Source organism: Salmo trutta, chromosome 23, assembly GCF_901001165.1.
Source record: "Salmo trutta chromosome 23, fSalTru1.1, whole genome shotgun sequence".
Taxonomy (NCBI): domain Eukaryota; kingdom Metazoa; phylum Chordata; class Actinopteri; order Salmoniformes; family Salmonidae; genus Salmo; species Salmo trutta.
Genome location: NC_042979.1, coordinates 40,393,550 through 40,465,638, shown reverse-complemented (window position 1 = coordinate 40,465,638; position 72,089 = coordinate 40,393,550). Strand labels below are relative to the sequence as shown.

General features: G+C 44.5%; 1 protein-coding gene across 1 annotated transcript; it reads left to right on the top strand.

Moving 5' to 3' along the window:
* The first annotated feature begins 35,114 nt into the window (after nucleotides 1-35,114).
* On the top strand, nucleotides 35,115-60,579 carry LOC115159824 (polymeric immunoglobulin receptor-like). The gene is made up of 4 exons (XM_029709878.1): nucleotides 35,115-35,130; nucleotides 45,979-46,278; nucleotides 59,774-60,105; nucleotides 60,413-60,579. Exons 1-3 carry the CDS (start codon nucleotides 35,115-35,117, stop codon nucleotides 60,100-60,102), a joined length of 645 nt encoding a protein of 214 aa, XP_029565738.1. The 3' UTR covers nucleotides 60,103-60,105; nucleotides 60,413-60,579.
* Nucleotides 60,580-72,089: the final 11,510 nt, after the last annotated feature.

Below are 72,089 nucleotides of genomic sequence, written 5' to 3'. Positions count from 1 at the left end.
GCAGACTGGTGCATGAGGATAAATTATAGATGAAGTCACATATTTGTGAGACACTGAACATGTGTTATGCTGTAAACGTTTTGGAGTTTTAATGTCTTCATCAAATAAAATAATATTTTATTGGTCGCATACACATATTTAGCAGATGCAGGTGTAGCAAAATGCTTGTGTTTCTAGCTCCAGCAGTAGAGTAATATCTAACAATTTACTACAGTACACACAGATCTAAAAGGAAAACAATGGAATTAAGAAATATAGAAATATTAGGATGAGCATTGTTGGAGTCAGGAGTATAACAACTTCTTTGCTCACTTTGAGGACAATACATTATCATTGTTGGTAATCAGGCCTACTACTGTTGTGTCATCTGCAAACGTGATGATTGAGTTGGAGGTGTGCATGGCCAAACAGTCATGGGTGAACAGGTTGTACAGGAGGGGGCTGAGCACACACCCTGGTGGGGCCCCTGTGTCAAGGATCAGCATAGTGGAGGTGTTGTTTCCTATCTTCACCACCTGGGGGTGGCCCCTCAGGAAGTCCAGGACCCAGTTGCACAGGGCTAGGTTCAGACCCCAAGCTTAATGATGAGCTTGGATGGTACTATGGTGTTGAAGGCTGAGCTGTAGTCAATGAACAGCATTCTTACATAGGTGTTCCTGTTGTCCAGATGGGTTATACTCTGAGGACGCGGCTAGGGATGCCGTCTGGGCTGGCAGCCTTGTGAGCATTAATGTACCTATTTCCGTGTGTTTCCAAGCTGTAGCCTACATTCCATCATCACAAATTGTCCCCCTTCACATCTCTACCTGTGTGTGTCCCTCCTTTCTTCTAGGTAGAACCTGATGATAATGTGGTCTACAGCTCACTAGCCCTACAGCTGGACCCATTTCCTGCCAAAGGTGATGATGATGTGATGTACAGCAGTGTTGTCCCCAAGAGGAGGAACCAGCTAAATGTACAGACCAAGGTACTGTAAGGCTGATATTCTGATCACTATGTTAAAAGATTGACAGACTGGTGGGGTTATAGATGAAGTCACATATCATAATCAGGTTTACTGTCCTACAAGAGGAACATCAGGAAACAAACAACAGTCAGACATAAATAGCACCACCCACCTGCCCATAGGAGGAAGATCCATGGAACTGTTTAGAGTTGTGATGGTCCCTGGGATGAAACTCCTCCTGAAGCTTTCAGTGAGACATTTAATAGTCTGATATCTCTGACCTGATGGGAGAAGATCAAAGCAGTGGTGGAGTGGGTGGTCTGGACTGGAGATCATGTGGTGGGCTTTACTCTGGATAGCTCCTTCATTAAGAAGGGAGTGTTTTGGAGTGTAGAGTCCAATCAGTTTAGATGCCATGTTGGTGATCCTTAATAGTTTATTGTGGTGTGAGACTGTGAGCATGTTGTGGTAGCAGATACTTCAGTAGATGAGTTGTGGTGATGATGCTCTGGTAGACTAGCAGAATGAGTTTGGGTTTGACAGACAGCTTGATCAGACGCCTGATGACAAACAGACGTTGCTGGGACTTCTTTGTTATTTCAGTGTTGTGTTGATCAAAGGTGAGCTTGTGGTCTATTTTAATTCAGAGTTATTTGAATGAAGGAATCATCATTTCAACAGCCTCTCTGTTGATGAGGATAGGGCCGTTACAGGTTTTTTATTTGCAAAAGTCAGTGGTTATTTATTTTGTTGGAAACGTTGAGATCCAGGAAGTTATTGTGGCAACATTCATTGACTTGGGTAACGGATGATTGATATTGCTGGAAGGATGGCTGTGTCGTCAGAGTACTTGAAAAAGAGGGTTTTATGGTTTGTGCTTTGTCATTGGTGTATAGGGTGTGGACACTGAAAATGTGTTATGGTGTAAACATTTTGGAGTTTTAATGTCTTTATGTATCTCATCCAGTTTCAGCTGTTCTGCAACAAATGTGAAGTGTTTCCAAGCTGTAGCCTACATTCCATCATCACAAATTGTCCCTTTTCTCCTCTCTACCTGTGTGTCCCTCCTCTCTTCTAGGCAGAACCAGATGATAATGTGGTCTACAGCTCACTATCCCTACACCACACAGGTCAGTGTTGACTTATTTTGTCTGTCATGGACATGGCTGTGGGGGGGAAGGAGGTGCTGAGAGAATATTTTCTCCCTGCGCCGCTGACCACTATTTTTATGTGCTCATACAGGAGTAATAAAGGACCAGTGCACTGATTTTGAGGGGGAAAAATCATTTGCAGAACATTATTTTTGTTTAATTGCAGCACACCTACTTCTCATGGCTATGCTCATGTACCTACACAGATGACGCTAATCTCTCAACAAAGAAACAGATAAGACCATACATTACTACTGTATGTGTACAATAGATCACTAATTAGTCACACACTTTTTATCCTTATAATATAGAGAAGCTGATTACATTGTTATCATTATTTCTATAACATGCCTGTATTGTGCGCCAAACTACTTTCTGTCCAGCAGAGGGCAGCAACACAGCAGTGACTGACTGAGTGAAGATCTTGGTCCTAAAGAGCCCTTATCCTGGAAGGACAGCCCACTCCCCCTCCTGTGCCACAAAATGAGTCATGAATATCTATCTGCCTCCAATATGCTTCTTCCCACACCTCCTAACCCACCTGTCTCCTTGTTGTGTCCATTAACTACTGAAGACAGTCTGCTGTGCTTGTTTTGATTATCACCACATACACTATATATACAATAGTATGTGGACACCCCTTCAAATTAGTGGATTCAGCTATTTCAGCCACACCCGTTGCTGACAGGTGTATAAAATAGAGCACGCAGCCATGCAATCTCCTTAGACAAGCATTGGCAGTAGAATGGCCTCACTGATGAGCTCAGTGTCTTTCAACATGGCACCGTCAGCTCTGCCCTGCTAGAGCTGCCCCGGTCAACTGTAAGTGCTGTTATTGTAAATGTCTTGGAGCAACAACGGCTCAGCCGCGAAGTGGTAGGCCACACAAGCTCACAGAACTGAACAGCTGAGTGCTGAAGCACGTAGCATGAAAAATAATTTGTTCTTGGTTGAAACACTCACTACCGAGTTCCAAACTGCCTCTGGAAGCAACGTCAGCACAATAACTGTTAAGCTTAAGATCACCATGCGCAATGCCAAGCGCTGGCTCGAGTGGTGTAAAGCTCGCCGCTATTGGACTCTGGAGCAGTGGAAACGTGTTCTCTGGAGTGATGAATCACGCTTGACCATCTGGCTAGTCCGACGGACGAATCTGGGTTTGGCGGTTGCCAGGAGAACGCTACCTGCCCCAATGCAAAGGGCCAACTGTAAAGTTTGGTGGAGGAGGAATAATGGTCTGGGGCTTTTAAATGGTTCGGGCTACGCTACAGCATACAATAACATTGTAGATGATTCTGTGCTTCCATCTTTCTGGCAACAGTTTGGGGAAGGCTCTTTCCTGTTTCAGCTTGACTGGCATGCACAGAGCCCTGACCTCAACCCCATCAAACACCTTTGGGATGAATTGGAATGACGATTGCGAGCCAGGCCTAATCGCCCAAAATTAGTGCCCGACCTTACTAATGTTTTGTGGCTGAATAGAAGCAAGTTCCGGCAGCAATGTTTCAACATCTAGTGAAAGCTTCCGAGAAGATTGGAGTCTGTTTATAGCAGAAAATGGGGGACAAACTCAATATTAATGCTCATTATTTTGGAATGAGATGTTTCAACATGCTGGGGTCCACATACATTACATAACTAATGTAACAGATACTTTAGGTTATGTCCCTCCCACCTACTCCACAACCTTTTCCTTTGTCACTTTTTCCCCACATCACTGTTATTGGTCTCATGTATCTAGTGAAATGTAACTGATCATTATCAAATGTGTATTATAAATGTACAAGCTGTGTAGCAAAATAAAAAGCTTATGCTGAGTACAAAATGGATTGAAATCTGTTTTAGTATTTACAAAGTGGTTAAAACTAGTCCACAGAATGTAGTAGTTGCTATCTGCCACTGAGGGGGGCATATACACTCAAACAGAAGCAGGAAGAGAGTTAAAGATAACTATGTCGGTATTCATTAGGAAGTAGAGTTGTTCTCTTTGGTGCCTTGATCCTTGTCAGACACATTTGAGCAGAATTATGGCATACACAGACATAGACAAAAACACCCACCCACACAAGGCTCCTCATATCTCGGCCTGGTCTCATGGAATAGAAGTCATGTATCAGAGTAAAGGTAAATCTGGGACACCCAAATTAGACGTTTGGTATTTTTACTTAAGGTTGGTCTGGGTGGATGGGTGGGCGTATAATTCAAACGTCTAGCAACCCAAAGGTTTTGTGTTTGAATCTCATCCTGGACAAATGTAACATTTGAGCTAATTAGCCATTTTGCAAGTACTTAGCATCTTAGCTAGCCTAACCTTAGCCCTTTAGCCTAACCTTAAACCCTAACCCTAACTGCTAGACTAGCTAAAGTTAACGAAATGTGCACTGTCCCTGTAAAAATTTCAATGAACTCAAACTTTAGCCAACTAGCTAACATTAGCCACAACAAATTGCAATTCATAACATATCATACGGAATGGATGATGGACATGCACAAATTAATACATACCATACAGAGTGTCTCATTTATGTACAGAATCTTACAAAATGCTGACAAGATTACATTTTTTACATTTAGCAGACGCTCTTATCCAGAGCGACTTACAGTAGTGAATGCATACATTTCATACGTTTTTTTTTTGTACTGGCCCCCCGTGGGAATCAAACCCACAACCCTGGCGTTGCACACACCATGCTGGCGTTGGAAACACCATGCTCTACCAACTGAGCCACAGGGAAGGCAGGTTGGATCTCTCCATCTCCCTCTCCCTCCTCCTCTTCTCCAGACTCTCAGGTAAGGGATCCATGTTTCTATGATGAAATTCAATCTCATGGTTCAATTCACTGCTGTTTGAAGTCGGTTTGGGTATATGCTGAAACTCTGAAGACAGGATTATTGTCTGTTGTCATCTTTGTCCTTTATTTTTATTTTTTTTATCTATATTTTGAGCGAGGACTTGCCATTGGCTTTTTGGTTTTCAATCACATTTGTCCTGTAAAAATAAAAAGTATTATTTAACAAATAGGGGGAAAATAACTACTTTGTTTTGTTTCTGAAAGTAAACATTTTCTACAATATTCAAATAGTGTTTTTTATTAACAGTGCCGGTGCAATGTGATTTCTCTGTATTGTGTATTTTCTTAAATCCCAGTCAGCAATGTGGGTGTTTGATCTGTCTGCAGGTACTGGTGGTCTAACTCTGTGTCTGAACAGACAGGCGGCTCCATCACTATCCCACGATAGTGATGGAGTGGGTCGAGAGTTTCAAGTTCCTTGGCGTCCACATCACCAACAGACTAACGTGGTCCAAGCACACCAAGACAGTCGTGAAGAGGGCACCACAAAACCTATTCCCCCTCAGGAGATTGAAAATATTTGGCATTGGTCATTAGATTCTGAAAAGGATTTACAGCTGCACCATCGAGAGCATCCTGAACGGTTGCATCACTGCCTTGTATGGCAACTGCTCGGCCTCCGACCTACAGAGGGCAGTGCGTACGGCCCAGTACATCCCCAGGGCCAAGCTTCCTGCCATCCAGGACCTATATATCAGGCGGTGTCAGAGGAAGGCCCAAGAAATTGTCAAAGACTCCAGCCACCCGAGTCATAGACTGTTCTCTCTGCTACCGCACGGCAAGCGGTACCTACGCTGCTGTTACTCTGTTATTATCTATGCATAGTCCCTTTAATAACTTTACCTACATGTACATCTTACCTCAATTATCTCGACACCGGTGTCCCCGTACATTGACATTAACTCTGTACCGGTACCCCCTGTATATAGCCCCGCTATTGTTATTTACTGCTGCTCTTTAATTATTTGTTATTCTTATCTCTTACTTTTTTTGTGTATTTTCTTAAAATTGCATTGTTGGTTAAGGGCTTGTAATAAGCATTTCACTGTAAGTGTGACGAACGTCAAAAGGAGTAGACCAAGGTGTTGCGTGGTAAGAGCTCATATTTCTTTATTGTAACTCAGAACACTAAAACAAAACAAACAACGGAAAACAAACGTCACGTTCTGCAGGCTAACTGAGCTGTACAAAAACAAGATCCCACACTGAAGGAGGGAACAAGGGCTGCCTAAGTATGATTCCCAACCAGAGACAACGATAGACAGCTGCCTCTGATTAGGAACCATACTCGGCCAATCAAAGGAATAAACAACATAGAAATATAACACATAGGTCAGGGTGTGGGGTGGGCAGTCTAACAAAATAGAGAAATAAACAGTCTCTCTCAGGTCAGGGTGTGACAGTAAGGTCTACATCTGTTGTAAATATCTTGTACCAGTTCAGTCTACCCTGTGTCTCTCTGGTACACCAGTCATAATACCAGTGTTGTTTTTACCTCACAGCAACCCAAGCTCCAACCATCCTCTTTCTCTCCAACTGCTGAGCCTGTTCAGACTGACAACACAGTCCAAGGACCTGAGGGGGACAAGGAGAAGGACTCCATGAGGTAATTATCACTCATACAGCTGTATTTCATACTTACTCTTCCAAATGGATGGCAATATGAGGAAAGATAACATTCTCTGTTTTTCACACTAAGGTTTAGGGCAGAAAAACACCCTCAAACATTTTCACACAGAGTATAGGCCAAGACAGTGTTGTCATAGAGACATTCACCATCACAGAGACAGAGACATTTACCACTTCCTCCCATCTCTGTGGTTTGTAGATGTAGCAGCCTTCTATTCTTGTATGGTCAAGTTTCACACATAAAAGGTGTGAAGAGCTGAACAAATATTTCCCTTTAGTCATAGCAGCACAAAAATGATCACAAAAAATCTTAATGTTTTATGGACAATATTTTACAATAAACAGTCTTTCACCGTCAGATCCATAATGTCACGGCTGTCATAGGAATGAGAGAACCGAAGTGCAGCGTGTGTGTCGTTCCACATTTTATTTATACTGTGAAACTATGCAATACACTGAATGAAAAAACAACAAACCGTGACGCAGAGATGAACACAGACACAACTCAAAATGAATCACCCACAAAAATCCAGGTGGAAAAAACCCTGCTTAAGTATGATCTCCAATTAGAGACAACAAGGACCAGCTGCCTCTAATTGGAGATCATCCCAAACAAAACCCCAACATAGAAATACAAAACTAGAACCTAAACATAGAAATAGAAAACATAGGAAAAAAAACCTACTCTACCATAGAAAATAACATCTTTCTATGGTCAGGATGTGACACATAGATCTAACAGTCCTACTGATTCTTCTGGGCATGTTGGTGGTGGTGATATCTGGTGTCCCAGTCACATGAAGCAGTGGACGCATCAATTCAGTCTACAAGTGTAGACCTAATGACAATCATAGATTGTCATTACAATACACGTAGGTGTTTTGTAACCGATGTCTCTTTCCATTCATCAAATTGCAGGTGCGCAGTGCACTGTTTGGATGCTGGAATTTTTTTGTGATTGGGGGAATTTTCGTGGGTAGCCTGCAGGATTACCTTTTTGAAGTGATTGTTTGACAATCAGATGAAAACAACATGACTGGTTGTATTAATAATCAGATTAAATCGGGTACGTTTTTTATCCAGCCGTGAAAATACTGCCCCCTAGCCATAAGAGGCTAACCTTTGATGATCTTCATCAGATGACAATCTTAGGACATTATGTTATACAATACATGCATGTTTTGTTCAATCAAGTTCATATTTATATAAAAAAACAGCTTTTTACATTAGCATGTGACTAGCATGTGACTAGCATTCCCACCGAACACTTCCGGTGAATTTACTAAATTACTCACGATAAACGTTCACAAAAAAACATAACAATTATTTTAAGAATTATAGATACAGAACTCCTCTATGCACTCGCTATGTCCGATTTTAAAATAGCTTTTCGGTGAAAGCACATTTTGCAATATTCTAAGTAGATAGCCCGGCATCACAGGGCTAGCTATTTAGACACCCAGCAAGTTTAGCCTTCACCAAAGTCAGATTTACTATAAGAAAAATGTTATTACCTTTGCTGTTCTTCGTCAGAATGCACTCCCAGGACTTCTACTTCAATAACAAATGTTGGTTTGGTCCCAAATAATCCATAGTTATATCCAAATAGCGGCGTTTTGTTCATGCGTTCAAGACACTATCCGAAAGGGTAAATAAGGGTTAAGCACCCGACGCGTTTCCTGACAAAAAAAATCTAAATATTCCATTACCGTACTTCGAAGCATGTCAACCGCTGTTTAAAATCAATTTTTATGCCATTTTTCTCGTAAAAAAGCGATAATATTCCGACCGGGAAAGCGTGTTTACGTTCAAAGAGAGAGAAAGTAAAAACATGGGATCCCCTCGTGCACGAGCCTCAGTCTGATGGTCCCCTGATAGAGCACTTACCAAAGGCGCTAAAGTTTTTCAGCCAGCGGCTGGAATTACATCATTCAGCTGTTTCCCGGGTTCTGAGAGCCTATGGGAGCCGAAGGAAGTGTCACGCTACAGCAAAGATCCTAAATGTTCAATAACAGAGCCAAGAAGCCCAAGGAATGGTCAGAGAGGGTACTTCCTGTTTGGAATCTTCTTAGGTTTTTGCCTGCCATATGAGTTCTGTTATACTCACAGACACCATTCAAACAGTTTTAGAAACTTTAGGGTGTTTCTATCAAAAGCCAATAATTATATGCATATTCTAGTTTCTGGGCAGTAGTAATAACCAGATTAAATCGGGTACGTTTTTTATCCGGCCGTGTAAATACTGCTTCCTAGCCCTAACAGCACAGTTCGAGGATTCGGAAGGACAGCCTACAGGCACTACCGCACGACATGAAGAGGGCAGCGAGTCTATGCACGCCCCAGACCTTGGAGGGCCTCCTGGAAGCAGTGGAGACGCATCAGAACACTCATGCCCTACTGAGTGGGAGCCAGGCTGAGACGGCGACCCGTTCGAGGATTCGGAAGGACAGCCTCACTGCTGTGTACCCCGAACCGACAGTCAGCAGGGCAAAAGGACAGCAAACCCCTGGAGAGACGGCTGGGGTAGGGTTGACCTGCCACCGACGACTCCAGGTGGATGGAGACCAAAGGAGTTGTTTTGAGTGTGGCACCCGGGGTCACATTGCCTGGAATTGCCCGGCTCGAGAGGAGTCGATGCCATCAGCAAGCCCCGGAGGCGAGGTGGGTCACGCAGTGAACTACGTCACCTCCTGTTGGGCACACAGCGAATCAACTGCATCCATTGTCCCGGTGAAGGTTGAAAGCTCTGTTAGACTCCAGAAGTATGGTTACCCTAGTAACCACGAGCCTGCTGAACCAGGAGACCGAACGTGGTAGGGAGATGTCCATTTCCTTTGTTCACGGGGACACAAAGCGGTATCAAACTGTATGGGCCAACATCGTGACGCCACAAGGGAGCTGCCAGATGATGGTGGGTGCAGTACCAGAGTTTCCTGTACCTCTCCTTGTGGGACGAGATTGTCCGATGTTCGCGGCCCTGTGGGGGCACGAGTTGAGGAAGAAGGTACGAGCTGGCCGAAGACGAGAGAGAGGAAGACCCATTGCCTGTGCGGCCCGGAAGTAAACGGTTGATCAACCTGTATCTACGGGTCCGGAGTCGGAGGGGGTGCCGGAACCCGACCCCCCTGGGGAACCACGGGAGGAAGAGCCCAGCCTCCCCCTCCTGGATTTTGAGGGGCCCGTCAAGACACCCGCTGGGGGCCAACTGAGGGGACAATTCGGGACAGCCCAGTGGGAGGATCCCAACTTGAAAGCCGCCACAGCCCAAGTGATAGTGGTGGATGGACAGCTGCTTCCAGGGGTGAGTGATTGGCGATACCCCCATTTCCAAATCAAGAATAACCTTTTGTATCAGTTGTTGTTCCAACAGGGGGAACTTCGAGAGGTATTGCTGCTGTCCCGACGGTATGTGGGAACCGTTCTTCAGCTGGCCAAAACCCACCTGTTGGGGGCGCACCTGGGAATGGAGAAGACCCGGGAACGGATCGCTGCCTGGTTCCACTGGCCCGGGATGGGGACGGCCGTGGAAGACTACTGTCGCAGCTGCCCGGAGTGTCAAACGACTGCCCCAAAGGCCCACTTCCGAAACCCACTGGTCCCCCTACCGATCATCGGTGTGCCCTTTGAACGCATCGCCATAGACATAGTGGGACCCCTGGTAAAAACAGCATGAGGACACCGGTACATCCTGGTAATAGTAGACTATGCCACCTGGTATCCCTAGGCCATTCCCCTACGGGCGGCGGTATCCAAGGGAATCGCCGGGAGCTGTTCCACCTCTTTGGCCAGGTGGGCATCCCGAACGAGATCCTGACAGACCAAGGTACTGAGTTTAAGTCCCGCCTAATGAAAGAGTTGTGTGCTCTCCTGCAGATCAAACAGATCCGGACCTCCGTCTTTCACCCGCAGACGGATGGGCTCATCGAGCGCTTCAATAAAACGCTCAAACAAATGCTGTGTAAGGTCATCGAGCAGGACGGGAAGAACTGGGACCAGCTACTACCCCACCTCATGTTTTCAATCCGAGAAGTACCCCAATCCTCCACTGGGTTTTCCCCTTTCAAACTCCTCTACGGGAGAAGGCCATGCGGCCTACTGGACCTCGCCAAGGAGGTGTGGGAAGCCCAACCGACCCCCTTACGCAGCGTGGTAGAGCATGTGGAGACGATGAGGGAGCGGATGACAGCCATATGGCCAGTCGTGAGGGAACATATGGAGTGGCCCAACGCGCCCAAGCCTACAATCGGGGAGCCCAGCCCTGATAATTCCAGGTGGGAGACAGGGTGTTGGTTTTAATCCCCACAGCCGAAAGTAAGTTCCTGGCAACGAGCCATACGAGGTGATCGAGAAGCTGTTAGCTGTCAATTACCGCGCATGGCAACCGGGGAGTCGGAAACTCTAACAGATTTACCACGTGAACCTGTTGAAGAAGTGGCATGAGAGGACAACCTTGGCCGTGTTATGGTCAGAACCCAGGACGCTAACGGTACACGTGGTGGTCCCGAGCAATGAGGACCTCGACCTGGCCCACAAGCAAGAGCTCAGGGAGCTCGTCGATCGGAACACGACGGTGTTCTCCAAGAAGCCGGGCCGCACGACCCTCATTGAACACCACATCCGTTCCCGGCCCAGGGAAACAGTACGAAAGAGGCCATATCGGATTCCGGATGCCCGAAGGAAGGCCGTGAAACAGTAAGGGGAGGCTATGCTGAGGATGGGGGTCATTGACGAGTCCCACAGTGCATAGTGCAGCCCCATCATGTTGGTGCCCAAACCGGACGGTCGCCTCCGCTTCTGTAATGATTTCCATTGTGTGAACAACATAAGCTTTCGACGCCTACCCCATGCCGAGGGTGGACGAGCTCATCAACCGATTGGGAAAGGCCCGGTACATCACCACCCTTGACCTGACCAAAGGATATTGGCAGGTACCGTTGGCAGCCTCCTCCCGGAAGAAGACGGCGTTTTCGACACCAGACGGATTGTATCAGTACCGGGTGCTCCCGTTCGGTCTCCACGGAGCCCCGCCCACATTCAAGCGACTGTTGAACAAAGTACTTCGACCCCACCAGCATTACGCAGCGGCCTATTTGGATGACATCATCATCCACAGCCAAGGTTGGGAAGAAAACCTGATGTGCCTCCAGGCGGTGCTAGACGCGCTCAGACAAGCCGGGTTGACCGCGAACTCCAACAAATGCAAACTAGGGATCGAGGAGGTGGAGTACCTGTGGTATTTGATCGGACGGGGAAGGTCAAGCCACCGGAGAGGAAGGTTCACGTGGTACGTGACTGGCCCGTTCCACGCGCCATGACACAGGTCAAGTCCTTCCTGGGACTGGCTGGATACTATAGCCGATTTATCCCCAACTTTGCGGCTATAGCTTCCCCCCTCACCGATCTAACCAGGGCCCGCCTCCCGAAAACAGTGAAATGGACGGACGAGACAGAAGGGGCATTCAGGCACCTGAAGGAAGCGCTGTGCTCCCATCCGATTCTCGTAACGCCCGATTTCAACGTGCCGATGTTAGTCCAGATGGATGCATGTGACACGGGACTAGGGGCCATTCTGTCCCAGATACACGATGGGGAGGAACACCCCATCATGTACATCAGCCGAAAGCTGATACCCAGAGAGAAAAAATACCCTATTGTTGAGAAAGAGTGTCTCTCAAGTATTACCTGTTAGGTACCCACTTCACCCTGGTCTCGGACCATACTCCCCTGGTCTGGATGGCTAGGGGAAGGGACACAAACGATCAGGTCAACAGATGGTTCTTGTCCCTTCAACGCTTCTCTTTTTCTGTTGTGCAGAGGTCAGGGGCGAAGCATGGAGACGCGGATGCCCTATCGAGAAGGGAGACATACATCGCACTGATGACAGTCCCCTCCCCGACAGAAGCTAAGGGGGGGGGGGGGGGGTCGGCGTACAGCAGGTCAGCCACCAGGGGGAGACTCGTCGAGGTCTGTTGACAGACGGAGTATACATCACGAGGCGATGGATCCATCTGCTGGACGTGCCAGGTCTCGACGGGTTCTCCGGCCAGGACTAATTGGGGCTGATTGGGAGTTTGTGAGTAATCAATCAGCTGTACAAGTCCCATAAAGCTGCCAGAAGGTTAGCACACAGGGGAGAGTGTGGGGGAAGAAAGGACTCCCGTATAGTTGGGGACGGTTGCAGAGGTAACAGGTGTGAGTTCAGTTTTTGATCCCCACAGGATACACCAAGACCCAGAGCCCAGAAGACGGTATCCCGGAGAGGGTCTCATGGGGGAGACCTATTATTTTCTTTTGAACTATTATTTTAATAAACACCTTTGAAACTGAGCTAATCCTACTCTGTCCTTGTCTGATCTGTGTAAACGTTTTGATCCAAACCCCTGGTCTGCCACAGTCCTCAACATGCATTTTTCCATTATTCTGAATCCACATGTTCTTCTGAAATATGAACACAGAAATACTGGATATTTTTAACTCTTATTACGAGTTAAGAGTTAGGAATACCTGGGATAGGATATAGTAATCCTTCTAACCCCCCCCCCCAAAAAAAATACATAGATGTACTATTGTAAAGTAGTTGTTCCACTGGATATCTTAAGGTGAATGCACCAATTTGTAAGTCGCTCTGGATAAGAGCGTCTGCTAAATGATGTAAATGTAAATGAGGGCGATTTGACAAAATTACAATCATGGTTTTGAATTGGACTTGCATTTTTCTGGTCTCAGTCTAGCCCCAGCCTCTGACCCCTCGGCACGCTCCAGGTCTCGGTCTTGACTCCCCCCCGGTCTTGGTCTTGACTTTGACTCACTTTAGATGGTCTCGAACACAACGCTGCTGGTATCACTATTATTGTTCAAGTGGACATGAGGAATGTTGGTATATGTCTACTTTCTGTTCTCTATACATCATATCATCGTTATGATATTTGTGGTCAGTTGTTACAAAAAAACACTTGATCACTCAGGACCTTCTTTGGTGTCAGTACCTCTGTGTTCAGGTACTCCAGAACTCTATGTAGACCAACAGGAGGTGACTGGTGTTGAACAAGGGAGTGTCATTGTAAATTGTTACTATAGTGACATTGGACATAAGGAGTGGTCTAGGATTGGTGGCAGTGTCTCCTGTGTGGAGAGGACATTACAACAAACCATTGATGTCACCAGAAGAAAAGTCTTAACGTTGGCAATGAGTGGACTGAAGATGAAGATCAATGTTTTTCACACTAGAGTTCAGGGCACAAAAACACCCTCCTTAAACATCTTCACACTGAGTATAGGCCAACACACTTCCTCAAACTCTGTTATAGAGATATTTACCATCATAGAGACAGAGACATTTACCACTTCCTCATACATCTGTGGTTGTAGAAGTAGCAGCATTCTATTCTTAGATGGTCACTTTCCACACATAAAAGGTGTGAAGAGCTGAACAAATATTTTCAATTTTGTCACAGCAGCACAAAAAACATAATAAAAAAAATATATAATAAATACATTTTTTCATCTGTGATATTTTATGGACTGTATTTTGCAATAAACATAGTCTTCCACCATCAGTTCCATAGATCTAAAAGTCCTACTGATTCCTCTAGGCAGGTTGGTGGTGGTGATATCTGGTGTCCTAGTCACATGTAAGATGCCTACACTACCACCTTCAATGATCCACAGTCAATGATCACACTCACCTTGTGCAGTCAACATCATCACTGCCGCTGCAAACTATTAAATGCCTCTTGAAAAAGGAAGTCTTCCCTTAATTAAAACTTATTGAGGCTACCTGGGACGTTAGCGTTCCCCCCGTGGCGCACCCTATCAACAGCAGGTGCATTTCAAGAGCGGCAAATTTGAAACCAAATAAATGTACAAATTCAAATTTCTCAAACATACAACTAACTTACAGCCTTTGAAAGATAAACATCTTCTTAATCTAACCACGTTTACCGATTTCAAAAAGGTTTTACGGGGAAAGCATAAAGTTAGGTTATGTTAGGAGAGTACATTGACAATAGCGGTGTGCAATGCATTGTCGATTCAAAGATAGGCTTCACCAAAACCATACAATCAGCTAAAATTATGCACTAACCTTTTACAATCTCCATCAGATGACACTCCTAGGACATTATGTTAGACAATGCATGCATTTTTAGTTCTATCAAGTTCATATTTATATCTAAAAACAGTGTTTTACTATGGCGTTGATGTTCAGGAAATCGTTTACCTCCAATACCGGCAGTCAAGTCATCACAACAAAATAATTAATTAATATTAGAAAACATTGCTAAAATATTATATTGTCATTCAAAGAATTATAGATTTACATCTCTTGAACGCAATGGACTTGCCAGATTTTAAATTAACCTTACTGGGAAATCACACTTTGCAATAATCTGAGCACTGCGCCAGAAAAATACGCATCGCGATACAGACTAACCGCCATGTTGGAGGAATCTAAAATCGAAAATACTATATAAATAATCCATTACCTTTGATTCTCTTCATCAGATGTCACTTCCAAAGAGTCCCAGGTCCATAACGAATGTAGTTTTGTTCAAAAAAGCTCATCATTTATGTCGAAAAACCTCCGTGTTGTAGCGCATGATCTAAGCCAGCCGGACTTCACTTCACTTCAAGAACGGAAAAAATATATTTCCGTTCGTTCAAACATGTCAAACGTTGTATCGCATAAATCATTAGGGCCTTTTTTAACCAGAACATGAATAAAATTCAAGGCGGACCATTGGGTTTTCTTTTAAAACGTTTCGGAATGAGAGTACCCACCATCAAATCGCGCGCCAGGGGTCTAATGGACCATCACGTTCCATGGCTCTTATTCGGTCAGATCTCACTGTAGAACACTCAAAACACTTTGTAAAGGCTGGGGACATCTTGTGGAAGCAATAGGAAGTGCCAGAATATTCCTCACCCCCTTTGTTTTTCAATGGCATAGGCTCAAAGTCAATTCAACACATCAGGTATCCACTTCCTGTCAGAATCTGTCTCAGGGTTTTGCCTGCCAAATGAGTTCTGTTATACTCACAGACACCATTCAAACAGTTTTTGAAACTTTAGGGTGTTTTCTATCCATATATAATAAGTATATGCATATTGTAGTTACTGGGTAGGTGTAGGAGGCAGTTAAAAATGGGCACATATTTTTTCAAAAAATTCTCAATACTGCCCCCTATACCCTAACAGGAATTCCCTTGAAGAAAATGTCTCTGGTGAGACAAAGGGACATATTACTTCTGCCCAAATGCATTGTTTCTGAGTTGTGTGTGTTTGCAAGCACTATATATGATTGAATTGTTAATGATTGCGCATACATTAAATACATCTATTAAAAATGTAACACCCAAAATGTGGAAATCAACATTTGTTCACCCCTACAAAGGGACGGAGACCCTTCAGATGTGAATAACTATTGCCCTATTTCCAAGCTACCTATCCTGGTCAGTCTTTGAATCCCTAGTGATCTCTCAGCTAAATAAATTCCTACTTGAAAACAACCTCCTGTGTGGGGTTCAGTCCGGCATAGTTGGCGACAAACAGTTGCTAGCCAGACTCAATAACATTGGTCTCAGTGGCTGTCCAATTGGTTTAGAAAGTATTTCACAGACAGAACAAAATGTGTCTATGCTGAGAATCATAAGTCTAACATCCTTCAGATTACTGGAGGTGTACCTCAGGGCTCCATTTTAGCTCAAAAAAATAAAGGGAACACTTAAACAACACAATGTAACTCCAAGTCAATCACACTTCTGTGAAATCAAACTGTCCACTTAGGAAGCAACACTGATTGACAATAAATTTCACATGCTGTTGTGCAAATGGAATAGACAACAGGTGGAAATTATAGGCAATTAACAAGACACCCCCAATAAAGGACTGGTTCTGCAGGTGGTGACCACAGACCACTTCTCAGTTCCTATGCTTCCTGGCTGATGTTTTGGTCACTTTTGAATGCTGTGGCAAGTGGCCCAGGTAGTGCAGCTCATCCAGGATGGCACATCAATGCGAGCTGTGGCAAGAAGGTTTGCTGTGTCGGTCAGCGTAGTGTCCAGAGCATGGAGGCGCTACCAGGAGACAGGCCAGTACATCAGGAGACGTGGAGGAGGCCGTAGGAGGGCAACAACCCAGCAGCAGGACCGCTACCTCCGCCTTTGTGCAAGGAGGAGCAGGAGGAGCACTGCCAGAGCCTTGCAAAATGACCTCCAGTAGGCCACAAATGTGTATGTGTCTGCTCAAACGGTCAGAAACAGACTTCGTGAGGGTGATATGAGGGCCCGACGTCCACAGGTGGGGGTTGTGCTTACAGCCCAACACCGTGCAGGACGTTTGGTATTTGCCAGAGAACAACAAGATTGGCAAATTCGCCACTGGTGCCCTGTGCTCTTCACAGATGAAAGCAGGTTCACACTGAGCACATGTGACAGACGTGACAGAGTCTGGAGACGCCGTGGAGAACGTTCTGCTGCCTGCAACATCCTCCAGCATGACCGGTTTGGGGGTGGGTCAGTCATGGTGTGGGGTGGCATTTCTTTGGGGGGCCGCACAGCCCTCCATGTGCTCGCCAGAGGTAGCCTGACTGCCATTAGGTACCAAGATGAGATCCTCAGACCCCTTGTGAGACCATACGCTGGTGCGGTTGTCCCTGGGTTCCTCCTAATGTAAGACAATGCTAGACCTCATGTGGCTGGAGTGTGTCAGCAGTTCCTGCAAGAGGAAGTCATTGATGCTATGGACTGGCCCGCCCGTTTCCCAGACCTGAATCCAATTGAGCACATCTGGGACATCATGTCCCCCCCCCCCTTAAAAGATTTAGATGCACTATTGTAAAGTGGTTGTTCCACTGGATATCATAAGGTGAATGCACCAATTTGTAAGTCGCTCTGGATAAGAGCGTCTGCTAAATGACTTAAATGTAATGTCTCGCTCCATCCACCAACGCCACGTTGCGCCACAGAGTGTCCAGGAGTTGGCGGATGCTTTAGTCCAGGTCTGGGAGGAGATCCTTCAGGAGACCATCCGCCACCTCATCAGGAGCATGCCCAGGCGTTGTAGGGAGGTCGTGGAGGCCACACACACTACTGAGCCTCATTTTGACTTGTTTTAACCTCTCTAGGGAAGGTGGGACGAAATCGTCCCACCCTATTCAACAGCCAGTGAGAAATCAGAGCGCCAAATTTAAAACCACAAAATGTCATAATTCAAAGTTCTCAAACAGGACTATTTTACACCATTTTATAGATACACTTCTCCTGAATCGAACCACGTTGTCCGATTTCCAAAAGGCTTTACAGCAAAAGCAAAACATTAGATTATGTTAGGAGAGTACATCGACACAATAACCACACAGCCATTTTCTAAGCAACTAGCATGCATCACAAATACCCAAAACACAGCTAAATGAAGCACTAACCTTTGACGATCTTCATCAGATGACTCTCCTTGGACATTATGTTATACAATACATGCATTCTTTTGTTCGATAAAGTTCATATTTACATCTAAAAACAAAATTTTACATCGGCGCGTGACGTTCAGAAAATATTTTCCCTCAAATACTGCCGGTGAATCAGCGCCACGATTTAGAAAAATACTTGTCATAAACGTTGATACAAAATTAAACTGTCATTCAAAGAATTATTGATGAACATCTCCTTTATGCAAACGTTATGAAAGATTTCAAAAAAGCTTCACGAGGAAAGCACTCTTTGCAATAATCTGAGTACTGAGCTCAGAAAAATACACTAGGCTATACAGATAGCTGCCATCTTGGAGTCATCTAAAATCATAATTTGCATTAGAAATATTCCCTTACCTTTGATGATCTTCATCAGAAGGCACTTCCAGGAATCCCAGGTCCACAACAAATGTTGTTTTGTTCGATAAAGTCCATAATTTATGTCCAAATAACTCCTTGTTGTTCGCGCGTTCAGTAAGCTACTCCAAATGTAGAAAGCACGCGGACGATGTCGCGACGAAAAGTAAAAAAAAGTTGTATTTACGTTCGGTCAAACATGTCAAACGTTGTAAAACATCAATCTTTAGGGCCTTCAGAACGTGAAGATTCAGTAATATTTCAACCGGACGGTTCCTGTGTCTTGAAAAAGGTTTTGGAACGGGAGGGATCCATCCTCATGAACGCGCTCCAAGAAGTGATGCCATTCTCTGGGTGACAAACTTCCCAGGCTTGTCATTCGGTCTCTGTTCATCGTAGATGCTTCAAACAACTTTCTAAAGACTGTTGACATCTAGTGGAAGCCTTAGGAAGTGCAAAATGAACCCTAACTCACCGTGTGTTCGATTGGCAATGACTTGAAAGGACTACAAGCACCAGAATTCTCACTTCCTGCTTAGATTTTTCTCAGGATTTCGCCTGCAATATGAGTTCTGTTATACTCACAGACATCATTCAAACAGTTTTAGAAACTTCAGAGTGTTTTCTATCCAAATCCACTAATAATATGCATATTCCTGGGCCCGAGTAGTAGGCCATTTAATTTGGGTACGTTTTTCATCCGGCCGTGAAAATACTGCCCCCTACCCTGGAGAAGTTTTAAGGACATTACATCAAAGATGGATCAGCCTGTAGTGTGGTTTTCCACTTTAATTTTGAGTGTGACTCTAAATCCAGACCTCCATGGGTTGTTGATAAATTGGATTTCCATTGATTATTTTGTGTGATTTTGTTGTCAGCACATTCAACTATGTAAAGAAAAAAATATTTAATAAGATTATTTCATTCATTCAGATCTAGGATGTGTTATTTTAGTGTTCCCTTTATTTTTTTGAGCAGTGTATATTTATTAATTTTCGGAACAGGACTTGTTCAAGCCACTTTGCTTTCATTGATTATAGTGACTTAATGTACATTCATTAAGCCTCCTCTGTGCTACACACACTGGACTCAGTCTGTCATGCATCCTTGTGCTTACAACTACATTGGTATGTGTGCATTTACAAAGCCCTTCTGGGTAAACTCCACCATTACCTCTATAGCCTGTCCTCCTTCACCACTAGCAGTTAACAGACACAGTCTACTAGGTGGTTGCTACTTAAAGTCCCCAGGGCCGTTACCCAGTTAGGCAAGACGGCCTTAGACTATTGCTCACCAGAGACATGGAATAGTCTGCAAAGTATACTTCACCCCTCAGTGAGTTTACAACTCTGGTGCTAAACTCTATTCAGGAGGACTAGTGTAAATGTTTCATGTAGGCTGTTTTGCCTTAGTCCTTGATTTGAGGTTATATATTGCTTTTGGCCAAGTAAATCTACTATTTTTTAAAGTTAATAGTTTTTCATTATTTTTGTCATCTGTACATTTTTGTAAATACAACGTCTGGATCCAGTCTTCATCACCTAAACTGTAAAATATATATTTAAGCAATAAGGCCCGAGGGGGTGTGGTGTATGGCCAATATACAATGGCTAAGGGCTGTTCTTAGGGAAAAAGCAACGCGGAGTGCATGGATACAGCCCTTAACCTTGGTATATTGGCCATATACCATAAACCCCCGAGGTGCCTTATTGCTATTATAAACTGGTTACCAACGTAATTAAAACAGCAAAAATAAATGTTTTGTCATACCCGTGGTATACGGTCTGATATACCATGGCTGTCAGCCAATCAGCATTCACAGTTCGAACCACCTAGTTTAAAAATGTACTTCTTGCACCTGAAACTCTGACTCCATCTCAACTTTTGCTGCTGAACACCAACTAAAAAGGCTGCTGGGTAGTTAACAATATACTTGATTTCATTTGATATAAGATATACAAATGTGCTAATTAAATAAAGTAATCAATTGTAGAGCCTTATGTTACAACTAGTTGATAGAATGTAATAGTTTCTATCTGCCACTGAGGGGGGCATATACACTCAAACAGAAGCAGGAAGAGAATTAAAGACAGCCATTGCTGTTAGGAAGTTCAGTCATTCTCTTTGGTGTCTTGGTCCTTGACACACACATTGTGCATTTGTACCATATAACAAACGGAGACACAGACCCAGAAATGGCTTCTCATCTCTCCCTCTCCCTCCTCCTCCTCCTCATCTTCTCCAGACTCTCAGGTAAGGGTAACAAGTTCTTTAGGGGGGAAATTATGTGGGAATTGGCAGTGTGGTAGACACAGCTTGTCCCATAAATGAATCGTAAAATTGAGGATTAACTGATAACTTCAAAACAAGCATTCTGAATAATGTAGAGAACCTGATAGAACTATCTATCAATCAACACGTTGATATGCTCCAACAAGAATCATACACATCGAAGCGAACAACAACAGATCTCTCCTCCAGTGAAACTGAAGGGAAGCCACCTTCTAAACTTCCAAATGTAACAATGGAAGAGGAGGTTTTTATAACAATGGTTTACAGCAATAAAATAATGGAAGAAATATGAGCTGAAAATAAGTTATTGAAAACGACCGTGGATTCCCTAAAAGCCATCAACTAGATTCAGCTGCGGCCTGATCTTTTCTTGAGTGGATGGTCAGAGGGCCGGAATATAATTACAAGATGCCGAAACAGATGACTAAAACATAATCACTTCAAACCTTGCTTACATGTGTATACAATCACATATATCTCTCTATTATGCATGGTAATACTATGGAACAGATATCCAAAATTAAAGTCACTTTGAGCTGATTTGCTGGTCTCTTTACAGTCTCTAAATACATTTTGTTCAGAAAAAATGGGGGGCAAACTGGGTAGGGAGCTGAAGAACACACCGTTCTCTATTAATGAGCATTTCCCCCATGAAATAGTGGAGAGATGATGTGCCCTACCCCCCTCTCAAAAGGCTCTGAGCAGATACAGTGCATTCAGAAAGTATTTTTCCACATTTTGTTACACTAGACTTATTCAAAGATATATTAATTAAATACAAATCCTCATCAATCTACATACAATACCCCATAATGACAAAGTGAAAACAGGTTTTTAGACATTTTTGTAAATGTATTGAAAACATAAAACATAAATGCCTTATTTACATAAGTATTCAGACCGTTTTCTGTGAGGCTCGAAATTGTCTGTTATACTGTGCTGTCCTTTTGGCCGATGTGAATCGTAACAAATAGAATTTAAGATAAAAGAATATTGACAGCTCTGTGGGGCTACAGTAGGATAGGATGAAGTATTGATAGAGGAGGAGGATTAATAACCTGTCTAGGTTCTCTACTGGAGTAGGACTATATGATCCTATAACAATTGGTATCCCTATCTTTTTGACACCATGTAAACAATAAATCTCCATCTCAAACATGCAAAGGAAATATTATTGTTCTGATACACACCGGCAATTTGGGTTGGGTGTGTCAACGGGTTCTGTTAACTCCGCTAATGCACGGCTGGCTGGTTAACACTGTGTTAAAGGTTACAGCTTTGTTCTATAATCGATTCAATTAATTTTTTCCTCATCAATCTACACACAATATCCCATAATGATGAAGCAAAAACAGGTTTTTAGAAATTTTGCAAATATGTTAAAAATAAAAAACAGAAATAACTTATTTACATAAGAATTCAGACCGTTTGCTATTAGACTCGAAATTGAGCTCAGATACATCCTGTTTCCATTGATCATCCTTGATGTTACTTCAACTTGACTGGGGCCCACCTGTGACCAATTCAATTGATTGGACATGATTTGGAAAGGCACAACTTCTGACGGTGAAATATATTCCTGTCACAGACTTCCCTGTAGCTCAGTTGGTAGAGCATGGTGTTTGCAACGCCAGGGTTGTGGGTTCAATTCCCATGGGGGGCCAGCACAGAATTTTTTTTAATGAAATGTATGAAGTTGTATGAAATGTATGCATTCACTACTGTAAGTCTCTCTGGATAAGAGCGTCTGCTAAATGACTAAAATGTAAAAAAATAGGAAAAGGAACTCACAAGGGGTGATGACATTAAATAATAACAATTAATTAAAATGTTCCAGTCCACCCAAAAAAACTGGAGGCCCTTACATTTCAGTGTTGTTATCCAAAATGCATAGCACATAGAATTAAAAAGGTGTTGTTGGATATTATTCAATCTGATCAGACAGGTTTTTTACATAGACAATACATTGGAGATAATATAAGAACAGTAAATAATAGAGCACAAGGAAAATTCTAGTAAGCTTTTAATACAGTATGACTAGAATGTATATATAAATGCCTGGACAATTTTAATTTTGGAGATGTGTGATAGTTATGTATAGTAACCTTAGGTATAAAATAATAAATAATGGCTACTTCTCAGAAAGTATTAAGCTGTCAAGAGGACTAAAACAAGGTTGTCCACTGCTGGCGTATCTATTTATTATGGCGATCAAAATTTTAGCTATTAAAATCAGATCCAACAATCATATAGAGGGGCTAGAATTCCAGGGCTTAAAAACAAAGGTATTATTGTACGCTGATGACTCAAGTTCTCTTAAATCTGCAATCTGGATCCCTGCACAGCCTCATAGAGAATATAGATAATTTTTAGAACCTCTCTGGATTACAATGATAATTAAGCATTGGATCCCCAAAAAATACCACTTTTACATTACCGTGTAGTTTACAAATAAAATTGTCTGACTTGAAGTTCACATACTTGGTATTCATATATCTAAAGAAATAAATTAACTCACTAAAATAAATTTCAATATAAAGTTATAAAAAATAGATAAGATCTTGCTAGCATGGACAGGTAAATACCTATCTATTTGTGGAACAATCACCCTGATTAATTATTTAGTCGTATCCCAGTTGACTTATTTACTTATGGCCCAGCCTATGCTGAATGATTTGTTTTTCAAATTATATGAGCAAAAAATATTTCACTTTAATTAGAATGGCAATCCATACAAAATTAAAAATGCTTATTTTTATAATTAATTTCAGTATAGGGAGATACAATTATTAAATGTTAAAGCATTTAACCTCTTACTAAAGCATCAGTCACACAAAAGGTGTACTTAAACCCGATCTTGTTATCAAGTAGATTAGTAAGAATGTCTCACCCCTTGTTCAAAATAGATTTTTCCCCTTTATCCAGATTACAACCTCTCATTTTCAGTTAATTGAAAATTGAATTTTCAAAATATCACCCTTTCTAAAACAAGCCATAAAAAGCTTGCTGCAATTCCAGATTCATCCTCCAGAAAAGACAGAACAAATATTACAACAATTATGGTTAACATCAAATATAGTAAAAAAATATAGAAACATTATTTATGGAATAAAAAATATAATTTATCTTTATTAATGACATTATGAATAAGGTGGAGTTATGTCACAAGTGCAGCTAACACAAATAATTGGAAATGTTGTCTCTATTCAAAATTACAACCAACTGATTGCAACATCAATGCAAGTAGTCTGGGTAGCCATCTGATCAGATGTTCAGTAGTCTTATGGCTTGAGGGTAGAAGCTGTGTAGAAGCCTCTCGGACCTAGACTTGGCGATACCGTACTGCTTGCCATGCGGTAGCAGAGAGAACAGTCTATGACTAGGGTGGCTGGAGTCTTTGACAATTTTTAGTGCCTTCCTCTGACACCGTGTGGTACAGAGGTCCTGGGCCGTACGCACAACCCTATGTAGTGCCTTGCGGTCGGAGGCCGAGCAGTTGCCATACCAGGCGGTGATGCAACCAGTCAGAATGCTCTCAATGGTGCAGCTGTAGAACCTTTTGAAGATATGAGGACCCATGCCAAATATTTTCAGTCTCCTGAGGGGAAATAGGTTTAGTTGTGCCCTCTTCACAACTGTCTTGGTGTGCTTGGACCATGTTAATTTGTTGGTGATGTGGACACCAAGGAACTTGAAGCTCTCAACCTGCTCCACTACAGCCCCGTTGATGAGAATGGGGGCGTGCTCGGTCCTCTTTTTCCTGTAGTCCACAATCATTTCCTTAGTCTTGATCGCGTTGAGGGAGCGGTTGTTGTCCTGGCATCACATGGCCAGGTCTCTGACCTCCTCCCTATATGCTGTCTCGTCATTGTTGGTGATCACTGTTGTGTCATGGTCAAACTTAATGATGGTGTTGGAGTCATGCCTGGTCGGGCAGTCATGAGTAACCAGGGAGTACAGGAGGACTGAGTGCACACCCCTGAGGGGCCCCTATGTTGAGGATCAGCATGGCAGATGTCTTGTTACCTACCCTTCAGGAAGTCCAGGATCCAGTTGCAGAGGGAGGTGTTTAGTCCCAGGCACCTTAGCTTAGTAATGAGCTTTGAGGGCACTATGATGTTGCTGAGCTGTAGTCAATGAATAGCATTCTCAGATACTGTAAGTGTTCCTTTTGTCCAGGTGTGAAAGGGCAGTGTGGCGTGCAATAGAGATTGCATCATCTGTGGATCTGTATGCAAATTGGAGTGGGTCTAGGGTTTCTGATGTTAGCCATGACCAGCCTTTCAAAGCACTTCATGGCTACAGACGTGAGTTCTACAGGTCTGTGGTCATTTAGGCAGGTTATCTTAGTGTTCTTGGGCACAGGGACTATGGTGGTCTGCTTGAGACATGTTGGTATTACAGACTCATTTTTCACATTTACATTTTAGTCATTTAGCAGACTCTCTTATCCAGAGCAACTTACAGTAGAGAATGCATACATTTCATGCATTTTTTTTTTTTTTTGTACTGGCCCCCCCGTGGGAATCAAACCCACAACCCTTGCGTTGCACACACCATGCTGGCATTGCAAACACCATGCTCTACCAACTGAGCCACAGGGAAGCTACTCAGACAGGGAGAGGTTGAAAATGTCAGTGAAGACACTTGCCAGTTGGTCAGCGCATGCTCGGATTACACGTCCTGGTAATCCATCTGGCCCTGAGACCTTGTGAATGTTGACCTATTTAAAGGTCTTACTCACATCGGCTGCGGAGAGTGTGATCACACAGTCGTCCGGAACGACTGGTGCTCTCATGCATGTTTCAGTGTTACCTGCCTTGAAGCGAGCATAGAAGTAATTTAGCTCGTCTGGTAGGCTCGTGTCACTGGGCAGCTCTCAGTTGTGATTCCCTTTGTAGTCTGTAATAGTATGCAAGCCCTGCCACATCCGACGAGCATCGGAGCCGGTGTAGTATGATTCAATCTTAGTCCTGTATTGACGCTTTGCATGTTTGATGGTTCGTCGGAGGGCATAGCAGGATTTCTTATAAGCATCCGGTTTAGAGTCCAGCTCCTTGAAAGCTCTACCCATTAGCTCAGTGCGGATGTTGCCTGTAATCCATGGCTCTTGGTTGGGGTATGTACTTCCAGTCACTTTGGGAACGATGTCATCGATGCACTTATTGATGAAGCCAGTGAGTGATGTGGTGTACTCCTCAATGCCATCGGAAGAATCCCAGAACATATTCCAGTCTGTGCTAGCAAAACAGTCCTGTAGCTTAGCATCTGATTCATCTGACCACTTTTTAAATGATCAAGTCACTAGTGCTTCGTGCTTTCATTTCTGCTTGTAAGCAGGAATCAGGAGGATATAATTATGGTTAGATTTTCCAAATGGAGGGCGAGGGAGAGCTTTGTACATGTCTCTGTGTGTGGAGTAAAGGTAGTTTCGAGATTTTTTTCCCTCTGGTTGCACATTTAACATGCTGATAGTAACATGCTGGTAAAACAGATTTAAGATTCCCTGCATTAAAGTCCCCGGCCACTAGGAGCGCTGCTTCTGGATTAGCATTTTCCTGTTTGCTTATGGCCGTATGCAGCTCATTGAGTGCGGTCTTAGTGCCAGCATCGGTCTGTGGTGGTATGGAAACAGCTACAAAAAATACAGATAACAACTCTCTAGGTAGACAGTGTGGTCTACAGCTTATCATGAGATACTCTACCTCAGACGAGCAAAACCTTGAGACTTCCTTAGATATAGTGCACCATCTGATGTTTACAAATATACATAGACCTCCACCCCTTGTCTTACCAGAGGCTGCTGTTCTATCCTGCCGATGCAGTGTGTAACCCGTCAGTTGTATGTTAATCATGTCATCGTTCAGACACAACTCTGTGAAACATAAGATATTACAGATTTTAATATCCCATTGGTAGGATATGCGTGCCTTTTTCTCGTCCAATTTATTTTCCAGCGATTGTGCGTTGGCCAGTAGTATGTATGGCAAGGGCAGATTAGCCACTCGTCGGCGGATCCTCACAAGGCACCCCGATATCTTTCCACAATATCTTTTCCGTCTCTTTCTCCCGCGAATGACGGGGATGAGGGCCTGTTCTTGTGTCTGGAGTTAATCCCTCTCGTCTGACTCATTAAAGAGAAATTCTTCGTCCAGTTCAAGGTGAGTAATCACTGTTCTGATTTCCAGAAGCTCTTTCGGTCATAAGAGACGGTAGCAGCAACATTATGTACACAATAAGTTACATAAAATGCGAGAAAACAAACAAAATAGCACGGTTAGTTAAGAGCCCATGAAACGGCAGCCATACTCTCCGGCGCAATCTTAATGAATACTGGATAAGGTTAAGTACTATCTATCCAGATGTAATGTATATCTAATAACTATATGTTGTTGTGTAACTACTGTGTAACAAAAGTGCCATGTATATAAGATATGTCTAGATTGTAAAAGTAACGGGAAAAATCTGCACAAACAAGGTTATTTTTGGATAGCCCAATAACAAAAAAAACATACATGTTTCTGTGAAGTGCTGATGTTGAGGTCAGGGACTGGGACTGGACACATGCTGAAACTCTGAAGACAGGAGCAGTAGCTTGTCTTATCAATAACACTTCCTGTATTATGTGTGCTATAGTCCAGATTAAATGTAATTTTCATGCTCTGAGAATTTGCTTGAATTCCAATCTGAGGTGTTCTCTGTTGTGTCTACAGGTGCTTATCGTATGTCTGTGAAGACAGGAGGCTCCACCACCATCCCATGTCACTATGATCTGAAATACAAAACACATGTGAAATACTTGTGTAAATTAGATTATTTGAAAAGATGCTCCCCTGATGTACATACTAAGAGCATAGATAAGGCCTCAGTCTATGATGACACCAACAAGCAAACCTTCACTGCGACCATGTCTGATCTGGAGCCAGTGGACTCTGGACTTTACTGGTGTGCTGTGGAGATCATTGGTGGATCAAATGTCATGATAGAAAGAATCCAACTATCTGTCACTCCAGGTAAGATCCCTGCAACTATTCCATATGATTACATGACTGGTGTTCTGGTTACATTTACTGGTTTCACTATTAAGTTGACATATGGGATGTTGGTATATGTCTACTTTCTGTTCTGTATACATCATATCATCATTATGATATTTGTGGTCAGTTGTTACAAAAAAACACTTGATAACTCAGGACCTTCTTTGGTGTCTGTACCTCTGTGTTCAGGTACTCCAGAACTCTATGTGGACCAATGGGAGGTGACTGGAGTTGAAGGAGGGAGTGTCATTGTAAAGTGTTACTATAGTGACACTGGAAAAAATAAGTGGTGGTGCAGGATTGGTGGCAGTGGTTCCTGTGTGGGAAGGAATTCTGGGGCAATAGATGGAACATCAGTGACCCTACAGCAGACCACTGATGCCACCAGAGGAAACATCTTAATGGTGTCTATGAGTGGACTCAAGATGGAGAACACTGGCTGGTACAGGTGTGGAGTGGGAGACCTTATAATGCCTGTTCACATCACTGTCAGACAACAAACCACCACACAACGTACCACCACTATGACCAGTGAGTAGAGAGCAATCAGATACTGTAGAATTAACTCTTAAGCTGGTTTTATCCAGTCTGCTGATCATCTGAAACAAATTGGATTGTAACCTGATTAAAAGCTTTTGGGAATAATTAGTCGTCCTACCACTGGTTTGAACTCAACAGTACTAAGTTAAAATCCACATGTTGGTGTAAATGAAATAAGCTGGACAAGAAGGTCCTACCTTAGCCACAATGTCTTGTACCAGTTCAGTCTGCCCTGTGTCTCTCTGGTACACCAGTCATAATACCATTGTTGTTTTTACCTCACAGCAACCCAAGCTCCAACCACTGAACAATCCTCTTTCTCTCCAACTGCTGAGCCTGTTCAGACTGACAACACAGTCCAAGGACCTGAGGGGGACAAGGAGAAGGACACCATGAGGTAATTATCACTCATTCAGCTGTATTTCACACTTACTCTTCCAAATGGATGACAATAGAAATATGATGAAAGGCAACATTTTCTGTTGTTCACACTAGAGTTTAGGGCACAAATACACCCTCCTGAAATGTTTTCACAACGAGTATAGGCCAAGACACTGTTATAGAGACATTTACCATCATAGAGGCATTTACCACTTCCTCATATTGTCACGTCCTGACCAGTAAAAGGGGTTATTTGTCATTGTAGTTTGGTCAGGGAGTGGCAGGGGGTGGTTGTTTTGTGTGTTTTGGTTTAGTTTCTATGTTTTCTATTTCTATGTTTAAATCTATTTTTCTATTTCTATGTTGGGTTTGGCAATGACCTCCAATTAGAGGCAGCTGGTTGTCATTGTCTCTAATTGGAGGCCATATTTAGTTGTGTTTGTTTCACGTGTTTTGTGGGTGGTTATTTTCTGTATAGCCTGGGAGCCTTATGGAACTGTTATCGTTGTTTGTTTATTTTGTTTAAGTGTTTTCTTTAAATAAATTAAGAAGATGAGCACTTTACCCGCTGCCCCTTGGTCCAATCCTTACCATGCCTATGACACATATCTCTGTGGTTGTAGAAGTAGCAGCATTCTATTCATGGATGGTCAAGTTTCACACATAAAAGGTGTGAAGAGCTGAACAAATATTTCCATTTGTCATAACAGCAGAAAAAAAACATATTAAAAAAAGTAATGGGAATCTATTTCTCTGATGTTTTATGGACTGTATTTTACAATAAACACAGTCTTTCACCATCAGTTCCATACATCTAAAAGTCCTACTGATTCCTCTGGGCATGTTGGTGGTGGTGATGGCTGGTCTCCTAGTCACATGGAAGATGTGGAGAAAGCATAGTAAGTATTCATTCTATAATGACTGTAATGAGAAAGTAATACGTTTGATTTTGTAGATATTTTCATGAGACAATCAATATTTTCCTTGAATAGAACTGTATTAGCCTATGTTATAACCAATGTAACTTGACATAAGAGGAGGAGACTGTTATAACCAATGTAACTTGACATAAGAGGAGGAGACTGTTATAACCAATGTAACTTGACATAAGAGGAGGAGACTCAAAAGTATAACTCTTCTATGATGAATGTATTCAGTATTATTCTAGTGTATCTCAGAGGTCTCTAATACTGCATCTCTTTCTTTATTCCAGAGGACAATAAGGCCATGGACCAGACAACAAACACCTCAGTGGTAGGCTACACTCATGTTCCTCTCATCTGACTCAAGGCCTTGTGGGTAATCCACTGTCTGTGAAAAATGAAAGACATGGCCATGGACAGGACATCAGATGGACTTAAATCACACGTTAACTCTTCAGCAACAGTTTCATGTCCATTGTAACTGTACAATTTAACCATGTTAACTCTATATTTACAGTCAATGTTACATACCCAGGACTGTTGAGACAGTGTGATGTCAGTTTGTCAAAGTGGTTTGCAGTGTAGAGATAATAATAGGATCTGTTGAACAGTCACTGGTTAAAGTACCATTCCAGATATTTCTGAAATATTCCAATTGAAAAAGGATAGTCCAAGCTTAAATACAGTAAAATACACATACTTAAAGGTAAAAAAAAACATGTTCTAAGTAAAATAGTATTTTGTATTAGTAGTTTTCTGAACTGTTCTGAGGAAAAAACTTGTGCAGGACCCATTTGCTGCCAATGGTGATGTGACGTACAGCACTGTTGTCACCAAGAGGAGGAACCAGCTAAATGTACAGACCAAGGTAAGGCTGCTATTCTGATCACTATGATGTTAATAGATTAAGTTGTAGCTGTGTTGTACTGTCGGCTATGTAGCAGACTGGTGCATGAGGATAAATTATAGATGAAGTCACATATTTGTTAGACAATTTAAATGTCTTACGCTGTAAATATTTTGGAGTTTTAATGTCTTTATCAAATCAAATTTTATAGGTCGCAAACATATATTTAGCGGATGTTATTGCAGGTGTAGCGTAATGCTTGTGTTCCTAGCTACAGCAGTGCAGTGGTATCTAACAATTCACAACAATAGACACAGATCTAAAAGTAAAATAATGGAATTAAGAAATACAGAAATATTAGGACGAGCAATGTTGGAATTCGGAGTATAAATATATGTGTGTGTGATGGGATGTATATACATTATGGACAGTATGTCGATAGAATAATTAGTACATCTGTAGAATACGTAGGATAGAATAGTATATATACAGCAATAGTGGAATAGGATGGCATTGACTAGAATACAGTATATACATTCAAAATGAGTAAAACAGTATGTAAACATTATTAAAGTGACCAGTGATTCCATGTCTATGTACATAGAGCAGCAGCCTCTAAGGTGCAGGGTTGTGTAACCGGGTTGTAGCCGCTAGTGACAGTGACTAAGCTCAGGGCAGGGCACTGGGTGGATTTCATCCAGTGATGGCTATTTAAGAATCTGACAACCTTGCGATAGAAGCTGTTTCAGTCTCTCGGTCCCAACTTTGATGCACCTGTACTGACTTCGCCTTCTGGATGGTAGCGGGGTGAACAGGCCGTGGCTCGGGTGGTTGATGTCCTTCATTATCTTTTTGGCCTTCCTGTGACATCGGGTGCTGTAGGTGTCCTGGAGGGCAGGCAGTGGTGTGCCCCCGGTGATGCGTTGTGCAGACCGCACCACCCTCTGGAGAGCCCTGCGCTTGCAGGCGGTGCAGTTGCCAGACCAGGTGCTGATACAGCCTGACAGGATGCTCTCAATTGTGCATCTGTAAAACTTTGAGGGTCTTATGGGCCAAGCTAAAAAAAATCAGCCTCCTGAGGTTGAAGAGGCACTGTTGTGCCTTATTCACTGAAGTCCACGATCTGCTCCTTCATTTTGTTAACGTTAAGGGAGAGGTTATCTACCTGGCATCACTCTGCCAGGGCCTTTGCCTCCTCCCTGTAGACTGTCTCATCATTGTTGGCAATCAGGCTACTATTGTTGTGTCATCTGCAAACTTGATGATTGAGTTGGAGGCGTGCGTGGCCACACAGTCATGGGTGAACAGAGAGTACAGGAGGGGGCTGAGCACACACCGTGGTGGGGCCCCTGTGTTGAGGATCAGCGTAGTGGAGGCGTTGTTTCCTACCTTCACCACCTGGCCCGTCAGGAAGTCCAGGACCCATTTGCACAGGACGGAGTTGAGACCCAGAGATAAATGATGAGCTTGGAGGGTACTATGGTGTTGAAGGCTGAGCCGTAGTAAATGAACAGTATTCTTACATTGGTATTCCTCTTGTCCAGATGGGATAGGGCAGTGTGCAGTGCTACAGCGATTGCATCGTCTGTGCATATATTGGGGCGGTATTGAATTGGGTCTAGGGTGTCAGGTAAGGTGAAGGTGATATGATCCTTAACTAGCCTCTCAAAGCATTTCATTATGACAGAAGTGAGTGCTACGGGGCAAAAGCCATTTAGTTCTGTTGCCTTTGCTTTCTTGGGTACAGGAACAATGGTGGACAACTTGAAGTAAGTGGGGACAGCAGACTGGGAAAGGGAGAGATTGAATATATCTGTAAACACCAGCCAGCTGGTCTGCTCATGCTCTGAGGACGCGGCTAGTGATGCTGTGTGGGCCGGCAGCCTTGCGATTCTTTATGTCCCTATTCCAGTGTTTCCAAGCTGTAGCCTACATTCCATCGTCACAAATTGTCCCTCTTCACCTCTCTACCTGTGTGTGTCCCTCTCTTCTAGGTAGAACCTGATGATAATGTGGTCTACAGCTCACTAGCCCTACAGCAGGACCCATTTCCTGCCAACGGTTATGATGTGACGTACAGCACTGTTGTCCCCAAGAGGAGGAACCAGCTAAATGTACAGACCAAGGTAAGGCTGCTCACTATGATGTTAATATATGAAGTTGTATCTGTGCTGTACTGTCAGCTATGTGGCAGACTGGTGGGGTTATAGATGCAGTCACATATCAGGGTTATTGTCCTACAAGAGGAACATCAGGAAACAAACAACAGTCAGACATAAATAGCACCACCCACCTGTCCATAGGAGGAAGATCCATGGAACTGTTTAGAGTTGTGATGGTCCCTGGGATGAAACTCCTCCTGAAGCTCATTCAGGAGGTACAGGATGGCTGTGTCATCAGAATACTTGAAAATGAGGGTTTTGGTCTGTGATTTGTCAGTCATTGGTGTTTAAATTGTAGACACTGAAAATGTGTTATTCTGTAAACATTTCTGAGTTTTAATGTTAATGTGTCTCTTCCTTGTGTCAGCATATTCTGCAACAAATGGTTGAAGTGTTTCCAAGCAGTCTACCTACATTCCATCATCACGAATTGTCCCTCTTCACCACTCTACCTGTGTTTGTCCCTCCTCTCCTCTAGGCAGAACCAGATGATAATGTGGTCTACAGCTCACTAGCATAACATCACACAGGTCAGTGTTGACTTATCTTCTCTCTCATGTACCTACACAGATTATGCTAATCTCTCAACAAAGAAACAAACAGACAAGACCATACATTACTACTGTATGTGTACAACACATCACTCTTTAGTCTCACACTTTTTATCCTCATCAATCAGAGAAGCTGACTACATTGTTATCATTATTTCTATAACATGCCTGTATTGTGCACCAAACTACTTTCTGTCCAGCAGAGGGCAGTAACAATGCAGTGACTGACTGAGTAAAGATCTTAGTCCTAAAGAGCCCTTATCCTGGAAGGACAGCCCACTCCCCCTCCTGTGTCACAACATGAGTCATGACTATCTATCTGTCTCCAATATGCTTCTGTCCACACCTCCTAACCCACCTGTCTCCTTGTTGTGTCCATTAACTACTGAAGACAGTCTGCTGTGCTTGTTTTGATTATCACCACACACACTATATATACAATAGTATGTGGACACCCCTTCAAATTAGTGGATTCAGCTATTTCAGCCACACCCGTTGCTGACAGGTGTATAAAATGGAGCACGCAGCCATGCAATCTCCTTAGACAAGCATTGGCCGTAGAATGGCCTCACTGATGAGCTCAGTGTCTTTCAACGTGGCACCGTCAGCTCTGCCCTGCTAGAGCTGCCCCGGTCAACTGTAAGTGCTGTTATTGTGAATTGGAAATGTCTTGGAGCAACAAAGGCTCAGCCGCGAAGTGGTAGGCCACACAAGCTCACAGAACTGGACAGCTGAGTGCTGAAGCACGTAGCACGAAAAATAATTTGTTCTTGGTTGAAACACTCACTACCGAGTTCCAAACTGCCTCTGGAAGCAACGTCAGCACAAGAACTGTTAGTAGGGAGCTTCATGAAATGGGTTTCCTTGGCCGAGCAGCCGCACACAAGCTTAAGATCACCATGCGCAATGCCAAGTGCTGGCTCGAGTGGTGTAAAGCTCGCCGCTATTGGACTCTGGAGCAGTGGAAACGTGTTCTCTGGAGTGACAAATCACGCTTCACCATCTGGCTAGTCCGACGGACGAATCTGGGTTTGGCGGTTGCCAGGAGCACGCTACCTGCCCCAATGCAAAGGGCCAACTGTAAAGTTTGGTGGAGGAGGAGCAATGGTCTGGGGCTTTTAAATGGTTCGGGCTACGCTACAGCATACAATAACATTGTAGATGATTCTGTGCTTCCATCTTTCTGGCAACAGTTTGGGGAAGGCTCTTTTCTGTTTCAGCTTGACTGGCATGCACAGAGCCCTGACCTCAACCCCATCAAACACCTTTGGGATGAATTGGAATGCCGATTGCGAGCCAGGCCTAATCTCCCAAAATCAGTGCCTGACCTTACTAATGTTTTTGTGGCTGAATAGAAGCAAGTTCCGGCAGCAATGTTTCAACAACTAGTGAAAGCTTCCCAGAAGATTGGAGTCTGTTTATAGCAGAAAATGGGGGACAAACTCAATATTAATGCTCATTATTTTGGAATGAGATGTTTCAACATGCTGGGGTCCACATACTTTAGGTCATGTAGTGTATCTGTTACATTAGTTATGTCCCTCCCACCTACTCCACTGCCCTTTTCCTTTGTCACTTTTTCCCCACATCACTGTTATTGGTCTCATGTATCTAGGGAAATGTAACTGATCATGATCAAATGTGTATTATAAATGTACAAGCTGTGTAGCAAAATAAAAAGCTTATGCTGAGTACAAAATGGATTGAAATCTGTTTTAGTATTTACAAAGTGGTTAAAACTAGTCCACAGAATGTAGTAGTTGCTATCTGCCACTGAGGGGGGCATATACACTCAAACAGAAGCAGGAAGAGAGCTGAAGATAACTATGTCGGTATTCATTAGGAAGTAGAGTTGTTCTCTTTGGTGCCTTGATCCTTGTCACACACATTTGAGCAGTATTATGGCATACACAGACATAGACAAAAACACCCACCCACACAAGGCTCCTCATATCTCTGCCTGGTCTCATGGAATAGAAGTCATGTATCAGAGTAAAGGTAAATCTGGGACACCCAAATTAGACGTTTGGTATTGTTACATAAGGTTGGTCTGGGTGGATGGGTGGGCGTATAATTCAAACGTCTAGCAACCCAAAGGTTTTGTGTTTGAATCTCATCCTGGACAAATGTAACATTTGAGCTAATTAGCCATTTTGCAAGTACTTAGCATCTTAGCTAGCCTAACCTCAGCCTTTTAGCCTAACCTTAAACCCTAACCCTAACTGCTAGACTAGCTAAAGTTAACAAAATGTGCACTGTCCCTGTAAAAATGTAAATTAACTCAAACTCAAACGTTAGCCAACTAGCTAACAACAAATTGCAATTCATAACATATCATACGGAAATTAATACATACCATACGGAGTGTCTCATTTATGTACAGAATCTTACGAAATGCTGACAAGGTTACATTTTTTACATTTTAGTCATTTAGCAGACGCTCTTATCCAGAGCGACTTACAGTAGTGAATGCATACATTTCATACATTTTTTTTTTTTGTACTGGCCCCCCGTGGGAATCTAACCCACAACCCTGGCGTTGCACACACCATCCTGGCGTTGCTAACACCATGCTCTACCAACTGAGCCACAGGGAAGGCAGGTTGGATCTCTCCATCTCCCTCTCCCTCCTCCTCTTCTCCAGACTCTCAGGTAAGGGATCCATGTTTCTATGATGAAATTCAATCTCATGGTTCAATTCACTGCTGTTTGAAGTCAGGGTTTGGGTATATGCTGAAACTCTGAAGACAGGACAGGATTATTGTCTGTTGTCATGTCTGTCCTTTATTTTTATTTTTTATCTATATTTTGAGCGAGGACTTGCCATTGGCTTTCTGGTTTTCAATCACATTTGTCCTGTAAAAATAAAAAGTATTCTTTAACAAATAGGGGGAAAATAACTACTTTGTTTTGTTTCTGAAAGTAAACATTTTCTACAATATTCAAATAGTGTTTTTTATTAACAGTGCCGGTGCAATGTGATTTCTCTGTATTGTGTATTTTCTTAAATCCCAGTCAGCAATGTGGGTGTTTGATCTGTCTGCAGGTACTGGTGGTCTAACTCTGTGTCTGAACAGACAGGTGGCTCATCACTATCCCACGATAGTGATGGAGTGGGTCGAGAGTTTCAAGTTCCTTGGTGTCCACATCACCAACAAACTATCATGGTCTTTACACACCAAGACAGTCGTGAAGAGGGCATCACAAAACCTATTCCCCCTCAGGAGATTGAAAAGATTTGGCATGGGTCATCAGATTCTGAAAAGGATTTACAGCTGCACCATCGAGAGCATCCTGACCGGTTGCATCACTGCCTGGTATGGCAACTGCTTGGCCTCCGACCTACAGAGGGCAGTGCGTACGGCCCAGTACATCACCGGGGCCTAGCTTCCTGCCATCCAGGACCTATATATCAGGCGGTGTCAGAGGAAGGCCCAAAAAATTGTCAAAGACTCCAGCCACCCTAGTCATAGACTGTTCTCTCTGCTACCGCACGACAAGCGGTACCTACGCTGCTGTTACTCTGTTATTATCTATGCATAGTCCCTTTAATAACTTTACCTACATGTACATCTTACGTCAATTATCTCGACACCGGTGTCCCCGCACATTGACATTAACTCTGTACCGGTACCCCCTGTATATAGCCCCGCTATTGTTATTTACTGCTGCTCTTTAAGAATTATAGATACAGAACTCCTTTATGCAATCGCGGTGTCCGATTTTAAAATAGCTTTTCGGTGAAAGCACATTTTGCAATATTCTGAGTAGATAGCTCGCCATCACGGGCTAGCTATTTTGACACCCACCAAGTTTGGTACTCACCAAACTCAGATTTACTATAAGAAAAATTGGATTACCTTTGCTGTTCTTCGTCAGAATGCACTCCCAGGACTTCTACTTCAACAACAAATGTTGGTTTGGTTCCAAATAATCCATAGTTATATCCAAATAGTGGCGTTTTGTTCATGCGTTCAAGACACTATCCGAAGGGTAACGAAGGGTGACGCGCGGATGCGTATCGTGACAAAAAATGTCAAAATATTCCATTACCATACTTCGAAGCATGTCAAACGCTGTTTAAAATACATTTTTATGCTATTTTTCTCGTAAAAAAGCAATAATATTCCGACCGGGAGTCGTTGTTTTCGTTCAAAGATGAAAGAATAAAAACATGGTGTCGCCTCGTGCACGCGCCTCAGTCTCATTGTTCTCTGATCGACCACTATCAAAATGCGCTAATGTTTTTCAGCCAGGGCCTGCAAAGACATCATTCAGCTTTTTGCCGCCTTCTGAGAGCCTATGGGAGCCGTAGGAAGTGTCACTTTACAGCAGAGATCCCCTGTTTTGGATAGAGATGATCAAGAAGGCCAAGAAGTAGTCAGAGAGAGCGCTTCCTGTTTGGAATCTTCTCAGGTTTTGGCCTGCCAAATGAGTTCTGTTATACTCACAGACACCATTCAAACAGTTTTAGAAACTTTGGAGTGTTTTCTATCCAAAGCTAATAATTATATGCATATTCTAGCTTCTGGGCAGGAGTAATAACCAGATTAAATCGGGTACGTTTTTTATCCGGCCGTGAAAATACTGCCCCCTATCCATAACAAGTTAACGAGAGTCTTATCTTTGAAATGGTATAAAATAGTCCTATGTTTGAAATATTGAAATTATAGCATTTCTGAGGTTTTGAATTTCGCGCCACGCTCTACCACTGGCTGTTGAATAGAGTGGGACGCTCACGTCCGACCTAGCCCAGAGAAGTTAACCTCTATGGGCTAGGTGGCACCAAATCGTCCCACCTACGTAACAGCCAGTTGAATCCTGTGGCGTGATTTTCAAAACGTTTGAAATGCTATTACTTCAATTTCTCAAACATATGACTATTTTACAGCTATTTAAAGACAAGACTCTCCTTTATCTAACCACACTGTCCGATTTCAAAAAGGCTTTACAACGAAAGCAAAACATTAGATTATGTCAGGAGAGTACCCAGCCAGAAATAATCAGACACCCATTTTTCAAGCTAGCATATCATGTCACATAAACCCAAACCACAGCTAAATGCAGCACTAGCCTTTTATGATCTTCATCAGATGACACACCTAGGACATTGTGTTATACAATACATGCATGTCTGTTCAATCAAGTTCATATTTATATCAAAAAACAGCTTTTTACATTAGCATGTGACGTTCAGAAAAAGCATAACCCCCGCAAACTTCCGGGGAATTTACTAACAGTTTGCTAAATTACTCACGATAAACGTTCACAAAAAGCATAACAATTATTTTAAGAATTATAGATACATTACTCCTCTATGCACTCGATATGTCCGATTTTAAAATAGCTTTTCGGATGAAGCACATTTTGCAATAATCTAAGTACATAGCCCGGCATCACAGGGCTAGCTATTTAGACACCCACCCATGTCAGCCTCCACCAAAATCACATTTCCTATAAGAAAAATGTTCTTACCTTGCTTGTTCTTCGTCAGAATACACTGCCAGGACTTCTACTTCAATAACAAATGTTGGTTTGGTCCCAAATAATCCATCGTTATATCAAAACAGCGACGTTTTGTTCGTGAGTTCTAGACACTATCAGAATGCTACATCACGGTCTAGCGCATGGCGCATTGGCGTGACAAAAAATGTCTAAATATTCCATTACCGTACTTCGAAGCATGTCAACCGCTGTTTAAAACCAATTTTTATGCCATTTATCTCGTAGAAAAGCGATAATATTCCGACCGGGAATATGCATTGAGCCTAAACAGCCGAATTAAATTTCTCCTCAGGAGCGAATCGTGCACGCGCCTCATTCAAAGGTCCTCTGATCGGCCACTTACCAAAGGCGATAATGTGTTTCAGCCTGAGGCTGCCTCGTCAACCTTCAGGTATTTCCCGGGTTCTGAGAGCCTATCGGAGCCCTGGGAATTGTCACGTTACAGCTAAGATCCTTACTTTTCAATAAACAGATGCAAGACGCACGACTCCTTGTCAGACAGGGTACTTCCTGCATGAAACCTTGTCAGGTTTTTGCCTGCCATAGGAGTTCTGTTATACTCACAGACACCATTCAAACAGTTTTAGAAAATTCAGAGTGTTTTCTATCCAAACCTGAACAATAATATGCATATTCTAGCTTCTGAGTTGGTGTAGGAGGCAGTTAAAAATGGGCACATATTTTTTCCAAAATTCTCAATACTTTCCCCTAGGCCAAACAGGTTAACATCCTTACCATTTATCGCCCTCCAGGTTCCCTTGGAGAGTTCATCAATGAGCTTGACGCCTTGATAAGTTCCTTTCCTGAGGATGGCTCACCCCTCACAGTTCTGGGTGACTTTAACCTCCCTACGTCTACCTTTGCCTCATTTCTCTCTGCCTCCTTCTTTCCACTCCTCTTCTCTTTCGACCTCACCCTCTCACCGTCCTCCCCCTACTCACAAGGCAGGCAATACGCTTGACCTCATCTTCACTAGATGCTGTTCTTCTACTAATCTCACTGCAACTCCCCTCCAAGTCTCCGATCACTACCTTGTATCCTTTTCCCTCTCGCTCTCCTCCAACACTACTCACTCTGCCCCTACTCAGATGGTATTGCGCCGTCGCAACCTTCACTCTCTCTCTCCTGCTACTCTCTCCTCTTCCATCCTATCATCTTTTCCCTCTGCTTAAACCTTCTCCAACCAATCTCCTGATTCTGCCTCCTCAACCCTCCTCTCCTCCCTTTTTGCATCCTTTGACTCTCTATGTCCCCTATCCTCCCGACCGGCTCGGTCCTCCCCTCCTGCTCCGTGGCTTGACGACTCATTGAGAGCTCACAGAACAGGGCTCCGGGCAGCCGAGCGGAAATGGAGGAAAACTAGCCTCCCTGCGGACCTGGCATCTTTTCACTCCCTCCTCTCTACATTTTCCTCCTCTGTTTCTGCTGCTAAAGCCACTTTCTACCACTCTAACTTCCAAGCATCTGCCTCTAACCCTAGGAAGCTATTTGCCACCTTCTCCTCCCTCCTGAATCCTCCTCCCCCTCCCCCCCCCTCCCTCTCTGCGGATGACTTCGTCAACCATTTTGAAAAGAAGGTTGACGACATCCGATCCTCGTTTGTTAAGTCAAACGACACCGCTGGTCCTGCTCACATTGCCCTACCCTATGCTTTGACCTCTTTCTCCCCTCTCTCTCCAGATGAAATCTTGCGTCTTGTGATGGCCGGCCGCCCAACAACCTGCCCGCTTGACCCTATCCCCTCCTCTCTTCTCCAGACTATTTCCGGAGACCTTCTCCCTTACCTCACCTCGCTCATCAACTCATCCTTGACCGCTGGCTACGTCCCTTCCGTCTTCAAGAGAGCGAGAGTTGCACCCCTTCTCAAAAACCTTACACTCGATCCCTCCGATGTCAACAACTACAGACCAGTATCCCTTCTTTCTTTTCTCTCCAAAACTCTTGAACGTGCCGTCCTTGGCCAGCTCTCCTGCTATCTCTCTCAGAATGACCTTCTCGATCCAAATCAGTCAGGTTTCAAGGCTGGTCATTCAACTGAGACTGCTCTTCTCTGTGTCACGGAGGCTCTCCGCACTGCTAAAGCTAACTCTCTCTCCTCTGCTCTCATCCTTCTAGACCTATCTGCTGCCTTTGATACTGTGAACCATCAGATCCTCCTCTCCCGAGTTGGGTATCTCCGGCGCGGCTCACTCTTGGATTGCGTCCTACCTGACAGGTCGCTCCTACCAGGTGGCGTGGCGAGAATCCGTCTCCTCACCACGTGCTCTCACCACTGGTGTCCCCCAGGGCTCAGTTCTAGGCCCTCTCCTATTCTCGCTATACACCAAGTCATTTGGCTCTGTCATATCCTCACATGGTCTCTCCTATCATTGCTACGCAGACGACACACAATTAATCTTCTCCTTTCCCCCTTCTGATAACCAGGTGGCGAATCGCATCTCTGCACGTCTGGCAGACATATCAGTGTGGATGACAGATCACCACCTCAAGCTGAACCTCGGCAAGACGGAGCTGCTCTTCCTCCCGGGGAAGGACTGCCCTTTCCATGATCTCACCATCACGGTGGACAACTCCATTGTGTCCTCCTCCCAGAGTGCTAAGAGCCTCGGCGTGAACCTGGACAACACCCTGTCGTTCTCCGCTAACATCAAGGCGGTGACCCGATCCTGTATGTTCATGCTATACAACATTCACAGAGTACGACCCTGCCTTACACAGGAAGCGGCGCAGGTCCTAATCCAGGCACTTGTCATCTCCCGTCTGGATTACTGCAACTCCCTGTTGGCGGGGCTCCCTGCCTGTGCCATTAAACCCCTACAACTCATCCAGAACGCCGCAGCCCGTCTGGTGTTCAACCTTCCCAAGTTCTCTCACGTCACCCCGCTCCTCCGCACATTCCACTGGCTTCCAGTTGAAGCTCGCATCTGCTACAAGACCATGGTGCTTGCCTACGGAGCTGTGAGGGGAACAGCACCTCCGTACCTTCAGGCTCTGATCAGTCCCTACACCCAAACAAGGGCACTGTGTTCATCCACCTCTGGCCTGCTGGCCCCTACCTCTGCGGAAGCACAGTTCCCGCTCAGCCCAGTCAAAACTGTTCACTGCTCTGGCACCCCAATGGTGGAACAAGCTCCCTCACGACGCCAGGACAGCGGAGTCAATCACCACCTTCCGTAGACACCTGAAACCCCACCTCTTTAAGGAATACCTGAGATAGGATATAGTAATCCAACTACCCCCCCCCCAAAAAAAAGGATATAGATGTACTATTGTAAAGTGGTTGTTCCACTGGATATCTTAAGGTGAATGCACCAATTTGTAAGTCGCTCTGGATAAGAGCGTCTGCTAAATGACGTAAATGTAAAATGTAAATGTAATGTCTCACCCCTTGTTCAAAATAGATTTTTCCCCTTTATCCAGATTACAACCTCTCATTTTCAGTTAATTGAAAATAGAATTTTCAAAATATCACCCTTTCTAAAACAAGCCATAAAAAGCTTGCTGCAATTCCAGTTTCATCCTCCAGAAAAGACAGAACAAATATTACAACAATTATGGTTAACACCAAATATAGTAAAAAAATATAGAAACATTATTTATGGAATAAAAAATATAATTTATCTTTATTAATAACATTATGAATAAGGTGGAGTTATGTCACAAGTGCAGCTAACACAATTTTTTGGAAATGTTGTCTCTATCCAAAATTACAACCAACTGATTGCAACATCACCACAAAAATGGAAGACGCAAGTAAAAGGGGGAGAAGTCGGGGATTCTGATTCCATAGCACACAGTTTATGAACTGATACACAAAACAATGCTTGATAAATAAATGTTATTTACAATTATTATATACAATTATTGCCACCAACAAAATGTTATGTTAATGGGGCATGCAACCATCTCAGCTCTGCAGATATTGCTGTGAAGACACAGAATCATTAAATCACTTATTCTGGTGTTGCCCCTACTGAATGTAGCTGTCAGTGTCAGTGTAGTGCTCTGGATAAGAGCGTCTGCTAAATGACTTAAATGTAAATGTAAATGTAGTGGAGATGAGGAATAGAGTCAAGCGCAGGACACCGAACTGAGTAAAAATATACGTATTTACTCTAGAAAAGCTCATAGTCAAAATCCACACAAAATCCATAATACAATAATGACAAACACAACTAACACGACCAACAGGAAAATAATAATGCACAAAACATAATGATAACCAGAGGGTTTAAATAGGGAAATAATCATAACGAAATGGGAACCAGGTGTGAACAATCAAGACATAACAAATGGACAAAGAAACATGGATCGGTGGCAGCTAGAAAGCCGGTGACGACGACCGCCGAACAAGCTTTTTTATGGTCACACGTTCTGGAGTGGCAGAAAAATCACAACATTTACCTGAAACTAACTTTACAGGTAACACTGTTGGGAGATTTGGAAGGCCATAGTCAATCAATCAAAAATATAATAATACCCTTAAAATATTCATCTTTAATTTACAATCTGTAGATACTATATGATTAGAGAGGTTTAGAATGTATGTGAAACATCAGAGCACAGTTGAAATATATATGGCACATATAAATAATAAGAGGGTGGTTTATGGAGATATTAATGATTAATTATAAAATGTAACCTTTATTTAACTAGGCAAGACAGTTAAGAACAAACTCTTGTTTACAATAATGGCCTATCTGATAGGTGGGATGGACTGAGAGCAGCTGAGGGGTGGGATTAGAAGCCCATGATATATAATAGTTCTTACTGAAAACACAATATATAAATGCAATCAAATGAAATTGTATTTTTGTCACATGCGCCGATGACAACAGGTATAGGTAGACCTTACAGTGAAATGCTTACTTACAAGCCCTTAACCAACAATAGAGTTTTAAGACAAAACACCCAAAAATGTAACAAATAATTAAAAAGCAGCAGTAAAACAACAATAGCGGGGCTATATACAGGGGGGGGGGCAATGCAAGTAGTCTGGGTAGCCATCTGATTAGATGTTCAGTAGTCTTATGGCTTGAGGGGCGGTATGCAAATTGGAGTGGGTCTAGGGTTTCTGGGATAATGTTGTTGATGTTAGCCATGACCAGCCTTTCAAAGCACTTCATGGCTACAGACGTGAGTGCTACGGGTCTGTAGTCATTTAGGCAGGTTACCTTAGTGTTCTTGGGCACAGGGACTATGGTGGTCTGCTTGAAACATGTTGGTATTAAAGACTCAGACAGGGAGAGGTTGAAAATGTCAGTGAAGACACTTGCCAGTTGGTCAGCGCATGCTCGGATTACATGTCCTGGTAATCCATCTGGCCCTGAGACCTTGTGAATGTTGACCTGTTTAAAGGTCTTACTCACATCGGCTGCGGAGAGTGTGATCACACAGTCGTCCGGAACAGCTGGTGCTCTCATGCATGTTTCAGTGTTACCTGCCTCGAAGCGAGCATAGAAGTAATTTAGCTCGTCTAGTAGGCTCGTGTCACTGGGCAGCTCTCGGTTGTGATTCCCTTTGTAGTCTGTAATAGTATGCAAGCCCTGCCACATCCGACGAGCATCGGAGTCTGTGTTGTATGATTCAATCTTAGTCCTGTATTGACACTTTGCATGTTTGATGGTTCATCGGAGGGCATAGCAGGATTTCTTATAAGCTTCCGGTTTAGAGTCCAGCTCCTTGAAAGCGGCGGCTCTACCCATTAGCTCAGTGCGGATGTTGCCTGTAATCCATGGCTCTTGGTTGGGGTATGTACTTCCAGTCACTGTGGGAACGACGTCATCGATGCACTTATTGATGAAGCCAGTGACTGATGTGGTATAATCCTCAATGCCATCGGAAGAATCCCTGAACATTTTCCAGTCTGTGCTAGCAAAACAGTTTTGTAGCTTAGCATCTGCTTCATCTGACCACTTTTTAATTTACCGAGTCACTAGTGCTTCCTGCTTTCATTTCTGCTTGTAAGCAGGAATCAGGAGGATAGAATTATGGTTAGATTTTCCAAATGGAGGGCGAGGGAGAGCTTTGTACATGTCTCTGTGTGTGGAGTAAAGGTAGTTTAGAGATTTTTTCCCTCTGGTTGCACATTTAACATGCTGATAGAAACTAGGTAAAACAGATTTAAGATTCCCTGCATTAAAGTCCCCGGCCACTAGGAGCGCTGCTTCTGGATTAGCATTTTCCTGTTTGCTTATGGCGGTATACAGCTCATTGAGTGCGGTCTTAGTGCCAGCATCGGTCTGTGGTGGTATGGAAACAGCTACAAAAAATACAGATAACAACTCTCTAGGTAGACAGTGTGGTCTACAGCTTATCATGAGATACTCTACCTCAGACGAGCAAAACCTCAAGACTTCCTTAGATATAGTGCACCATCTGATGTTTACAAATATACATAGACCTCCACCCCTTGTCTTACCAGAGGCTGCTGTTCTATCCTGCCGATGCAGTGTGTAACCCGTCAGTTGTATGTTAATCATGTCGTCGTTCAGACCCAACTCTGTGAAACATAAGATATTACAGATTTTAATATCCCATTGGTAGGATATGCGTGCCTTTTTCTCATACAATTTATTTTCCAGCGATTGTGCGTTGGCCAGTAGTATGGATGGCAAGGGCAGATTAGCCACTCGTCGGCGGATCCTCACAAGGCACCCCGATATCTTTCCACAATATCTTTTCCGTCTCTTTCTCCCGTGAATGACGGGAATGAGGGCCTGTTCTTGTGTCTGGAGTTAATCCCTCTCGTCCGACTCATTAAAGAGAAATTCTTCGTCCAGTTCAAGGTGAGCAATCATTGTTCTGATTTCCAGAAGCTCTTTCGGTCATAAGAGACGGTAGCAGCAACATTATGTACAAAATCAGTTACATAAAATGCGAGAAAACAAACAAAATAGCACGGTTAGTTAAGTGCCCATGAAACGGCAGCCATACTCTCCGGCGCAATCTTAATGAATACTGGATAAGGTTAAGTAATATCTATCCAGATGTAATGTATATCTAATAACTATATGTTGTTGTGTAACTACTGTGTAACAAAAGTGCCATGTATATAAGATATGTCTACAATGTAAAAGTAACGGGAAAAATCTGCACAAACAAAGTCATTTTTGGATAGCCCAATAACAAAAAAAACTTTACATGTTTCTGTGAAGTGCTGATGTTGAGGTCAGGGACTGGGACTGGACACATGCTGAAACTCTGAAGACAGGAGCAGTAGCTTGTCTTATCAATAACACTTCCTGTATTATGTGTGCTATAGTCCAGATTAAATGTAATTTTCATGCTATGAGAATTTGCTTGAATTCCAATCTGAGGTGTTCTCTGTTGTGTCTACAGGTGCTTATCGTGTGTCTGTGAAGACAGGAGGCTCCACCACCATCCCATGTCTCTATGATCTGAAATACAAAACCAATGTGAAATACTGGTGTAAAGAAGATTATTTGAAAAGATGCTCCCTTGATGTACATACTAAGAGCATTTATAAGGCCTCAATCTATGATGACATCAACAAGCAAACCTTCACTGTGACCATGACTGATCTGGAGCCAGAGGACTCTGGACGTTATTGGTGTGCTGTGGAGATCAATGGTGGACCAGATAAATGGATAGCACGGTTCGATCTATCTGTCACTCCAGGTAAGATCCTGCAACTCTTCCATATGATTACATGACTGGTGTTCTGGTTACATTTACTGATATCACTTTTCTTGTTCAAGTGAACATGAGGAATGTTGGTATATGTCTACTTTCTGTTCTCTATACATCATATCATCATTATGATATTTGTGGTCAGTTGTTACAAAAAAACACTTGATCACTCAGGACCTTCTTTGGTGTCTGTACCTCTGTGTTCAAGTACTCCAGAACTCTATGTGGACCAACAGGAGGTGACAGGAGTTGAAAGAGGGACTGTCATTGTAAAGTGTTACTATAGTAACACTGGAAATAGGAAGTGGTGGTGCAGGATTGGTGTCAATGGTTCCTGTGTGGAGGGGGATTCTGGGACAATAGATGGAACATCAGTGACCCTACAGCAGATCACTGATGCCACCAGAGGAAACATCTTAATGGTGTCTATGAGTGGACTCAAGATGGAGAACACTGGCTGGTACAGGTGTGGAGTGGGAGACCTTATAATGCCTGTTCACATCACTGTCAGACAACAAACCACCGCACAAAGTACCACCACTATGACCAGTGAGTAGAGAGCAATTAGATACTGTAGAATTAAGTATTAACCTGGTTTTATCCAGTCTGCTGATCATCTGAAACAAATTGGATTGTAACCATATTAAATGTTTTTGGGAATAATTAGTCGTCCTTCCACTGGTTTGAACTCAACAGTACTAAATTAAAATCCACATGTTGGAGTAAATGAAATAAGCTGGACAAGAAGGTCATATCTTAGCCACAATGTCTTGTACCAGTTCAGTCTGCCCTGTGTCTCTCTGGTACACCAGTCATAATACCATTGTTGTTTTTACCTCACAGCAACCCAAGCTCCAATCACTGAACAATCCTCTTTCTCTCCAGCTGCTGAGCCTGTTCAGACTGACAACACAGTCCAAGGACCTGAGGGGGACAAGGAGAAGGACACCATGAGGTAATTATCACTCATTCAGCTGTATTTCACACTTACTCTTCCAAATGGATGACAATAGAAATATGATGAAAGGTAACATTTTCTGTTTATCGCACTAGAGTTTAGAGCACAAATACACCCTCCTGAAATGTTTTCACACTGAGTATAGGCCAACTGTTAGAGACATTTACCACTTCCTCATATCTCTGTGGTTGTAGAAGTAGCAGCATTCTAATCTTAGATGGTCCAGTTTCACACATAAAAGTTGTGAAGAGCTGAACAAATATTTCCATTTTGTCATAGCAGCACAAACAAATATACTGCTCAAAAAAATAAAGGAACACTTAAACAACAAATCCTAGATCTGAATGAAAGAAATAATCTTATTCAATACTTTTTTCTTTACATAGTTGAATGTGCTGACAACAAAATCACACAAAAATAATGAATGGAAATCCAATTTATCAACCCATGGAGGTCTGGATTTGGAGTCACACTCAACATTAAAGTGGTTAACCACACTACAGGCTGATCCAACTTTGATGTAATGTCCTTAAAACAAGTCAAAATGAGGCTCAGTAGTGTGTGTGGCCTCCACGTGTGTCACGATTCCCACCGACGGTGGCGCCCCCTCCTGCTCGGGTGGCGCTCGGCGGTCGTCGTCACCGGCCTATTAGCTACCACTGATTCCCTTTTTTGGTTTTCCCTTTTTTTGGTTTTGTGCACCTGTGTTTAGTGTGGTTAATTAGCGGGGCTATTTATGTGAGCTGGTCCGCTTCCGTGTTGTGCGGGATTATTTCTATGTTAACGGTTCATGTTCGTGTCGGCGCTATTTTACGCCGTGTGTACTTTCTCCCCTGTGTTTGGGAATATTTTGTTTCAGTAGTGAGTCTACATTAAATACGCCACTACCCTGTGCTTGCTGCTTCCTGTGCCTCATGCCTTCACCACGACTGCCAATCCGTTACAGAATCCCGCACCGCTAAAAGGCATGGAATCAGCAGGAGCAGCGGCCACCCCTGTCCCCTCGATGGAGGAACGCGTCCTCCACCACACTACGGTCCTCCACCGCATAGGATCCGCGATGGACCAGATGATGGAGAGGATGGACAGATGGGAGAGAAGTGGTCTCCTCTCTCCACCTCCGGCTCCTCCGATGCAGCCACCTCCTCCCACTACGTCTGGCTCAGGCGCGCTTCGTTTGGCGCTCCCGAGGGAGTATGATGGGGCGGCGGCTGGGTGCCAGGGATTTCTGCTCCAGCTCGAGCTGTACCTGGCCACCGTCAGACCTGCTCCCTCGGGAGAGGAGAGCGTGAGTGCCCTCGTTTCCTGCCTGACGGGCCGAGCTCTGGAGTGGGCTAATGCGGTCTGGAATGGCCCAGACTCGGCGAGGGACCATTATCCAGAGTTCACCCGCCGCTTTCGGGCCGTGTTCGACCACCCTCCGGAGGGAAGAGCGGCGGGTGAACGGCTGTTCCACCTCAGGCAGGAGACGAGGAGCGCTCAGGACTTCGCGTTGGAGTTCAGGACCTTGGCTGCTGGGGCGGGGTGGAACAACAGGGCCCTCATAGACCACTATAGATGCAGTCTCCGGGCGGACGTCCGTAGGGAGCTGGCCTGTCGAGATGCAGCTCTATCCCTGGACGAGCTCATCGACATGTCCATTCGTTTGGACAATCTGCTGGCTGCCCGCGGGCGTTCGGAGAGGGTCCTGCCCGTTCCACCTTCGTGCACCCCCGCCCCTACCCCTATGGAGGTGGGGCGTGCCGTGCCAAGGGACAACGGAGGAGCTGGCTCCTCCTGCCCCAGCTGTGGTCGGAGAGGACACACGGCCGACCGGTGCTGGAGGAGCCAGTCTGGGAGTCGAGAGGGCAGGCAGAACACTTCTCGGTCACCCCAGGTGAGTCAGCACCAGATTCACCCAGAACCCCCTGTTGGTCACGTGTTCTTACCTGTTTTGTTTTCAAATTTTTTCTCCTCTTCCCAGCATAGGGCGCTAGTCGATTCAGGCGCAGCTGGGAACTTTATGGATCGTGGACTTGCCATTAAGCTGGGCATTCCGCGGGTGCCGTTAGATTCCCCCTTCCCCGTGCACTCCCTAGATAGCCGACCATTAGGGTCAGGGCTAGTCAGGGAGTCTACGGTGCCACTGGACATGGTAACGCAGGGGAATCATAAGGAACGCATTAGTTTTTTCCTTATTGATTCGCCTGCGTTTCCGGTGGTGCTGGGGGTCCCCTGGCTGACTGGTCACAATCCCCGTATTTCGTGGAAACATGGGGTTCTCCAGGGGTGGTCAGAGGAGTGTTCAGGGAGGTGTCTAGGAGTTTCCATAGGTGCCACGTCGGTGGAGAGTCCAGACCAGGTGTTCCCCGTGCGCATTCCCCCTGAGTACGCCGATTTGGCGATCGCCTTCTGTAAAAAGAGGGCGACTAAATTACCACCCCATCGACAGGGGGATTGTGCGATAGACCTCCAGGTTAACGCTGCGCTTCCCAAGAGTCACGTGTACCCCTTGTCACAGGAGGAGACAGCGGCTATGGAGACATATGTCACTGAATCCCTGGGACAGGGGTACATTCGGCCCTCCATCTCACCCGCCTCCTCGAGTTTCTTTTTTGTGAAGAAAAAGGAGGGAGGTCTGCGTCCGTGCATTGATTACAGAGGTCTAAACGCTATCACGGTGGGGTTTAGTTACCCACTACCTCTCATCGCTACGGCGGTGGAATCATTTCACGGAGCAAAGTTCTTCACAAAACTGGATCTTAGGAGCGCGTATAACCTGGTGCGTATCAAGAAGGGAGACGAGTGGAAAACCGCCTTTAGTACCACATCGGGCCATTATGAGTACCTCGTCATGCCGTATGGGTTGAAAAATGCTCCAGCCGTCTTTCAATCCTTTGTTGACGAGATTCTCAGGGACCTGCACGGGCAGGGCGTGATAGTCTATATCGATGACATTCTGATATATTCCGCCACCCGCTCCGCGCATGTGTCCCTGGTGCGCAAGGTGCTTGGTAGACTGCTGGAGCATGACCTATACGTTAAGGCTGAGAAGTGTGTGTTTTCCAAACGAGCCGTTTCCTTTCTGGGTTATTGCATTTCCACCACGGGGGTGGTGATGGAGTGTGACCGCGTTAAGGCCGTGCGTAATTGGCCGACTCCAACCATGGTGAAGGAGGTGCAGCGGTTCTTAGGCTTTGCCAATTACTACCGGCGGTTTATCCGGGGTTTTGGCCAGGTAGCGGCTCCCATTACCTCACTGCTGAAGGGGGGGCCGGTGCGTTTGCGATGGTCGACGGAGGCGAAGGGAGCCTTCAAGAAGTTGAAGACCCTGTTCACCGACGCACCTGTGTTGGCGCACCCGGACCCGTCTCTAGCATTCATAGTGGAGGTGGACGCATCCGAGGCTGGGGTGGGTGCCGTGCTATCACAGCGCTCGGGTACGCAATCGAAACTCCGCCCCTGCGCTTTCTTTTCGAAGAAGCTCAGTTCGGCGGAGCGTAACTATGATGTGGGGGACAGGGAGTTGCTAGCGGTGGTAAAAGCTTTGAGGGTGTGGCGGCACTGGCTTGAGGGGGCTAAACACCCCTTTCTCATCTGGACCGACCACCGAAACCTGGAGTACATCCGGGCAGCGAGGAGACTGAATCCGCGTCAGGCAAGGTGGGCCATGTTCTTCGCCCGGTTTAGGTTCACTATCTCCTATAGACCGGGTTCCCTTAACACTAGAGCCGACGCGCTGTCCCGTCTCTATGACACGGAGGACCGGCCCATCGATCCAACTCCCATCATTCCAGCGTCTAGGCTGGTGGCACCGGTGGTATGGGAGGTGGACGCGGACATCGAGCGGGCATTAGTGTTGGAACCTGCGCCTGCGCAGGTTCCCGTGGGTCGCATGTATGTGCCGCTCGGTGTTCGTGATCGTTTGATTCGATGGGCGCACACGCTACCTACGGCGGGTCATCCTGGTGTGGCGAGGACAGTGCGGAGTCTCAGGGGGAAGTACTGGTGGCCCACCTTGGCTAAGGACGTGAGGTCCTATGTCTCTTCCTGTTCGGTGTGCGCTCAGAGTAAGGCTCCTAGGCATCTACCGAGAGGGAAGTTACAGCCCCCTTCCCCGTTCCACAACGGCCATGGTCGCACCTGTCTATAGATTTCTTGACAGATCTTCCCCCCTCTCAGGGGAACACTGCGATTCTGGTGGTTGTGGATCGGTTCTCTAAGTCCTGCCGTCTCCTCCCATTGCCCGGTCTCCCTACGGCCCTGCAGACTGCGGAGGCCCTATTTACCCACGTCTTCCGGCACTACGGGGTGCCGGAGGACATTGTCTCTGATCGAGGTTCCCAGTTCACATCCAGGGTCTGGAGGGCGTTTATGGAGCGGCTGGGGGTCTCGGTCAGTTTGACCTCCGGTTTTCACCCCGAGAGCAATGGGCAGGCGGAGAGGGTGAACCAGGAGGTGGGCAGGTTTCTGAGGTCGTATTGCCAGGACCGTCCAGGGGAGTGGGCGAGGTACATTCCCTGGGCGGAGTTAGCCCAGAACTCACTTCGCCACTCCTCTACTAACATGTCACCCTTTCAGTGTGTTTTGGGTTACCAGCCGGTCCTGGCACCATGGCACCGGAGTCAGACCGAGGCTCCTGCGGTGGAGGACTGGGTACAGCACTCCAAGGAGACCTGGAGAGCCGTCCAGGACTCCCTAAAGGAGGCCAGTGGACGGCAGAAGAGGAGTGCTGACCGCCACCGCAGTGAGGCACCCGTGTTCGTACCAGGAGACAGGGTCTGGCTCTCGACCCGGAACCTGCCCCTCCGCGTGCCCTGCCGGAAGCTGGGGCCGCAGTGTGTGGGGCCATTTAAAGTCCTGAGAAGGATAAACGAGGTGTGTTATTGGTTACAACTCCCTTCCTATTAACGTATTAACCCCTCGTTTCATGTGTCTCTCCTCAGGCCGGTGGTAGCTGGTCCCCTGCAGGAAGGTGAGGTGCTGGAGGTCCCTCCACCCCCTCTGGACATCGGGGGGTCCCCGGCGTACAGCGTACGGGCCATTCTGGACTCGAGACGCCGGGCGAAGGGCCTGCAGTACCTCGTGGACTGAGAGGGGTACGGCCCGGAGGAGAGGTGCTGGGTGCCGGTGGAGGACGTCTTGGACCCATCCATGTTGAAGGATTTCCATCGCCTCCGTCCGGATCGCCCTGCGCCTCGCCCTCCGGGTCGTCCTCGAGGCCGGTGTCGGCGCGCTGCGGGAGCCGCGCGTCAGGAGGGGGGTACTGTCACGATTCCCACCGACGGTGGCGCCCCCTCCTGCTCGGGTGGCGCTCGGCGGTTGTCGTCACCGGCCTATTAGCTATCACTGATTCCCTTTTTTGGTTTTCCCTTTTTTTGGTTTTGTGCACCTGTGTTTAGTGTGGTTAATTAGCGGGGCTATTTATGTGAGCTGGTCCGCTTCCGTGTTGTGCGGGATTATTTCTATGTTAACGGTTCATGTTCGTGTCGGCGCTATTTTACGCCATGTGTACTTTCTCCCCTGTGTTTGGGAATATTTTGTTTCAGTAGTGAGTCTACATTAAATACGCCACTACCCTGTGCTCGCTGCTTCCTGTGCCTCATTCCTTCACCACGACTGCCAATCCGTTACAACGTGCCTGTATGACCTCCCTACAACGCCTGGGCATGCTCCTGATGAGGTGGCGGATGGTCTCCTGAGGAATCTCCTTCCAGACCTGGACTAAAGCATCCGCCAACTCCTGGACAGTCTGTGGTGCAACGTGGCGTTGGTGGATGGAGCGAGTCATGATGTCCCAGATGTGCTCAATTGGATTCAGGTCTGGGGAATGGGCGGGCCAGTGCATAGCATCAATGCCTTCCTCTTGCAGGAACTGCTGACACACTCCAGCCACATGAGGTTTAGCATTGTCTTGCATTAGGAGGAACCCAGGGCCAACCGCATCAGCATATGTTCTCACAAGGGGTCTGAGGATCTCATCTCGGTACCTAATGGCAGTCAGGCTACCTCTGGCGAGCACATGGAGGGCTGTGCGGCCCCCCAAAGAAATGCCACCCCACACCATGACTGACCCACCGCCAAACCGGTCATGCTGGAGGATGTTGCAGGCAGCAGAATAGCACAGGGCGCCAGTGGCGAATTTGCCAATCTTGGTGTTCTCTGGCAAATGCCAAACGTCCTGCACGGTGTTGGGCTGTAAGCACAACCCCCACCTGTGGACGTCGGGCCCTCATACCACCCTCATGGAGTCTGTTTCTGACCGTTTGAGCAGACACATGCACATTTGTGGCCTGCTGGAGGTCATTTTGCAGGGCTCTGGCAGTGCTTCTCCTGCTCCTCCTTGCACAAAGGCGGAGGTAGCGGTCCTGCTGCTGGGTTGTTGCCCTCCTACGGCCTCCTCCACGTCTCCTGATGTACTGGCCTGTCTCCTGGTAGCGCCTCCATGCTCTGGACACTACGCTGACAGACACAGCAAACCTTCTTGCCACAGCTCGCATTGATGTGCCATCCTGGATGAGCTGCACTACCTGAGCCACTTGTGTGGGTTGTAGACTCCGTCTCATGCTACCACTAGAGTGAAAGCACCACCAGCATTCAAAAGTGACCAAAACATCAGCCAGGAAGCATAGGAACTGAGAATTGGTCTGTGGTCCCCACCTGCAGACCCACTCCTTTATTGGGGGTGTCTTGCTAAGTGCTTATAATTTCGACCTGTTGTCTATTCCACTTGCACAACAGCATGTGAATTTTATTGTCAATCAGTGTTGCTTCCTAAGTGGACAGTTTGATTTCACAGAAGTGTGATTGACTTGGAGTTACATTGTGTTGTTTAAGTGTTCCCTTTATTTTTTTGAGCAGTGTATATTCATCCGGGATGTTTTCATGGACTTTATTTGACATTTATTGGACTTTCACCTTCAGTTCCATACATCTAAAAGTCCTACTGATTCCTCTGGGCATGTTGGTGGTGGTGATAGATGGTGTCCTCTTCACCACCTTCAATGATCCAAACTCATTAAAGATCCTGTGGAGTCTAAAGCATCACTGTCGCTGCATACTGTTAAATATACACTGGGTGGTTTGAGCCCTGAATGCTGATTGGCTGACAGCTATGGTATATCAGACCGTATACCACTGGTATGACAAAACATTTATTTTTACTGCTCTAATTATATTTGTAAACAGTTTAAAATAGCAGTAAGGCACCTCAGGGGATTGTGGTATATGGTCAATAGATCATGGCTAATTGCTGTATGCAGGCAATCCACGCATGCATAAGAACAGCCCTTAGCTGTGGTATATTGGCCATATATCACACCCCCTCAGGCCTTAGTGCTTAAATATACACTGCCTTTAGAAAAATGTGGTCTTCCCTTTACAATTCCCCTTTAAATTGGTCCTTGTATTGCAGCAATTTACAGAGGAATATGTTCTAAATGTTTTAATTCTTCTACAGATGGGAGAGAACATTCTTCTACCTGCCAAAAATTGGTAATGCAGTGCTCTTCCTCCTGTGCACCATCATTGCTGTTGTGAAGTTTAGGGCAAACTGACTCTGTGGTGAAACAGAGATAAGTAGAAACCAGACAGGTCTTTCTGGTGAGACCAAGGGACAGATTTACTTCTTGTACCTGCTTTTCAGGGATAAAACACACAAAATAAGAAACTATTCATTTATGGTACTTTTTACCCACGTATCTGACCTAATTTGACTTTTTATTCCATGTGTTGTTAACCACATATGATTTGTTTGATAGTTCATCTTATTTACTGAATCATAGTCTTACTGTACTATTCTGTCTGCTTAATATGTTAAAAATGCATGTTTTGTTAATAAACTTTACAATCCATTAAGATATTATTAGAAAGTTGTCTCTGCCCAAATACATTGTTTCTGAGTTGTGTTTGATATATGCTTGAACTGTTAATGATTTAGCATAAATTAACTTCTATGGGCTACGTGGCCCACCTGCGGGACACAGCCAGTGAAATATCAGGGCGGAAAATTCAAAAACAACAAAATGTCATAATTCAACTTTCTTAAACATACAACTATTTTAAAGATAAACTTCTCGTTAATCTAACCACATTGTCCGATTTCAAAAAGGCTTTACAATGAAAGCAAAACATTAGATTATGTTAGGAGAGTACATAGACAAAAATAATCACACAACCATTTTCCAAGCAAGGACATGTGTCAATAAAACCCAAAACACAGCTAAATGAAGCACTAAACTTTGACGATCTTCATCAGATGACACTCCTAGGACATTATGTTACACAATACATGTATGTTTTGTTCGATAAAGTTCATATTTATATCCAGAAACAGCATTTTACATTGGCGTGTGATGTTCAGAAAATGTATTCCCACCAAAACACCCGGTGAATGTGCACATCAATTTACAAAAATACTCATCATAAACGTTGACAAAATATATAACAATTATTTAAAGAATTATAGATGGACTACTCCTGGATGCAACCGCTGTGTCAGATTTTAAAATAGATTTAAGGAGAAAGCACATTTTTCAATATTCTGAGTACATAGCTCAGCCATCACGGTGAGCTATTCAGACACCCTCCAAGTTCGGGGCAACCTAAACTCAGAATTAGTATTAGAAATATTCTCTTACCTTTGTTGATCTTCGTCAGAATGCACTCCCAGGACTGCTACTTCCACAAGAAATGTTGTTTTTGTTCGAAATAATCCATATTTATGTACAAATACCTTAGTTTTGTTCATGCGTACAGATCACTTATCCAAAAGCATAACGCGCGAATGCGGAACGAGAGATGAAAAGTCAAAATGTTCCATAACCGTACTTAGAGGCATGTCAAACGCTGTTTAAAATCAATCTTTATGGTATTTTTAACATAAAATTGTGATAATATTCCAACCGGACAATAGCATATTCATTCAAGAAAAAAAGAAGGAACGGCGTGCTCGCGTGACTGCGCATATCCAGTCCCTTTGTTGCCAGGCAGATCACTCAGTGAATGAGCTCCTATACTCTGCCCAGTGACAGGAGAATGCTCAAACCACTTTCTGAAGGCTTTTGACAGCCAATGGAAGCCTTAGGAAGTGCAACGTCACCCCACAGACACTGTAGCTTCAATAGAGTATCAAAAGAAGAACTACAATTCTCACTTTCCACTTCCTGCTTGAATTTTTCTCAGGTTTTTGCCTGCCATATGAGTTCTGTTATACTCAAAGACACCATTCAAACAGTTTTAGAAACTTCAGAGTGTTTTCTATCCAAATCCACTAATAATATGCATATTCTAGTTTCTGAGCCAGAGTAGTAACCTGTTTAAATTGGGTACGTTTTTCATCCGGATGTGAAAATACTGCCCCCTAGCCCAGACAGGTTAAATAAAGGTCTTAAAAAAATGTTTACTAACTATTTAAAACACACTATTTGGAAATCAGCATTTAAAAAAAAATATATTTGTTTAACCTCTAGAGGACCCCTTCCCGCTCTGATCCCGCTAACGGGATTTATTGACAAGATACCATGGCGGGAAATTCAAAACTGCAAGAATCTAATAATTTCAATTTCTCAAACAATCAATTATTTTTCACCATTTGAAAGATAAACATCTCCTAAATCCAACCACATTGTCCGATTTCAAAGAGGCTTTATGGCGAAAGCATAAAGTTAGGTTATGTTAGGAGAGTACATTGAAAATAGCTGTGTGTAATGTTTTGTCAATTCAAAGACAGGCGTCACCAAAAGCAGAAAACCAGCTAAAATTATGCACTAACCTTTGACAATCTTCATCAGATGACACTCCTATGCATTTTTTGTTCCATCAAGTTCATATTTATATCCAAAAACAGCATTTTATAGTGGCGGTGAAATTCAGAATTTCTTTTCCCTCAAATTCTTCCGGTGAATCAGCGTTACAATTTACAAAATTACTATTTGAAAACATTGGTAAATTATAATATTGTCATTCAAAGAATTATAGATTAACATTTCGTAAATGCTACCGCATTGCCAGATTTCAAAATAACTTTACTGGGAAATCACACTTTGCAATAAACGGGGTGCTATGCTAAGAACAATAGGCTAGGATATACAGGTTAGCACCATCTTGGAACACTCTAATATCAATAATACTATTGTAAATAATCCCTTACCTTTGATTATCTTCATCAGAAGGCACTTCCAGGAATCCCAGGTCCACAACAAATGGGGTTTCTTTCGATAAAGTTCATAATTTATGTCCAAATAACTCCAAGTTGTTCCATGTTGTTAGCGCGTTCAGTAGGCTCCTCAAAATGTAGGGCGGGGGGGGGAAGTCACGATGAAAAGTAAAAAAAAAAAATCTATTTACGTTCGTTTAAACATGTCAAACGTTTTTTAGCATCAATCTTTAGGGCCATTTTTAACGTGAAACATCAGTAATATTTCAACCCGACCTCTCCTGTGTCTTGAAAAACGTTTTGAAAAATGTCTCGCCTCACATGAACGCACATGTGCGCGCAATAATGAAGTGACGACATCCCAGGGCCGTCAACTTCCCTTCCTTGTCATCCGGTCTCTGTTCATCATAGACGCTTCAAACAACTTTATAAAGATCGTTGACATCTAGTGGAAGCCGTAGGAAGTGCAAAATTAATCCTTTGTCACTGTGTGATCTATTAGCAATGACTCGAAAATAGAAAGGAGTCAAGCGCCGAGTTCAACGCGAGATTCCGGGAAATGGTGCTGGCGGAAAGGGCACTGCGGAGCGGGCGTGCAGAGGGGCGAGAAATGCATTACGGTGTAGTGCCCACTATCTCGCCCATCCGCACGCACAGTCCGGTGCGGTCGGTATGGACTCCGCAGCATTGCCGTGCTAGAGTTGGCACTCAGCTAGGAAGGAGTGTGCCTGCTCAGCGCATCTGGCCGCCAGTGCGTCTCCTCGGCCCAGTTTATCCTGCGCCTGCTCTACGCACGGCAACCCTCATTTCCCAGCACAGCCCAGTTCGCCCTGTGCCAGCGCTCCGCCCGTGCCGGGCTACAGTGACCATCCAGCCAGGACGGAGTGTGCCAGCCCTGAGCTCCAGACCTCCGGTGCGCCTCCACGGCCCAGTGTGCCCTGTGCCTGCTCTGCGCACCCAGTCTCCTGTGCGTCTCCCCAGTCTGGTGAGACCGGTTCCAGCTCCCCGTAGGAAGCCTCCAGCAATGATCAACAGTCCGAAGCCTCCAGCAATAATCCAGGGCATGAAGCATCCAGTGATGATCCATGGCCCGGAGCCTGTAGGGTTAATCCATGGCACGAGCCTTCAGTGATGATCCATGGCCCGGAGCATGTAGGGATGATCCATGGCACGAAGCCTCCAGTGATGATCCATGGCCCGGAGCCTGTAGGGATGATCCATGGCACAAAGCCTCCAGTGATAACCCATGGCCCGGAGCCTCCAGTGATGATCCATGGCACAAAGCCTCCAGTGATGATCCATGGCGCGGAACCAGTAGTGATGATCCATGGCAAGGAACCTCCAGCGACGCTACTCAGCCTGGAGCCTCCAGCGACGCTCCTCAGCCCGGAGCCTCCATTGATGCTCCTCAGCCCGGGGCCTCCAGCGACGCTCCTCAGCCCGGAGCCTCCAGCAAAGCTCCTCAGCCCGGAGCCATCAGCGACGCCCCTCAACCCAGAGCCTCCAGCGATGCCCCTCAGCCCCGGGCCTCCAGCGACGGTCTGCAGCCCGGACCCTCCAGCGACGGTCTGCAGCCCGGACCCTCCAGCGATGGTCTGCAGCCCAGAGTCTTCAGCGACGGTCTGCAGCCCAGAGTCTTCAGCGACGGTCTGCAGCCCAGAGTCTTCAGCGACGGTCTGCAGCCCAGAATCTTCAGCGACAGTAGGCAGCCCAGAGTCTTCAGCGACGGTCGGCAGCCCAGAGTCTTCAGCGACGGTGGGCAGGCCAGAGTCTTCAGCGACGGTCGGCAGCCCAGAGTCTTCAGCGGCGGTCTGCAGCCCAGAGCCTCCAGCGGTGGTCGGCAGTGCAGAACGGGGGCTACGCCCAGAGCCAGAGCCACTGCCGTAGCTGGAGGATTGGAGGAAGGGCTAGGGTGCTGTACAGAAACCGTCGTAGACGGTGGCCACCCTCCCTTCCCTCCCTTTAGGTTTGTGGTTGTTTTTGTGGGGTTGTTGTTTGAGGTGCAGTCGTGGTCTGCCGTGGTCAAACTCTGATGGCATCAACAAGTAAACCTTCACTGTGACCATGACTGATCTGGAGCAAGTGGACTCTGGACATTACTGGTGTGCTGTGGAGATCAATGGTGGATCATATGTCATGATAGAAAGAATCCAACTATTTGTCACTACTGGTAAGATCCCTGCAACTCTTCCATATGATTACATGACTGGTGTTCTGGTTTCGATTACTGCTTTCACTATTATTGATGAAGTTGAAATGAGTAATGTTGGTATATGTTTACTTTCTGTTCTCTATCCATCATATCATCATTATGATATTCGTGGTCAGTTGTTACAAAAAAACACTTGATCACTCAGGACCTTCTTTGGTGTCTGTACCTCTGTGTTCAGGTACTCCAAAACTCTATGTGGACCAACAGGAGGTGACAGGAGTTGAAGGAGGGAGTGTCATTGTAAAATGTTACTATAGTGACACTGGAAATAGGAAGTGGTGGTGCAGGATTGGTGTCAATGGTTCCTGTGTGGAGAGGAATTCTGCGACTATAGTGACCAGACAGCAGACCACTGATGCCACCAGAGGAAACGTCTTAATGGTGACTATGAGTGGACTGAAGATGGAGAACACTGGCTGGTGCAGGTGTGAAGTGGGAGACCTTATGATGACTGTTCACATCACTGTCAGACGACAAAAACTACCACACAAAGTACCTCCACTATGACCAGTGAGTAGAGAGCGATCAGATACTGTAGAATTAAGTATTAACCTGGTTTTATCCAGTCTTGCTGGCTGATCATCTAAAATAAATTGATAGTAACCTGATTTAAAGCTTTTGGGAATATTTAGTGGTCCTACCATTGGTTTGAAGTTAGCAGTGCTAATACTAAGTTAAAATCCACATGTTGGGGTAAATGAAATAAGTTAGACAAGAAGGTCATACTGTAGCTTAGCAACAATATCTTGTTATAGTTAAGTCTACCCTGTGTCTCTGATACACCAGTCATAATACCATTGTTGTTTTTACCTCACAGCAACCCAAGCTCCAACCACCGAACAACCCCCTTTCTCACCAACTGCTGAGCCTGTTCATACTGACAACACAGTCCAAGGACCTGAGGGGGACAAGGAGAAGGACACCATGAGGTAATTATCACTCATTCAGCTGTATTTCACACTTACTCTTCCAAATGGATGATAATAGAAATATGAAGAAAGGTAACATTTTCTGTTTATCGCACTAAAGTTTAGAGCACAAAAACACCCTCCTTAAACATTTTCACACCAAGTATAGGCCAACACACTTCCTCAGACTCTGTTATAGAGACATTTAACATCATAGAGACAGAGACATTTACCACTTCCTTGTACCTCTGTGGTTTGCAGAAGTAGCAGCATTCTATTCTTAGATGGTCAAGTTTCACATATAAAATGTGAGAAGAGCTGAACATATGTTTCCATTTTGTCATAGTAGCACAAAAAACATAATTAAATAATAATAATAATCTATTTATCTGTGATGTTTTATGTACTGTATTTTACAATGTGATTGTAAGGCTTGGGTGTCATGCTGGCGAGGAATCAAATGCAGGAAGCAGCGATACAGGGTATTGGCTACCTGTTGGGGATAGGGGGCAGTATTTGCACGGCCGGATAAAAAACGTACCCGATTTAATCTGGTTACTACTCCTGCCCAGTAATTAGAATATGCATATAATTATTGGCTTTGGATAGAAAACACCCTAAAGTTTCTAAAATGGTGTCTGTGAGTATAACAGAACTCATATGGCAGGCAAAAACCTGAGAAGATTCCTTACAGGAAGTGGCCTGTCGACCATTCCTTGAGCTTCTTGACTCTGTTTATTGAAGACTGAGGATCTTTGCTGTAACGTGCCACTTCCTACGGCTCCCATAGGCTCTCAGAAGGCGGAAAAAGCTGAATGATGTAATTCCAGCCCCAGGCTGAAACACATTAGCGCTTTTGGCAAGTGCTCTATCAGAGGACAATGGGCTGAGGCGCGTGCATGAGTCGACCCCATGTTTTTATTTTCTATCGTCTTTGAACTTAAACACAGATTCCGGTCGGAATATTATCGCTTTTTTACGAGAAAAATGGCATAAAATTGATTTTAAACAGCGGTTGACATGCTTCGAAGTACGGTAATGGAATATTTCTAAATTTTTTGTCACGAAATGCGTCGTGCGCATAACCCTTATTTACCCTTTCGGATAGTGTCTTGAACGCACGAACAAAACGCCACTATTTGGATATAACTATGGATTATTTGGGACCAAACCAACATTTGTTATTGAACTAGAAGTCCTGGGAGTGCATTCTGACGAAGAACACCAAAGGTAATAACATTTTTCTTATAGTAAATCTGACTTTGGTGAGTGCTAAACTTGCTGGGTGTCTAAATAGCTAGCCCTGTGATGCAGGGCTATCTACTTAGAATATTGCAAAATGTGCTTTCACCGAAAAGCTATTTCAAAATCGGACATATCGAGTGCATAGAGGAGTTCTGTATCTATAATTCTTAAAATAATTGTTATGCTTTTTGTGAATGTTTATCGTGAGTAATTTAGTAAATGTTTAGTAAATTCACCGGAAGTTTGCGGGGGGTATGCTACTTCTGAATGTCACATGCTAATGTAAAAAGCTGTTTTTTGATATAAATATGAACTTGATTGAACAAAACATGCATGTATTGTATAACATAATGTCCTAGGTGTGTCATCTGATGAAGATCATCAAAGGTTAGTGCTGCATTTAGCTGTGGTTTGGGTTTATGTGACATTATATGCTAGCTTGAAAAATGGGTGTCTGATTATTTCTGGCTGGGTACTCTGCTGACATAATCTAATGTTTTGCTTTCGTTGTAAAGCCTTTTTGAAATCGGACAGTGTGGTTAGATTAACGAGAGTCTTGTCTTTAAAATGGTGTAAAATAGTTATATGTTTGAGAAATTGAAGTAATAGCATTTCTAAGGTATTTGAATAATGCGCCACAGGATTCCACTGGCTGTTACGTAGGTGGGACGATTTCGTCCCGCCGACCCTAGAGAGGTTAATGAGCACAATGGCTAAAACACAAGCCACCCCAAACAGCGATCAGAGCGCACACAAAACAAAGTGCCCCAAACACAGGGGACAAAACACTGTTGGCGCAAACACACGCACTAATGCAAAATACAAAATCAGCGTGTCACCAAGCACAGCATACAGAGAAACAATCCCGCACAAAGAGCAGGCGGGCCAACTAGCTAATATAGCCCCGCTAATCAACCCAACTAAGGACAGGTGCAAACAATAACAGAAAGGGGAAAACAAAAAGGAATCAGTGGCAGCTAGTAGGCCGGTGACGACGACCGCCGAGCGCCACCCGAGCAGGAGGGGGCGCCACCTTCGGTGGGAGTAGTGACAGTGATGGTCTTCCACCATCAGTTCCATAGATCTAAAAGTCCTACTGATTCCTCTGGGCATGTTGGTGGTGGTGATATCTGGTCTCCTAGTCACATGGAAGATGTGGAGAAAGCATAGTAAGTATTCATTCTATAATAACTGTAATGAAAAATTAACATGTTTATTTTGGAGATTTTTTCATGAGACAATCAATATTTTCCTCGAAGACAACTGTATTAGCCTATGTTTTATTTTTTATTTATTTGATTTATTTCACCTTTATTTAACCAGGTAAGTTCTCATTTACAACTCTGACCTGGCCAAAATAAAGCAAAGCAGTGCGACAAAACAACACAGAGTTACACATGGGATAAACAAAAATACAGGATGTGCAAGTAGAAATTCTGGTGTGCGAAAGAGCAGAAAAACAAAAACAAATATGGGGATGAGGTAGGTAGTTGTTTGGATGGGATATTTACAGATGGGCTGTGTACAGCTGCAGCGATTGGTAAGATGCTCTGACAGCTGACGCTTAAAGCTAGTGAGGGAGATATAAGTCTCCAACTTCAGTGATTTTTGTAATTCGTTCCTTTCATTAGCAGCAGAGAACTGGAAGGAAAGGTGGCCAAATTAGGTGTTGGCCTTGGGGATGACCAGTGAAATATACCTGCTGGAGCGCGTGCTACGAATGGGTGGTGCTATGGTGACCAGTGAGCTGAGATAAGGCAGGGCTTTACCTAGCAAAGACTTATAGATAACCTGGAGCCAGTGGGTTTGGCAACGAATATGTAGCGAGGACCAGCCAACGAGAGCATAGAGGTCGCAGTGGTGGGTAGTATATGGGGCTTTGGTTGTAAAACGGATGGCACTGTGATAGACTACATCCAGTTTGCTGAGTAGAGTGTTGGGGGCAATTTTGTAATTACATCGCCAAAGTCAAGGATTGGTAGGATAGTCAGTTTTACGAGGGTATGTTTGGCGGCATGAGTGAAGGAGGCTTTGTTGCGAAATAGGAAGCTGATTCTAGATTTAATTTTGGTTTGGAGATGCTTAATGGGAGCCTGGAAGGAGAGTTTACAGTCTAACCAGACACCTAGGTATTTGTAGTTGTCCACATATTCTAGGTCAGAACTGTCCACAGTAGTGATGCTAGTCAGGCGGGCGGGTGAAGGCGGGCGGGCTGCGATCGGTTGAAGAGCATGCATTTAGTTTTACTGGCATTTAAAAGCAGTTGGAGCCCACAGAAGGAGTGGTGTATGGCGTTGAAGCTCGTTTGGAGGTTTGTTAGCACAGTGTCCAAAGAAGGGCCAGATGTATACAGAATGGTGTCGTTTGCGTAGAGATGGATCAGAGAATCACCAGCAGCAATAGCGACATCATTGATATACACAGAGAAAATACTTTTGAATTGAGCCCTGTGGCACCCCCATAGAGACTGCCAGAGGTCCGGACAACAGGCCCTCCGATTTGACACACTAAACTCTATCTGAGAAGTAGTTGGTGAACCAGGCGAGGCAGTCATTTGAGAATCCAAGGCTATTGATTCTGCCAATAAGAATGTGGTAATTGACAGAGTCGAAAGCCTTGGCCAGGTCGATGAAGATGGCTGCATAGTACTGTCTTTTATCGATGGGGGTTATGATATCGTTTAGGACCTTAAGTATGGCTGAGGTGCACCCATGACCTGCTCGGAAACCAGATTGCATAGTGGAGAAGGTACCGTGGGATTCGAAATGGTCAGTGATCTGTTTATTAACTTGGCTTTCGATGATTTTAGAAAGCCAGGGCAGGATGCATATATGTCTATAACAGTTTGGGTCTAAGGTGTCTCCCCCTTTGAAGAGGGGGATTACCGAGGCAGTTTTCCAATCTTTGGGGATCTCATTAAGCATGCAGGCAATGAGGCAGTGATCGCTGAGATCCTGGTTGAAGACAACAGAGGTGTATTTAGAGGGCAAGTTGGTCAGGATGATATCTAAGAGGGTGCCCATGGTTACGGATTTTGGGTTGTTCCTGGTAGGTTCCTTGATAATTTGTGTGAGTTTGAGGGCATCTAGCTCTGGATGGCCGGGGTTTTAACCTCTCTGGGCTAGGTGGGACGCCTACTCAACAGCCAGTTGAATCCCGTGGCGCGTTATTCAAATACCTTAGAAATGCTATTACTTCAATTTCTCAAACATATGACTATTTTACACCATTTTAAAGACAAGACTCTCATTAATCTAACCACACCGTCCGATTTCAAAAAGGCTTTACAACGAAAGCAAAACATTAGATTATGTCAGCAGAGTACCCAGCCAGAAATAATCAGACACCCATTTTTCAAGCTAGCATATAATGTCACATAAACTCAAACCACAGCTAAATGCAGCACTAACCTTTGATGATCTTCATCAGATGACAATCTTAGGACATTATGTTATACAATACATGCATGTTTTGTTCAATCAAGTTCATATTTATATCAAAAAACAGCTTTTTACATTAGCAGGTGACTAGCATGTGACTAGCATTCCCACCGAACACTTCCGGTGAATTTACTAAATTACTCACGATAAACATTCACAAAAAGCATAACAATTATTTTAAGAATTATAGATACAGAACTCCTCTATGCACTCGATATGTCCGATTTTAAAATAGCTTTTCGGTGAAAGCACATTTTGCAATATTCTAAGTAGGGCTAGCTATTTAGACACCCAGCAAGTTTAGCACTCACCAAAGTCAGATTTACTATAAGAAAAATATTATTACCTTTGCTGTTCTTCGTCAGAATGCACTCCCAGGTCTTCTACTTCAATAACAAATGTTGGTTTGGTCCCAAATAATCCATTGTTATATCCAAATAGCGGCGTTTTGTTCGTGCGTTCAAGACACTATCCGAAAGGGTAAATAAGGGTGACGAGCACGACGCATTTCGTGACAAAAAAATTCTAAATATTCCATTACCGTACTTCGAAGCATGTCAACCGCTGTTTAAAATCAATTTTTATGCCATTTTTCTCGTAAAAAAGCGATAATATTCCGACTGGGAAATAGTTTTTTAATACAAAGAGAGTGAAAGTAAAAGCATGCTATCCCCTCATGCACGAGCCTCAGTCTGATGGCCCTCTGATAGAGCACTTGCCAAACGCGCTAATGTGTTTCAGCCTGGGGATGGAATTACATCGTTCAGCTTTTTCCCGCTTTCTGAGAGCCCATGGGAGCCGTAGGAAGTGTCACGTAACAGCAGAGATTCCCTGTTTTGGATAGAGATGATCAAGGAGGGCAAGAAATGGTCAGACAGGCCACTTCCTGTAAGGAATCTTCTCAGGTTTTTGCCTGCCATATGAGTTCTGTTATACTCACAGACACCATTCAAACAGTTTTAGAAACTTTAGGGTGTTTTCTATCCAAAGCCAATAATTATAGGCATATTCTAGTTACTGGGCAGGAGTAGTAACCAGATTAAATCGGGTACGTTTTTTATCCGGCCGTGCAAATACTGCCCCCTATCCCCAACAGGTTAAACATATCCCAGTTTAGGTCACCTAACAGTACGAACAATGAAGATAGATGGGGGCAATTAATTCACATATGGTGTCGAGGGCACAACTGGGGGCTGAAGGGGGCTATAACAAGCGGCAACGTTGAGAGACTTGTTTACAAGAAAAATCTCAAATTGTTTGGGCACAGACCTGGATAGTATGACAGAACTCTGCAGGCTATCTCTGCAGTAGATAGCAACTCTGCCCCCTTTCGCATTTCTATCTTGTCGGAAAATGTTATAGTTAGGGATGGAAATTTCAGGATTTTTGGTGGCCTTCCTAAACCAGGATTCAGACATGGCTAGGACATCCGGGTCGGTGTGCTAAAGTGTGCTAAAGCTAAAGCAGTGAATAAAACAAACTTTGGGAGGAGGCTTCTAATGTTAACATGCATGAAACCAATGCTTTTACGGTTACAGAAATCAACAAATGAGAGCGCCTGGGGACTGGGAGTGATGCTGGGGGCTGCAGGGCCTGGGTTAACCTCTACATCACCAGAGGAACAGAGGAGGAGTAGGATAAGGGTACGGCTGAAGGCTAAAATAACTGGTTGTCTAGTGCATTGGGGACAGAGAGTATTGGGGCAAGTTTCTGGGCACGGAAGGATAGATTCAAGGCATGATGTACAGACAAGGGTATGGTAGGATGTGAGTACAGTGGAGTTAAGCCTTGGCATTGAGTGACGATGAGAGAGGTTTTGTCTCTAGAAGCACCATTTAAGCCAGGTGAGGTCACCGCATGTGTGGGGGTGGAACAACAGGGCTAGCTAAGGCATATTGAGCAGGGCTGGAGGCTCTACAGTGAAATAAGACAAAAAGTACTAACCAAAACAGCAATAGACAAGACATTAAGGAGAGGCATGTGTGACCGAGTAATCATAGGATCCAGTGAGTAGCTAGGCGAGCTGGAGGTATGGAGATTCAGACAGCTAGCAGGCCAGAGCTAGCAGCAGGCTAGCAGAGGGGCCTCAGGGGGACGTCGCAATGCCTGTTGAAACCCCCTCGGACGGTTACGTCGGCAGACCAGTCGTGATGGATCGGCGGGGCTCCGTGTCGGCAGCAAAGCGTCTAGGCCAATTGGAAAAAGAGGTATTGAAGCCCATGGATTATCTGATGGATTTCTTTGGCTAGCCAGGAGATGAGCCTAGCTCAAGGTTAACTCCAGGCTAACTGGTGCTTGCTTTGGGACAGAAACCCCCTCGGATAGTTACGTCGGTTGACCAGTCGTGATGGATCGGCGGGGCTCCGTGTCGGCAGCAAAGGTCCTGTTAGCTGTTAGCCAGGAGTAGCCACTCGGATAGCAGCTAGCTACCTGCAATGATCCGGAGTAAAGGTTCAGAATCTGGAGATATGGTGGAGAAAAGCAGTCCGATATGCTCTGGGTTTATATCGCGCTGTGCAAGCTGTCAGGAGTTGACCGGGCAGACGCTGGCAGATGTCCCAGTTAATGGTGATGGCTAACTAGCAATGGCTAACTGACAACTTGCTAGTAGCTGGCTAGCTTGAAGGGGGTTACGGTACTAAAGTATATAAAATCGCAGATCCATACCGCGTTGAGTGAAGCGGGTTGGAGGAGAGTATGTTCAGTCCGTTGATGGAAAAATTTGGTAAAAAATATATACATAATATATACGTAGAAAGAAATGATAGATACAAGGGACGGGACAAGACATTCAAAACATCTCACTGCTACGCCATCTTGGATTGCCTAGATTATTATGATTGTCGATGTATTCTCTCAGGTGAGACCTGATATTGGGAGGTCATTGTTTGCGGATGATGAAGTGCTGTGGAAGAGAGGGAGAAATATTACCCATACAGCCAGAAGAGTTCAAGAAGCGATTAGTGAAGTAGAGCAGTGGTCCCTCAGGTGGTGCTTCAAGTTTTCAGATGAGAAAACGGACTGTGTTTTTTTATAGAGGGAAGGTGATAAGGGAATTTATATGCTTAAAGGTAATGACTAAAGAATTCCACCCTAGAACGTAACTATTAGTGATTATTAATTTATGTAGCATGTATAATGAACGTAAAGTACTAAATGTAAGTCCAATAAGGTTCGGTAGAGACATGTGAGGGAGAGAAATGTGTGTGTGTGTGTGTGACTAAGAAGATACCGAGAACAATTAAACTGTGTATGACCTGACCTGGCTAGAACTCTGAGAAACTTACGATAGGACAGGGAGTCCTTTCAAGGATCCTCTAATCTCGGGGGGATGGAACTGCCAGTTTGGTAATGATGAGCAGTGGTGAGAACCATGGGGAAGGATCGTTCTACCTATTGTTTGTGTGTATGTATGTGCATAGGCGATCTATTGTTTGTGTGGAGGTATGTGCGTAAGTAGGGAGTGAGTTATAAAATGGTATGTCTTTGTATTGTGGACTTTAGAACGTTCTCGTGAGTAAACTGTACAAACCTTTTGCATAAGCTGAGTCTTTGCCTAATTATTATTTAACCCTGAGTCTTACAAACCTTAGGGATTAGTCAAAGCTTATTGATTGTTAGTTATTATCATTGGGATTGAAAATTCTCGTGACAGCTTGGTCCTTCAAAGCCGGATCTCAATATCTTTTTCTGTCGTTCCATGGAGACACCGAAACCGTGCACGGGCGGATGAAATATCCGTAGATTAAAGACCTGGCCCCAGTTTGAGGGTTCTTCACAGGCCGGTGGCGAACTGGTATACGACAGAAACGGTGACGAGATCAAACCAACGTTGAAACCTCAGCTGCAAAAAATAAGGTCAGTGCGCTTTATTCACGGATTTGGGGATAGTACCTGTATGATTGCATTAAATGATGAAATGAGTGAAGCGAGAGTAAAGGGCGGGAGCGATTAGGATTTAGCCAAAAGATAAAGGATTTTAATGTACTCTGGGTGTTAGATGGCAAGTGTAGAGAAAGAGAGAGAGAAAGTTTCAAGAAGGATATCAACAGGGGGGAAATTATGTGGTGTGAGACCTAATAACTAATCAAAAGTCACAATAATAACTTTTCCTAAATTCTGAGAAGGAGATAGACAGAGTGACAAAAGTTAGAAAAGAAAGAGACAACGAGAGCAAGAGTAATGAGAATCATCGCCGGAGTAATGCTTGGACCTTTAAATTAGAGCTATTTTCTGGTAATTGTCTTGGTACTATGTGCCTGATTTTACGACTCCGTTCAATTATAAATAGGGTTATTTGCGAGGAGTCTTCATCATTTCAATAGCTTCGGTGGTCCAGTGGTATAATTCTCACCTGCTACACGGGAGGCGCGGGTTCGTTCCCCAGCCTATGCACCAATTGACTAAAATCTGGGTTTCTGATTGTAATTCAACTATTGATATGTTTTGCCTGGAAAGATACGGTCGTTAGTGTTTGTTTAAGATATAAACTGAACGTTTTAATAGCTTGTTGAAGTTAAATTGAAAGACTAATTCATCCAAAAGAATAGTGAGGTGATTTCAATGAAATACATTGTCTGTTGCCTAAATGGTCTGCTGAAATTACATATTGAGAATGGAGTCGTATTTAAATAACTCAGTCGCAGAAGAGACAGTTACCTAAATCTAATGAATCCTAATAATAAGCGCATGTTCAATAAAGTACATATAACCATTGAGGAAGCTTAAAATGAATGATTGGAGGAAGTACAATGGAATTATCATTATTATTAGGTTTTGTTTGTAGTCAACGTCTGGGGTTCTGAATCGATGTAGTATAATGAATGCTGACCAAGTGTTTGTGTTTTTTCTGGGAAAAAGAGTGTTTCATTGTCTCTCTTTGGAATGTTTCCTGGGGCTATAATCTTGGAGGGAGTGAGTGAGATAGAGGCATATTTCTACCAAATTGAAAAGGCCTGGAAATGTTTTGTTTGTTTTTGACTAGGGTTAGCAAATACCCACACACAACAAATAGTGTATAACTATTTGTTGGTGTTTTTAAAATACTATGTTTGGATTCGTGTGTACTATTTCTTTTGGGTTTGGTGAGATTTCCATTTGCTGTAGGGCTGCGATATCTTAAAGGGGCATGCACACACATGGCATTTTAGAAGTTTATTTTCTGAGTTTTAATTAAACACGTGAATTATTTCGATAAGGAAATGTTCTGGGAACCTGGGATACAACATGTAGAAAATGTTTGATGTTTTTCTTTAAAATGTGTCTAATATAGTAAGAAACACTTCTTTGAAGGGGTGGTATGACTTTTGACCTTTATCAGGGTTTTCCTTTGTGGTCTGGATATCAAAGTGAAACAGTTCTCTAAAGACACAAGAGACAATAATACAAGAAACAACACTTCTGTAGCTTGTCAACTATGTGTCTGTCTATCCCTGTTCTCTCCCCTCTGCACAGGCCATACAAACGCTTCACACCGCGTGGCCGCTGCCACTCTAACCTGGTGGTCCCAGCGCGCACGACCCACGTGGATTTCCAGGTCTCCGGCAGCCTCTGGAACTGCCGGTCTGTGGCCAACAAGGCTGAGTTCATCTCAGCCTATGCTACCCTCCAGTCCCTAGACTTCCTGGCGCTGACGGAAACATGGATTACCACAGATAACACTGCTACTCCTACTGCTCTCTCCTCGTCTGCCCACGTATTCTCGCATACCCCTAGAGCATCGAGCCAGCGGGGTGGTGGCACTGGAATCCTCATCTCTCCCAAGTGGACATTCTCTCTTTCTCCCCTGACCCATCTGTCTATCTCCTCATTTGAATTCCATGCTGTCACAGTTACCAGCCCTTTCAAGCTTAACATCCTTATCATTTATCGCCCTCCAGGTTCCCTTGGAGAGTTCATCAATGAGCTTGACGCCTTGATAAGTTCCTTTCCTGAGGATGGCTCACCTCTCACAGTTCTGGGTGACTTTAACCTCCCCACGTCTACCTTTGACTCATTCCTCTCTGCCTCCTTCTTTCCACTCCTCTCCTCTTTTGACCTCACCCTCTCACCTTCCCCCCCTACTCACAAGGCAGGCAATACGCTTGACCTCATCTTTACTAGATGCTGTTCTTCCACTAATCTCATTGCAACTCCCCTCCAAATCTCCGACCACTACCTTGTATCCTTTTCCCTCTCGCTCTCATCCAACACTTCTCACTCTGCCCCTACTCGGATGGTATTGCGCCGTCCCAACCTTCGCTCTCTCTCTCCCGCTACTCTCTCCTCTTCCATCCTATCATCTCTTCCCTCTGCTCAAACCTTCTCCAACCTATCTTCTGATTCTGCTTCCTCAACCCTCCTCTCCTCCCTTTCTGCATCCTTTGATTTTCTCTGTCCCCTATCCTCCAGGCCGGCTCGGTTCTCCCCTCCTGCTCCGTGGCTCGACGACTCACTGCGAGCTCACAGAACAGGGCTCCGGGCAGCCGAGCGGAAATGGAGGAAAACTCGCCTCCCTGCGGACCTGGCATCCTTTCACTCCCTCCTCTCTACATTCTCCTCTTCTGTCTCTGCTGCTAAAGCCACTTTCTACCACTCTAAATTCCAAGCATCTGCCTCTAACCCTAGGAAGCTCTTTGCTACCTTCTCCTCCCTCCTGAATCCTCCTCCCCTCCCCCCCCTCCTCCCTCTCTGCGGATGACTTCGTCAACCATTTTGAAAAGAAGGTTGACGATATCCGATCCTCGTTTGCTAAGTCAAATGACACCGCTGGTCCTGCTCACACTGCCCTACCCTGTGCTTTGACCTCTTTCTCCCCTCTCTCTCCAGATGAAATCTCGCGTCTTGTGACGGCCGGCCGCCCAACAACCTGCCCACTTGACCCTATCCCCTCCTCTCTTCTCCAGACCATTTCCGGAGACCT

Excerpts from the sequence above, each read along its gene's own strand:
- LOC115159824 (XM_029709878.1), top strand. Across the intron at positions 46,279-59,773 it reads CGATCTATCTGTCACTCCAG|GTACTCCAAAACTCTATGTG; the intron begins GTAAGATCCTGC and ends CTCTGTGTTCAG.